The sequence below is a fragment of the Panthera pardus genome, unplaced genomic scaffold (assembly GCF_024362965.1).
Source record: "Panthera pardus isolate Hobbes unplaced genomic scaffold, ASM2436296v1 HiC_scaffold_25, whole genome shotgun sequence".
NCBI classification, from domain to species: Eukaryota; Metazoa; Chordata; class Mammalia; order Carnivora; family Felidae; genus Panthera; species Panthera pardus.
Genome location: NW_026526821.1, coordinates 15,837,340 through 15,894,626, shown reverse-complemented (window position 1 = coordinate 15,894,626; position 57,287 = coordinate 15,837,340). Strand labels below are relative to the sequence as shown.

The following is a 57,287-nucleotide window of genomic DNA, read 5'->3' as shown; positions in this document are numbered from 1 at the left end:
GATGCAGATTTTTCCCCATATATACAGTCTCATACTGTACATGTCCTCTTTTTTTATGATTTTCTTAATAACACTTTTTCTCCAGCTCACTTTATTGTAAGAATCCAGTGTATAATACAGACAACATGCAAAATAACTGTTAATTAACCATTTATGTTATCAATAAGGCTTCCAGTCAACAGTAAGCTATTAGCAGTTAAGTTTTGGGGGAGTCAAAAGTTATACGTGATTTTCAACTGCGTGGGCATCAGCAACGTACAAGAGTCAACTGGTACTTTCCTTCCTTCCTTTTTTTTTTTTTTTTACAAGTAGAAAAAAAAATAGTGTCAAGTTCATCATCAGAGGGGAGGAGGGAAGGAGAGCATGCACTTGAGAGCCAGGTATGGTCCGGACCTGGCACTCGGGGGGTGGTTCCAGTGCTGGAACGGGAGTCTGGTCTTGCAGGCAGGACGCCCCCGTTCCAAGGATGGAGAGAATGGAGGAGAGAAGCCCTGCGTGATAGGTAACGCTGAGAGAGGGGCCCTGAAGAGCCTGGGATGGACCCAATTCCTGCAACTTTAAATGCCTGCTCGGTGGGTACTGTGCAGAGGACCCCCCACCCCCACCCCCCAGTCACAGCCAAGGCTCCTGGACTCCTCATTCTGCTGCCAGTCAGATGCCTTGTTGCTCACTGCTGATGACATCAGGCCTCCCGGGAGCACACTGGCTGTCAGTCAGCCTCTTCTGGAAGCAGTAAGCCAACTCTGCCTCCTCTCTCTTTTAAAGGGACAGCTTCTGCCCGGATGAGGGAGCCAGGTTGGGGCCCTCTTGACTCCCTCCTTCCATTTAGAGTCCGATTCCAGCGCAGTGGAGAAATGAGAGGGGGTGCAAGGCAGGTTTTCGTGGCTGCTTCCTGAGCCTCAGCTCATCCCTGACAATGAAACCCTGCCAACCAAGAAGTGGATCAAAATAAAGAATTTAGGTACAAAGAAGCTTTGGTATATAAGATTACCTGTAAGTATTAAATATGCCTAAATATAGAATAAGAAAAAAATAACTGTGAGAATTAGCAGCTCTTCCTTCCTTACTAAGAAATACCAATTCAGATTGGGTCCATCAAATGTACCTAGTAAAAAAAAAAAAAAAAAAAAAAATCCCACATTTCCTAGCCTCTGTTACTGCCAGGGGCGGCATATAACACTGTTACGGCCAATGAGATATAGACTAAGAATTTGTGGAAAGCTTTCTTGATAGAGTCATTTTCTCCTTCTTCTAGTGAAATAGAGACATGGTGGCTGGAGCTGCAGCAGCTGTTTTGTAATTATGAGGAAAACCCCAAAAGACTTGCAGAGACCCCAATCCTGACATTCTTGAGGCCCTGAACCTGAGGCAGTGACTGTCTAACTCTTCACTACTTGTTTATTTAAGCTACTGTTTTCTGTAACTCATGACTAAAAGCAACCTCTAACTGTTTCACTCAACAATGTCAACATAATAACATAACTAATGCAAAATGGGAAGCTTGGGGAGAAGGGATGGGGAAAAGCATAAAAGTGCCAATGTTTCGGGGCGCCTGGGTGGCTCAGTTGGTTGGGCGTCCAGCTTCGGCTCAGGTCATGATCTCTTGATTTGTGAGTCCAAGCCCCGCATTGGGCTCTTTGCTGACAGCTCAGAGCCTGGAGCCTGCTTCGGATTCTGTGTCTCCCTCTCTCTCTCTGCCCCTCCCCCACTCGCACTCTCTCTCTCTCAAAAATAAATAAACATTAAAAACTTTTTAAAAACTGCCAATGTTTCACTGCAGGTAGTTGCTATCTGAAATTGAAATATTTAGTTAAAAATGATGTGGGGCGCCTGGGTGGCTCAGTCGGTTAAGCGTCCGACCTCAGCTCAGGTCACTATCTCGCGGTCCATGAGTTCGAGCCCCGCATCAGGCTCTGGGCTGATGGCTCAGGGCCTGGAGCCTGCTTCCGATTCTGTGTCTCCCTCTCTCTCTGCCCCTCACCCGTTCATGCTCTGTCTCTCTCTGTCTCAAAAAAAAAAAAAAAAAAATGATGATGGCTGCAACCTCTTGATGTTTTCCAGAGGGATCTTTGATGAGCTAATATTGTTTTTGGTGGAAAAAGAGCTATCTAAAGTTCAGATATTCTTTCATCTACAAAAATTCTATTAAATCCCAGTCAAATATATGAAATATCTCTCAAAATTAAAGAAGAGTTTTATAATATGAAACAATTTTGATAAACCTATTTCTGATTATCTGTGTACATGCATTGAAAGATGTTGGGCATGACATTCATCTCATGTGAATTATGCAAATCTCAGGTGTTTTTGGTTTTGTTTTTCGACTTTTAAATTTGAAATAATTGTAGATTTACAGAAGAGTTGCAAAGATAGAGCAAAAAGTACCATCTCACTTATTCTTCACTTAACTTGCTCTAATGTTAACATCCTTACATAAGCATGGTACATTTATCAAAATGAAATTAACTGGGTAATATGCATAATATGATTAACTACACTACAGACTTCATTCGGATTGTCCAATTTTTCCACTGATGTCCTTTTCTCTGTCCCAGTTTCCAAAGCAGGATACCATCTTGCATTCAGATGTCACGTCTCCTCTGGCCTATGACAGGTTCTCACTCTTTCCTTGTCTTTCATAGTCTTGACATTTGCAAAGAGTAGTGGTCACTTATTTTGTAGAATATCCTCAATTTCCGCTAGTCTCCCACTTCCTCATGATTAGACTGAGATTATAGGTTTGGGGGGAGTGATGTGCTCTTCCTATCACATCATACCAGGGGCACATAATATCAACATGTCTTACCCTTCGTGCTGTTGACCTTGATCACTTGACTTTCTCACTTCCTTCTTTGTACTTTTCCATATTGCTTTAACTCCTATAATAAGTATGTGAAGTCAACGAATCTGGAAGTGCTTCATAAACCGAAGAATCCAAAAATGTGAGGGTTAAATTTTTTATTTGAAAGAGAGAATTGATGTCCAAGCCTTGATTGGGAGAGGGAGATGGAGATAAGTATAGCTACACCATCAATGTTTAATTGGTCTGGAGGCTAGCCAGGGCGGCGGGGAAAGATAGAGATGACTTTGGGATTTATGTAACTGCTGGCAGAGCAAAGAATTAGGGCCTTGTCCGGATAGTTTTCATATAACACATTTCCCTTTCCCCTGTATCCCTGGGTAAGAGTAGAGGCCACCCCACCAGCCTAGTCAGAAACGACCTAACAAAGGAGGATTGGTTCTGTTGGGAAAGCGAGTGGATGTGGGAACTAACACTAACCAAGCACCGTCTCTGCTTACACCTCACTCATGTAACATTCACAATGCTGCCAACTAAGCGTGATGATCATCTCCACATCCCACGTGGGCAAATTCAGATTCAGAGAAGTGAAGAGACTTGCCCGAAGCCACACTGCCAGTTAACCATCAGCTATCTCTCAGGCAAAGTACGGGGTGGCACGGGAAAGCCACCGTGTGAAATTAGATCTCTGTGGACACCAAACCTACGCTCTCTGTCTTCCACTTCACGCTATCTGCTGCTTGGGAAGAACCGTGGTCAAGTACGGGAATTCTAATCCCCGGGGGAAGCTGTGGCGACTACCCACTCTCCATAAGGTTTTTCATCATCATAAGCTCTGTGTCTCCTCACTGATCAGAGAGTCACCTGGCACGAATTCCGGGTTCAGGATCCCACCACCCTTTGGATGCCTTGGACAACTACCCTCTGCAATTGAATAGTAACAAAGGCCCAGGGTAGCCGGGAAAGCCTTTCCCTAGGACGTGTCCAGCCAGGATGCAAAGAGAAACAAAGGGGAGAGGGGGGAAAGGGAAAGGAGAGAGAGAGAGAGAGAGAGAGAATTGCATGGTTTTGGATTCTAGACTCTTCTTCCAGTCAGCCCTAAGGCCCGCCTTAGTTTTGTTCCTCCTAAGGATAGATTTGAGCCAGTGAAGAATCCTTTTTTCTTGAAGCTGATTCAAGTTTAGTTTTTTCAACTTGAAACCAAGGTTTCAAATCAAGGTTGAAACCTGATGAGCACATTCACCTTAATCTAGTTTCTACTCATTCTTATCATCACTGTGCCTGTGGCTTTTGCCTATCTGGGCCCCCAGATCTGTTTCACGAGTGGCTATGAATACAGGCTCTGGAGTCAGAAAGACTGGGGGTCAAATCCCAATGCTTGCACCAATAAGCTATGTGGCCTTAGGCAAGGACTTTACCTCTAGAGCTTGTTCAATCTGATAAAATGGGGTGATAATATTCCTGCAAGGGGTATTATAAGACTTACACAAGAATAATTCATGCAAAGTGCTTAGCGCAACACAAATTTAACTTAGTATTCAATAAACGACAGCTATGATTATTAGCATTATTCAATTCTCCTTGCCAACTGGTCACAACTTATTGATTACCCAATTCCACGAGACACCTGCTGACCTAAGCCATTTTTTTCTCACCACATAATTCATACACCACTGGTAGCCTATGGATAAGTCCCCCCAGGGGTGGGAATCTACCTCAGCCCCTCAAGTGACAACTTAGGGCTGGCATTCCAACAAACGTTTGGAATTGTATGGCCGACCTGTGCCTGGTGGTATGCAGTAAATATTTAACAACTAGCACTTCAAAATGAACAATAACAAGAGTGTTTTTGCCAGCTTCCATGGTGTAAGTACTCCCGCCATGTCTGATTCCAAGCTATCAACGCAATGTCACTCAGCACAGAGTTGGGAAGAAAGTGTGCAGTTGACCCTCATGAGCTAGAGCTGGCCAGTACAAGTACAAGTGACTTATTGAGGGATCTCTCGGGTGAAGCCTTTGAGGGGGTGAGGGAAGGAGAATACGACTAGGGAGAAAGGTAGGCAAAAAAAATATGGGTAGAGCTCCAGTCTAGCCACTGCCTAATTCCAAAGAGGGTTGTCCCAGCCTGACGCAAGGCGGTGGGGGACTGTGCATCCAGTTAGTTGGTCATTGGGTACACAGGGGCACAGGTCTTCAGGGGCACAGATTCCCAGGGATTTCCTGTCAAGGATGTTCCACTGGCTGAGGTGAATTGTCAGAAGGGAGTGGCCGTGAGCTGTGAGCAACCAACTCTCACAGCAGCTGGGGGATGAGCACAGCGGCCTAGTGAAGGGCATCTGGGTGGGGCCCCAGTGTCATTTACTAGGTGGTGATAACAATGCTGATGAGAATTTTTATGGGGAAGAAAATGGTGGTGGTGGTGGTGGTAATTGGGGAGCATGGTGACGGCGGAGCTTCTGAGGGTGACGATGAGTATAGCAAAGGTGCTGGTTATTAGAGGGACCAAGGATACCAAAATCCTTACTTCTTCAAAGTTGGTCTCTTTCTTTTCTGCGTTGTATTTCTACAGTAGCCCTGGGGAACAAAACTACTCAGAATTTCATCTCGTTGAGACTAGTGAATGAAAACATGACTGAGAAAGTCGCAATGCATTCATTTCACCAGTGATGTCCTGCTGGGTGTGTGTTTTGTTTTAACAATGCACACATTCTCCAGGGCTGTGATTTTGTTCTGTTTGCCACTCTACGTCATGGTTCACTGGGAAACGCAGGGGCGTGGTGACTTTAGCCTTCTTAACCCATCAAACCTATCAGTAGTGTTTAACACGCCAACATTATGCCAGGAAGTCCTGGAGATTGCTAGAATGAATCTATCCTGCGCTCAACGTGGGATTGTTGTTTTCAGCGAAAGAGCCTCGCTTGTGAGGACGAGAGCAGAGTGACTGAAGTGAGTAAGCAGGTCAGCGTGCTGGTGGGGAGTGTCGGGGGAAGAGTCTGCAGAGTGGATGTCCTTTTATCTACCTCGGGGCGTCTGCCTAGATTTCTCCTCCTTCCCCTCCCTCCCCGGAGGGAGGCAGTGAGGCAGCAGGGGTGCTCACTTTCCACTTCAAGCACCTATCACGTTATATTTTCAACCAAATAGCTTCCTACATAAGAGGTATTCTGGGACAAATGTAGAGTTCATTCACTCCTTCCATAAATATGTACTTAGCATCAGCTGCAAGCATGCACTCGGCTAGGTGCTGGGGATAGAACATTTGGAGGGGGTGGGGGACAAAATCGTATGTTCTAGTAGATCTGAATACGACTCATCCTCATTACACACAGATGAGGAAATTGAGGCTTAAGAGGTTAATGGGTTTGGCCAAAGAGCACAGCTAAGATTTTAACTAAAGTCAGCCAGCTCCCCAAACCCATCCCCTTGACCAATTCTATACTACCTGCCATGGACATTTTTTTTTGTTTTGTGTTGCCGCCCAACATCCTCTTGCATTATTCTGGTACTTGAACCCTCTGGTAGCTTCAGGAAAACGACTTTTTCTTTTTCTTTTCTAGATTTTTAGAAAATTTATTTATTTAAGCAATCTCTACACCTGATGTGGGGCTGGAACTCACGACCTCAAGGTCAAGAGCTGCACACTCCACCGAATGAGCCAGGCAGGCGCCCCAGGAAAACCACCTTTTCCAGCACCATCTAGAAAGATGGTCAGGTAAGGCATCCTGCCCTCTTTAATTGTGGCATGGGCCCATGACCGAAGCTACGTCATCCCAATGCTGGAATTCTGCTATCCAGACCACCTAGAACTATGGTTCCCTTTGTTCAAGTTGGTTTCTCAGCTTCGCCTGAAATTCTGAGAGCCATCCCATATTCTTCCCCCAAACTATTTTTTTCCTCCAGCTACACAGAGTCTGCTTCTTTGCATATAACCAAATGCTCAGACTGACACACGGCCACTTCAGTCTCTGAGCCTCAGTTTGGACTTCAAGCAAGTTTTGTCACCTGCTAACTAGGAGGTGTAATACTCACCTTGCAGAAGGCGGGAGGGAAGATCTTGTTTCCTTGAGCCAGACCTTGCCAGCATCCCTGTTTTCTAGCACCTTCTTCAGACTCTAACCTCCCGGGAAAAGCTTCTCCATTCTTCGCTGGGGCTGCCAGACACGCAGAAGCTGCACACTCAGCAAAAGCAGTGAAGGAGCCTGAGCTATATTTGAGCTTCCCTGAGAACACACGGACGCAGCCTCCTGTGCTCTGGCTGGCCAAGGAGAGTGTAATTAACAGACTCTTCTTCAGAGCATGGATTGAACAGGTGATGGCTCAGCAAGTTCAGAATCACAGCCATGGCCAATTTCTCTTCCCCCCTGGTCTATTTTTGAGTCACCACAGGTGCTTATTAAGGCCACATGTCAGGCCTACAGGGCAGAGGAGAGACTTTTCTCAGAGAAACTGTCAGGATGGTATGAAGTTGACAGAACAGAAATCTGACCAAATAAAGCTTTATTTTTCTCATGTGACAAGAAGTCTAGGCAATCCAGGCTGGTACAGAGGACCGATTACAGAGAAGTTTCTTTGGTCTCCCGGCTCTGCTATCCTTAGCAGGTGGCACTCACCCTCATAGTCACAAGATGGCTGCTGCACTTCCAGAAACCTCACCTATGTTCCAGGTGACGATGAAAACAAAGGCAATTTGTGCCTCGGGCTTGCTGACTTCTCCCGCCTTTTAGTATGAAGAAGATAGATCCCCAAGAATCCCCACCCAAATGTCCACTTACATCTTATTGGTCAGAACTGGGTCAGGGGACCACCTGTAAGGGTGCACCTGTAAGGGAATGCGGGCAGGTGTTTTTAAGTGGGTACATTTTATTCGAACAAAATTAGGACTCTGTTACTAAGTAAAAAGGAGAGGCCAGACATTGGTTCAGCACCTCGTAGTGTCTGTTAGAGGTGAGAGGAGGGATACGTGGTTGTGAGGGAAGTCTCTGAGGGGCTGAATCAGAGGTTCTCAGAAACACAAGAGATGGACCAGGTTCCAGACCCCTCAAGTGGGAAGCTAGAGAGACCCATCATCCTCACTATGATGTACAGAGAAAAGCAGGTGCCTCCTAAGCATGTTCTGTAAAGACACTGTTGACCTCCAAAACATGGAAAGGTAGAGGGGCTTATCAAAGAGTCAAACAGTCCTGGTTTTAAATCACAGCTCTGCCTGATACTCCGTGACCTTGGGAAAGTCACTTAACCTCTCTGGGCCTCTCCGTTTTCTCAACTATAAAATGGGGATGATACCTTGCACAGTTTTTATGTGGCTCAAATGAGACCACACGTATAAATTGCGCATTGAAGGCATTCGACACATGGGAGTTATTATTGATCTAATTCCTTCATTTTCTGAATGGGGAAAACAAAACCCAAAGAGAGGAGGCAAGATGACCTAAGTCACACGGCCAGATAGAGGTGGAGCTGAGACCAGGGCCCAACTTTCGGACTTCCGACCTGAGGTGTGTTCCATTTCACCGCCGCCTCTACCTGTTAAAAAATTATTAACTTTCGCCAAAGTGTGGAATCAGGCCTGCACCGTGGAATAAAGTAACCGGTTCAGAATTACAGATTTTTTTAAAAAACTGAACAAAGTACTTTCAGATGCTTCCGACACCAACAGTTAAGCAGAAAAGGAACAGACCTCCTGCTATACCGCTTCCGGCGAGTTCTCGTATTCATTATGTTTATTGTGATCGGTATTTACTGAACACAATGACCACAGGTAACATGGAGCTGAAGTTCCTCCCCAACGGCCAGAGCGAACGTTCAATGAGCGCTGCGTTAGCTTCCTACCGCTGCTGTAGCAAATGAACATAAACTCACATGAAGTCACTGATGTCTCTGTTCCTTTAGCTCATGCTCCACGGAGTTTTGACAGAGATTTCCTTGAACACCAGGAACGAAAAACAAAACAAACAAGGGGTGCCTTGGGTGGCTCAGTCAGTTAAGTGTCCGACTCTTGATTTCGGCTCGGGTCATGATCTCACAGTTAATGGGTTCGAGCCCCGTGTTGGGCTCCGTGCTGACAACATGGAACCGGCTTGGAATCCTCTATCTCCCTCTCTCTCTCTGCCCCTCCCCCGCTGGTGCTCTCTCGCTCTCTCAAATAAATACACTTTAAAAACAAAACAAAACACACCTCTCAGAAGCGGTCATTGCCAGAGAGGAAGGAGATGGGCACAACGGGTGAAGGGGACTGGAGGGTACAGGCTTCCAGTCATGGGATGAATAAGTCACAGGGATGAAAGGCACAGCATAGGGAATAGAGTCAACGGTATCTTAAGAGTGATGTCTGGTGACAGATGCTAGCTACATTTGTGAGCACAGAATAACGTATTAGAGACGGTGAATCACTATGTTGCACACCTGAAGCTAATATAACATGATGTACCAACTATACGTCAATCACAGACACACACACACACACACACACACACACACACACACACACCACCCAGTATTTGCAGACTGCCTCTGTGCTGGGGTGCTCCTTCAACACTCAGCCGGGCTGTTCACAACTCTGCCTCAGACGGCACCCCTGTTTGCACTGAGCCGTTTTCAAGTTGGTTTTTCCTTCGTTCAGCATTCACTTGGTTGCTATAAACCTTGACGGTTTTCCAGAGTTCTGACAAAGTTAGTTCTGATAGTGTCTGCTTGCTTTCTCAATGTTTCTCTGGGGGAGCTCGGAGCGCCTTGTCTGAGCAGTAGTTTGGATTGCTCTAACAAAAACATTACAGTCTGGGTGGCTTATAATAAACAACAGGAATTTCTTTCTTACCTTCCTGGAGGCTGGAAGTCCAAGATCAGGGTGCTGGCATGGCCAGGTTCTGGCGAGGACCCCCCTTCTAGGCTGCAGACTGCCAGCTTCTTATTGTACCCTCACAAGGCAGAGAGCAGATACAGGAAGTACAGCTCTCGGGTGAGCCCTGTAAGGGCACTAATCCCATTAAAGGGCTCCTCCCTCCCGGCCTCATCTAAGGTCAGGCCTCCCGAAGGCTCCACCTCTTAATGCCATTACATTGATAGGAGATGGGTGAGGTCTCAACACAGGAATTTGGGGATGACATTCAGTCCATAACATGCCTACTCCGCCATTTTGTTTTTTAAAGGCTTCCCTGGTGATTCTAATGGGTAGCCAAGGTTGACATCCACTACTCTAGAATCAGAACCTTGCATCACTGCTTTCAACAGGCTCCTCAGGTGATTCTGATGCAGCCCTGCCGAGCTTTGGGATCCTGCAGATTAAATAAATTCTGGGACGGACCTCAGGAAGTCCACTTTGTCTCATCTTCCTCCAGTTCCAGGGAGCCAGACGGGATGGAGAGGTCAGCCTTTGTGTGGATGGCTTTCCATCTGTCCACCGCAGCACGTGGTGCCCACGAAGGGCTGCATTTGGAGTTAATGAGAAGAATTGCCCCCATTTGCTTCCCAAAGGAATCAGAATGGAAATACAGAAAGGAGCCCAGGATGTGCCAGATTCCTGCCTCCAAGTATGATCATTCAGTTGAAGCTTCTCAGTGGATCTCTTTTGGGACTTGGCATATGGGTCACCTGCACCCGAGCTAGAATCCCCCCAAATCACAAAGATTTCGGGTCACAAGCTTTTGGGTAAGTGCAGCTGGGAGGATGAAGCTTTCTCAGTCCAGTTGAACTCCAGGCTTCCACCCTCACAGACATGGGGTCCTTGAACAGTAAGTCATTCTGGGATGACCAAGAGATTTTTCTCTCTCACCACCTGTGACCATGCACCAGGCTTTAATTATCTGAGTCTCAGTTTCCTTAACTGACTGGTGAAAATAATTACCCGCCTCAATTCTTGTTATTACTATAGAAGATAAACGCAGGGTAAAAAATACAATGATAATAATAAATGTGTAGTAAAAAATAAAATAATAATAAATGTGTACTTTGATTCTGTTTTTGTCAAAAATTATGTCTATGTCTTTAACTTTATTTTGTTCACATTTATTTATTTAGAGAACAAGTGATTGTGCGTAGGGGAGGAGCAGAAAGAGGGGGAGAGAGAATCACGAGCAGACTCTGTGCTGTCAGCTTGGAGCTGACTCGGGGGCTGGATCCCACAAACCGTGAGATTATGACCTGGGCCAAACCAAAAGCGGGCGCTCAGCGGACTGAGCCACCCAGGCGCCCCTATAATTACGTATATATCTTTATACATATACTGATCTTTATATGTTTGTGTGGATATACGTGTATGTTATGTGTTTATGCACACAATGCTGCCTAGAACAATGTTCACCAAATAGGTAGTGGGATTGGAGGTGATTTTTGTTGTCCTCTTTGTACTTTTCTAGCTTATTTATGATGTGCACGTACTATTTTTAGAAAAGAAAACTGAACTTTCGGGTCAAGGGGGCTGATTAAGTCCTTCTATGATTCTCTCCCCCTCCGAATATCCCATTGCGATGACAAAATGAACATTTTAAGTACTAAGGAAAGCTATCAAAGTAATAATAATAATTACTCTTAGAATTCTGAGGTTTAAAATCTGGCACAAAGTGCTTACCGATTACGATCTCCATTCCCTAGCCATCCTAAAGAGAACCCTTCTTGTGCCCTGGACCCCTCTGCAGTCAGGTGGAGACTGTGGACCTTTTCTCAGCGTAATTATCTTTAAATGAATCAACTTCTATGCACAGGATTACAAAGGAAATCATTTACATCAACATACACTTATCAAAATATTTAAAAAACAAATCTGTCATATAGTGACATATGTGCTTCTATATTAGAAGATTTAGCAGGGTGTCTAATGACTACCATCATTTCAAAGTCACGACGAGCATAAATGATGTTATGAAATGACTCCAACAATACCATCATGGTGGGAAAATACCTGGTTTCTATTGATGATGAAGTCACAGAAACTGCTAACACTACTACGGTTTGTTGCTTATGTTTGTAAGCGAAGAAAATGCTGCCTTGAACTTAGTGAAAAGAAAGGCCATTTTTCTCTTCCAGCATTATAGACCTCCAAATTTAACAAAATACATGCGCCCAGAGATCTTCGCTTAGATCTGTCCATCTGTTTGTTTGGTCTCTTTCGCGTTTACATTGTTCCTCGAATGTACGAGGGCCCTTGGCCGCCTGCTCATGGGGGAGGGTGGGACCTAGGCTAAAGGTTACTGAATGCTATGTGATTGGCAGGGGGTCTCTTCACTGCCAATTTGGTATGACGATTAGGAAGCTCCCAACGCATGTTTAGGTCCTTCCTCCCGAGCTGGTCAAATTCCCCAGAGATGGTTCCCCCAGCTTCTTTTTAGGAGAGTGTAATTCTCCCTGCCAGCATTCTGGAATCTAGGTCAGGAAAGCAGCCTGTAAGAAGATTGGGTGGGGCATGCCAGGCTTCCATATGTAAACTTTCACTTAATCCCCCTGCTTTCCGGCGGATGTCCCATCTTCCACGACACGTGGTGTTTCCCAGCCCAGATGCCCTCTTGTCACAGTCGACCGCTGTGCCATCCAACACAGCAGCTTCTGCCAGCTACTCACATTTAAATTCATTAAAATAAATAAAATAAACGTTCAGGTCCTTAGTTGCACCAGCCACTTATCAAGGGCTCAGTAGCCACATGGAGCTAGTGGCCAGCTACCATATCGGATGGCGGTACACGACCCCTTCCGTCACTGCAGAAAGTTCCATTGGACGGTGCTGTTCTGGAGCAGGGGTTGGGATTTTTTTTTTTCCTGTAAAGGGCCGGATAGTAAATATTTTTGGCTCTGCACGCCATATGGCCTCCTTCGCACCTACTTAACTATGTCATGGTAGCGCGAGAGCAGCCGTAGACAATACATGGGACCTGCATTGGAATGCATGGCCGCGTTCCCACAAAACTTTATTTATGCACTCTGAAATCTGACTTTCATATCATTTTCACGTGTCACAGAATGTTATTCTGGTTTTGATTTTTTTCCAGCCATTTGCAAATATAGGACTATTCTTAGGACAGGCTGTCCCGAAACAGGCAGCGGGCTAGATTTGGCCTGTGGACCGTGGTTTGCAGACCTCTGTCTTTGCATTTTGCCTTTTCAGAACAATTCCTGTACTGTTATTTTCGTAGGTTCGTGGAGGAAGCAGAGGGTAAGGGGTGTAGTTTTCCTCACCTAGAAGTCTCATTACCTGTTCAGGGCCTGTCTTCCCCCAGTGCCTTAGAACCTGTGAGCACGGAGACCCATCTCTCTTATTCACCATCCTCCACCTAATGTCCAGTACAATGTTTGACATTGACATTCAATGGAGACCTGCATTAGGCTCTTCATCAATCGAACTCAATGATCAAATGCTCGCCAAGCCACCTTCTTTGTATAATTTGGCTTTTCACTTAGATCTGCCTCTGGGAAAGAATGTGCTGGTCACACTGATGAGAGTATTCCAGTCTTCTCAGCAATTATATTTCTCGTTATCAGTGAATACACTGACATTCCGATTTTCCACATCAGTCCCATGAGCTTGGTAAATGTAATTCCACCTCGGAGAGAAGACATCAGCTTCTAAGCCTGTGTAGAATCAAACAAATCTTGGTTACAGAAGTGGAAGTCTCAATTGAATTTGATAAGAAGACTTGTAAGGAGAGGGGAGGTAATCTGGTAGACAGAAGTACTGGGAGGTTTTAAATGCAGGGCTGAAATTGCCTTCCCAGCAAGATAAAGGAGAGAAGGTTGCAGAATGTTAACATTTCCCAGACCATAAGAGGACAATGTGCCAAGGGCATTGTCAGAAACCAAGTGGACGGGGCAACAGGCACAGGTTAAATTAAAAGTATATGTATCCCAAACTCCTAGAAGATAACAGGAGAAAATCTTGGGTCTGGTGATGGCTTTTAAAAAAACATTTATTTATTTTTGATAAAGAGAGACGTGCGGGAGACGGGCAGAGAGAGAGAGGGGGACAGAGGATCTGAAGCGGGCTTTGCTCTGACAATCGTGAGCCCGATGTGGGGCTTGAACTCACAAACCGTCAGATCACGACCTGAGCTGAAATCAGTTGCTCAACTGACTGAGTCACCCAGGCACCCCTGGTGATGGCTTTTTAACTGTTTATTTATTTATTTTGAGAGAGAGAGAGAGTCTGTGCATAAGAGGGGGAGGAGCAGAAAGAGAGAGAGAGAGAGAGAGAGAAAGAATCCCAAGCAGGCTCTGAGCTGTCAGTTCAGAGCCTGACACAGGGCTCAATCCCACCAACCACGAGATTATGACCTGATCCGAAATAAAAAGTCAGATGCTTAACCACACTAAGCCACCCAGGCATTATTTTTTAATGTTTATTTCTTTCTTTTGAGAGAGAGAGGGATGATGCCTTTTAGATAGAACACCAATGGCACAATTCATGACATAAATCATTGATTAGCTGGACGTCACTAAAATTTAAAACTTCTGCTCTGCAAAAGACAACACGAAGAGCGTGAGAAGGCAAGTAACAGGTTAGGAGAAAATATTTGCAAAAGACATACTTGATAAAGACCAGGAGCCAAGATATGCAAAAAGAACTCTTAAAACTGAGCAATAAGAAAACCAATCCGATTAAGAAAGAAATCAAAGACCCTACCAGACACCTCACCAAAGATGATATATAGGGGGCGTCTGGGTGATTCAGCTGAGCATCTGGCTCTTGATTTTGGCTCAGGTCATGATCCCAGGGTTGTGGGATCGAGCCTTGTGTCGGGCTCTGTGCTGAGCATGGGACCTGCTTGAGATTCTCTCTCTCTGCCTCTCTCTTCTGCTTGCACTCTCTCTCTCTCTTAAAAAGATAAAGATGATATATACATGGCAAATAAGCATGTGAAAATATGTTCCACATCATACATCACTAGGGAAATGCAAAATAAATGCAATGAGACACCACCACTTAATCCTGAGAAGGGCCAAACTCCAGAATATTGACAACACCAGATGTTGGTGAGGACGTGTAACGACAGGAATTCTCATTCGTCGTCAAATACGGTGTCCGGAAAAAATGTCCCTCTTCCTATGTAGTGGCTTTTCACCTCCCAGTCTGCCTGACACCAGATCCCATGACCATGAGTTGTCCGCTTAATTGACTATATTACTTATTTTTGTGCCCTATCCTACCAGAGGTAAGATAAATACGTGAGAGTGATTTGGGCCACAATGGGCCGTGCAGACTTACCAGACACGTCCTAGGTGCCTGTAATCTAGCACGCTCTTTCACTTGTGTCATCACTCCCGATTTACGGCGGAGGAAACTGAACCGGAACAAGGGGACAGATGAGTTGCTCCATTTATGCAGGGTTTCAAAAACAAAGGAATTATGGGGGCGCCTGGGTGGCTCAGTTGACTAAGCATCCGACTTCGGCTCAGGTCACGATCTCACGGTTGGTAAGTTCGAGCCCCGCGTTGGGATCTGTGCTGGCAGCTCAGAGCTTGGAGCCTGCTTCGGGTTCTGTGTCTCCCTCTCTCTCTCTGCCCCTTCCCTGCTCATGCTCTGTCTCTCTCAAAAATAAAATAAAAACACTAAAAAAAAATTTTTTTTAAAGAAGTCAAAAGCCAGATGCCCATAATGCAGTATTTGAAAGTTCTGAAAGAGACTTTTAACCTACAATTCTATTCCCAGCCAAATGGAATCAAGTAGGAGGGTAAATAAAGACATTTTCAGACTTGTGAGGACAGAAAAAGTTTGTCTTTTTTTAAAAAAAAATCTTTGTTAAAGTATGGAGAATACATTAGCATCATGGCTATATTTGCAGGACAGAATATAATAACGTTATATTGTGTTATATTTGGGCATAAGTTAGGATATGCTTGCCTCTGCTGACAAAGCAAATAACTGCCAAACTCTCAGAGGCTTAGGACAATGAAGACTCATCTCACTCACACTACACGTTGACTGTATCCTGGTGGGGGTGCTCTGCTCTCCCGGGACTCAGGCTAACGGACACTCTTCCACGTGGCAGGTGTGGCAGTGGGCAGGAGAGCATGCGTGTCTGTGTATGGGGTGAGAAACTCACACAGTCATTAAATGCTCCAGCCTAGGCTAACAAAGGTCACTCCCTCCCACAACCCATTGGCCAGCACCAGTCACATGGCTACACACAACTAAAAGCTGTGGGGGACTTTTGAAATGAGCCAGGCTGACAAAAGATGGAAAACAGAAGCAGGGGGGAAAGATGGCGGGAAAAATACTGCTCATGCCTTCATCTTAGAAAGTGAAATGTCAACTCTAGAAAACAGTATGGAGGTTCCTCAAAAGGTTACAAATAGAACTATCCTATGACCCAGCAACTGCACTACTAGGTATTTATCCAAAGGATACAAAAACGCTGATTCGAAGGGGCACATGCACCCCAGTGTTTATGGGGGCACTAAAAACAATAGCCAAAGTATGGAAAGAGCCCAAATGTCCCTCGACGGATGAATGGATAAAGAAGATGTGGTATATATATATATACACACACACACACACACACACACACACACACACACACACACGGGAATAATACTCAGCAATCAAAAAGAGTGAAATCTTGCCATTTGCAACAATGTGGATGGAACTAGAATGTATTATGCTAAGCACAATAAGTCAATCAGAGAAAGACAAATATATGATTTTACTTGTATGCGGAATTTAAGAAACAAAACTTATGAACATAGGGGAAGAGAAGGAAAAATAAGAACAGAGAGGGAGGCAAACCATGAGACTTAAAAAAAAATTTAATGTTTATTTATTTTTGAGAGAGAGAGAGACAGAGACAGAGAGAGTGTGTGTGAGCAGGGAAATAACAGAGAGAGAGGAAGACACAGAATTCGAAGCAGGCTCCAGGCTCTGAGCTGTCAGCACAGAGCCCAACGTGGGACTCGAACCCACAAACCGCGAGATCATGACCCGAGCCAAAGTTGGAGGCTCAACTGACTGAGCCACCCAGGTGCCACAAGAGACTTTATTTTATTTATTTATTTTGAGAGAGACAGAGAGCACGAGTAGAGGAGGGGCAGAGGGAGAGAGAGAGAGAGAGAGAGAGAGAGAGAGAGAGAGAGAATCCCAAATAAGCTCTGCACTGTCAGTGCGGAGCCTGATGCAGGGTTTGAATCCAAGAAATCGTGGGATCATGCCCTGAACTGAAACCACGAGTCAGACGCTTAACCGACTGAGCCACTGAGCCACCCCTAAGAGACTCTTAAATATAGAGAACAAACTTAGGATTGCTGGAAGGGTGGTGGGTGGGGGACAGACTAAATGGGTGATGGGCATTAAGGAGGGCACCTGCTGGGATGAACACTGGGTGTTGTATGTAAGTGATGAATCACTGAATTCTACCCCTGAAACCAATACTACACTGTATGTTAACTTGAATCTGAATCAAAGAGAGAGAGAGAGAGAGAGAAAGTGAGTTGTCAAAAGGGATTGTCCATGTGATAGAATAAGAAAATAGGGGTGCTGTTTATTGAATTTATGAGGAGAAATGAGAAATACCAATAAATATATAAATAATCAACAGTTGGAGAAAGCACAGAGTATAAGTAAACTTTACAGACAATAAATATTGTCTAGCTATTGTTTATATTTAGGGACATAATCACCTGAAAATCAAAGTGATTAAAAGAGATTGCCCCAACAGAGTTGGGCAATGGGCACGAGAGTTTGCTTTTCATGGGAAACTCTCCTGTGCTGTTTGGTATGTTACCATGTATATGAACGTATTAGCAGGGCTCTCCAGAGAAACTGAACCAATGGGTGATAGACGTTTACAGATAGATATGGATATGTGTATATGTACATGTGTGTATATGAGACAAAGAGAGAGATTTATCACAGGAATTGGCTCACACACCATCTCATGTCTGTAGGCTGGAGAACCAGGAAAGCCAGTGCTGGAACATTCCAGTCCAGTCCAAAGGCCTGAGAACCCAGGGAGCAGACGGTCTGAGTGTAAAGACCTGAGAACCAGAAGTGCCAGTGTCCAAGGGCAGGAGAACATGGATGTCCCAGCTCAGGCAGAAAGAGCAAATTCGCCATCAACAGATTGAGCGATCCCTGCCCCTCCCTCCCAACATTGGTGATCTTTACTCAGTCTACTGATTCAGATGCTAATCATTTCCAAATATACCCTAGCAGACATACCCAAAAATAACATTTACCAGCTCTCTGGGCATCCCTTAGCCCAGCCAGGTTGACACATAGAACTCACCATCAGAATGAACTACATTTTGTTTCAAATAACATAGTTTTGGAGGTCGTACATCCCAGTTCACCATTGGGCAACTCTCCTAAACTTCAGGTCCCTTTTCTATAAAGTGGGGTAAGATTTTATGAGGACTACATGAAATCACGTATGGCAAGAGGCGGGCATAGTGCCTGACACGTAGCACATGCTGGTTACATGGCGACACATCACGGACATCAGGTCCAGATTGACTCTGTGTGCAAGAGATTTGAGCCCTGAGCCTTGATGGAGAAGGTTCTGGGAGACCATCCAAACCACTGCTTCTGCAGGTTGGGCACAGGTGGCCTGGTCTTATCTGCAGCTACACGAGGAATCAGTCCCCAGGACCAGGACTAGAATGGCCTCCTGTCTTCCAACCCCAGGACCTGCTGGCCACCCCTGTGGTCTCTGAATCAGAACTGCATTTGGCTCTGGACATAGAGAAAGAGCCCTTTGGGAGGAAAGGGATCATTTCCTCCGGTGCAAATTGTTTCTTTTTGTGCTGGCAAGTCCAAGGTGTTCTGACAAAGGTCAAAAGTATTTATTTTCTTTAATACTGGAGGGGTCAGAGTGAGATACAGACAAGGATGAGCCAAAGTGGGGAAAGGAGAAAGGGGGGGGGGGGTGTCAACTTTGAGAGCTGAAAAAGCTTCTTATCACAGGCAATGGCTGTTTTGGGGGCACAGACACAACTCCTGGTTTTCTATTAAAAACAGCAGAAATTACAATGAGGGAAAATTAAGAAATCATTAAATACAGATGATGCGGTCAAAGCCACTCTCCCATCTAGTCCTGCCCACCTCCCGATTATCCCTTCCTGCTCCCTACCCACATGTGACACCTGAGCCCTGAGCTTTGCCGCTCTGCTGGGCTCCTGACCGCTGCACTCCCCTATGCCATTCCCTCTGACTGGCTCGCCCAACCCCAGTTCCCTGGCTAGTTGGGCCCTTCCTCTAGGACTCAGGTCAGGCGTCCTCTCCTCCTCAAAGACCACCCTGCCAGCTCTTCTTCTGTGTACCCATCACATCACATCTTGGCATCTTAACACTTACCAAGCTGTGTCGAAATCGCCCAAACTCCCATCTGTCTTTCCAATTGGACTGGAGATCACACACTGGACCCTCAGACTCAGATCTGGCATTCAGAGAGAATTATGTTTTACTTGCTTGGCCTGTACTTTTTTGGGCCCACATGGTGTTTTTAAAAAATTTTTTTGCATTCATTGCCAAAAATTAAAAAGAGATTGCGCAAAAAAAATTTTTTTTCAGTTTCTGGCTTCTCTTGAACAAACTGGAAATCCAGTAAGACGGGTGCAGTTCTCCACCCTTGTGGTAGTGGCCCCCTTCGGATAGAGCACTGTTTATTTCTCCACAGTCCCCACCATGCTCTATTGTCTCTGCATTTAAGCCTCATCTCAGAGCCATTTGTCATAACTCTTGCAATATTGTGGGTTGTTGTTTTTTTTTTTTTTTACAGCGGAAGAAAATAAAATATTTCTCTTACCCATGTTCCTTATTCACACCTGGTCCACTTCCCTCATTTATGTCACCAGACTAGACCCTGTAGGTACCTTGGCTTTCCACCCTTGTACCAGGAGCTCCTTGAAAACAAACAAGATGGTGGGGTGGGGGGGGGGGGGTGCCTGGGTGGCTCAGTCGGTTGAGCGTCCAACTTCAGCTCAGGTCATGAGCTCACTGATTGTGAGTTCGAACCCCGCATCGGGCTCTGCGCTGATGGCTCGGGAGCCTAGAGCCTGCTTCGGATCCTGTGTCTCCTTCTCTCTCTGTTGCTCTCCCGCTTTCTCCCTCTCAAAAATAAATATTTTTTTTAAATAAAAAAAAAGAAAACAAACAAGATGTTTGTTCATCTCTGTCGCTCCAACAGCAAGCACAGTGCCTGGCTCAGAGTAGGTCTCCATAAATGCTTATTGGAACCATGAATGCAACTCTTGCTGTTAGAAGAGAATCCCCCTGAGCCACCCATTCAACAAATTTTACTGAGTCCATCTGTGTGTCCCTTTCCCTAACTTGGTGTTCTCTCTCTTTACCTTCAGAGTCCTGGATCCTCTCGGAATCCCCAAATAATTAAAACTTCTCTGTAGATTCATTGGGTATTTCTCATAAAACCTTGCTCTTAGCAATTACATCAGAGAAGATCGTAAGAACCATTGATCGGTAGTGGTAGTATTTTTATCAGTAATAAATAGTTATCATTTATTGAGAGCTTCCCACGTACCAGGCACTGTATATACATTTCCTCGAACAACAACCCTGTGTGGTGACCTTCAGGAAAGCACATTCATTCACTCACAGTTCTGGAGCAGGTATAAGAAGACTTGAGGTGGGCAGCCTCTGTCCCAACCACAGAATTGGACTTCTCCCGGGTCCTGGGCTGGTGGCTTCCAGGCGTGCCTCCTAGCATGACCAGAAGACCTGCGAAATGACTCCGGTCTGGGGCTCCTGACTCCAGGCCAGCTAGCTGTCTCCTCCCAAGCACTTTGACACCTCCTTTATGGATTCTTTCTTCTTTCTCCTACACGACAGTTTTAACCAGCCCAGGGACCAGTTGTTCTGCCCTCAGATCGATAGCCCTGGGGAAGGCCTGCAGACGGCCTCTAGAAGCACCTCAGCTGCTCCTGCAGAGGGACCACTGCCTCCTGATTCTGTTCAGTCATGTTATGTACTTCTTCCGCTTTATTAAAGCTGCCTCCTTTCCGAACGAGTTGGCACAAGCCCAATAGTAGTGCCTAAAACTTTTCATTTCCAAATCCAGAATCGTATTTTTCTTCCTTCCTTCCTGCCTCTCTCTCTGTCCCACCCTCTCTCTCTCTCTCTCTCTCCCTCTCTGTCTTGTTTGCTTCTTAGTCACCATGATGTTTTAGAAGAGATTTAAAGCCGCTCTTTGGCTGGGGTAAGTGCTCAGGAAGCATTTAAGACAAAGAGATGAAAGAATAAATGATAGAACAGTCAGCACTTGGTAAATGGTTGATGAAGGAGAATCAAATGAGATAATGCATGGAAAACTGATGTATATAATCTGTCAATGGTGGACCTTGTAACCAAGCTGGACGAGACTGCAGCCTTATCCGCTGGCGCCATCTGCTGGAAACAAGATAGCACAACAGGTCCGTTTCCGCTTTACTCAGGTATGGGGACGCCGGCTTCTGGAAACGCCCGCAAAGGGCTGAGTAAAAAGGGAAGAATGCATTTCGGCAAAACCTAGTATGGGCCAGGTAGCATGCTAAGGGCTTCACACTGCTTTCCATGCATTATTTCTCTTCATCCTCTACTATCATTAGAAGAGGCAGATACTATTATTATTGCATCTTTAGAGATGAAAAACCTGAGACTTTCAGGTTTACAGCAGATTCACGAAGTCTAAAGCCACATAGCTAGTGGGTATTTGAGATAACACTCGAACCCAGCTCTGTGTGACTTAGGAGCCTTGTGGGTTTGGTTCCTCAGGAATTAAGACCCCAACGGGGAGACGTGCATGCAGAAAGTTTCCTGCAGCGTGCTCTCAAGGTGACAGGTGGAAGGGAAAAGTCAAACTGCAATGCAGCCTCATCAGAGGTCTCAGCTGACGCCCACCCTGCGGGGAGTGGGGAGGAGTATAGAGGCGGGATGGCAGGGAGGCTGGACCTTGGGGCTCCCACTTCATACAGTCATTGGATGCAGTACTCGGGCTGGGTTGCGCTCTTCAGCCAAGGGCAAGTCCCCAAGAGGGAGGGACTCAGTTGAGTACTGTCAGCGGCCAATGCTCCCAGCAGATGGGGGAATAAGTGCCTCAGTATTAGAGCGGAGGATCTGGGCAGCATGCCACAGTGTCCACTACAGAGCCCGGGCACCTATCTTACCTGCATCACTGCTCAAATAAGGGGAACAGCTGGTAGGCAGACAACGTCAGTGTCATAGATAGTGGGAGGGGGATTTAAAGCGTGAAAGGGGTTCTGCCCACCAATCGCTCAATGCACCTGTGACTCAGGCCATGCCTGCCATCCAGCTGCAATAACCAATGTACTTTGACCAATTCATATGGAAATACTATATAGATTATTTCATGGGTTCCAAACCATTAATAAAGAAGTAAAATGCAATGTTCAACTAGCTGGACAAGTGAAGTGGTTGGTGATGGATTTCTTGACATCCTCAAATAAGAAACAGAAGGACTGGGTGCCACAAACTGACTAATGCATAAATGTAACTGATTTTTTACAAAAAAATCACTTTGTGGTAAATCAAATTGTATAAAAACATTTCAGTCTTTCCCCCATGCCACCTCCATAGAAGAGTGGGTTTTTTATGTTGGAGACTGGTGGGCTTGTTCATTCTACTTCTTTAGCTTGGTGGAGAGCAGTGCATGGTTTCCCCCACCCACTGACAATAGACTTGACCACGTATGTGATTCGCTTTTCCCAGTGGGATGTTAGCAGTTTTGACACAAGCAGAGGCTTGCAATGTTGACCTTGCATGGTTAATCTTGCCCTCTTGTGCTTCTGCAATCCCAGAGAACATGGCCTGGCTAGGCTGCTAATCTAAAGATGAGAGACGCCTAGAGCAGATCTTGACCTAGTCTACAGCTTGGAGCCACGCCCAGGCAAGCCCCACTGAGCCCAACCTAGATCAGTCAACCTACAGAAGTATACATGAAAATAAATGATGGTTGTTTTATACTACTGAGATTGGAGATGGCTCGTTATGCAGCAATAGCTGATTGATACATGTTCACAGAGTTGTAGAGGATAACACACATGGATATCTCAAGAATAATTTCAACTGTACATGATCTTTCTTCAAGAACTGTCTTTAGGGGCGCCTGGGTGGCTCAGTCGGTTAAGCGTCCGACTTCAGCTCAGGTCATGATCTCACAGTCTGTGAGTTTGAGCCCCACATCGGGCTCTGCGCTGACAGCTCAGAGCCTGGAGCTTACTTTGGATTCTGTCTCCTTCTCTCCCTGCCCCTCCCCACGTGTGCTCTGTTTCTCTGTCTTTCAAAAATAAATAAATATTTTTTTTAATTAAAAAAAAAAAAAGAACTGTCTTTAGACTTAATCTCCATGTAGGATGAGACTCAGATACTTAAACATGGAACAAATTGGGCCACACATTTTTCTTAGCATCTGTGGCAGAGACCATTAAATGTCCCCTAATAAATGTCTCTCTTTCTTCTACAAAGCAATGAGAAGTTCTATCCAAAATCTGTGTAGACCCTCCAAAGGGTGACACTAATGTCTACTAGATATGGCCATGAGGATATTGGACAAGGCAGAGTTTTCCTGAGGGAAGAGCCAGGGGTCACAGGACAGGGACATTGCTCCCAGATTAGCAGGACCAACTCACCTACCACAAAAAGATGATTTTATAATTCCTGGGATCTGAGTAGTATTTAGAGATCATCTCCCTTGTACCTAGGTACATGGTCCCCCAAATGAATGCTAATCTTCCCAGCTTCCCTTAGGGCCAAGTAGGGCCATGTAGCTGACTTTTGCCCAATAGATATAGATCAGATAATCACATTGCAGATTCTAGAACTTTTATCAAGAGACAGCTGTGTTGCACCCAATGCCTCCACCATCCCCCTGGGGTCTCTGACTCTTTTCCTTTTGGCTTGGATGCAGACATAATGTCAGGAGTTGGAGCAGCTATTTTGGAACATGAGGTGAGCTTGGAAATAGCAGCTATGTGCAATGAAGCAACAAGATTAAAGGTGCCTAAGTCCTAGAAGACTTCATGGCACAAATCAATGCCAAACTTCTTGTCTCCAACTTTTTTTTTAATGTTTATTTTTGAGAGAGAGACAAAGCTTGAGTGGGGGAGGGGCGGAGAGAAAGGGAGACACAGAATCTGAAGCAGGCTCCAGGCTGAGCTGTCAGCACAGAGCCTGACGCAGGGCTCGAACTCATGAATTGCAAGATCGTGACCTGAGCCTGGCATCTCTTTTAGTCAGACAAACCTAACCCTAACTGATACAGCATCCAACTATTGACAATTCACAGTCCCAACATTTAATTAGAAGGAAAAAGATCTTTTCTCTGTTGTAACTGTTAGTAGAAACAATAGCACTCTAAAAATGTATATCTGGGGGCACCTGGGTGGCTCAGTCAGTTAAGCGTCCGACTTTGGCTCAGGTCGTGATCTCGTGGTCTGTGAGTCTGAGCCCTGCATCGGGCTCTGTGCTGACAGCTTAGAGCCCAGAGCCTGCTTCGGGTTCTGTGTCTCATTCTCTCTTTGCCCCTCCCCCCTTTGTGCTCTGTCTCTGTCCTGCAAAAGTAAATACATGTAAAAAAAAAAAAATTAAAAATGTGTATCTGGAAGTGGTTCAACATGCTGGAAGAAAAGAGCAGACTGGAGTTGGAACACCCAAGTTCTAAACCCAGCACTGTTGCTGATGAACTGTGTGATCTGCCATTTTCTTTCCACTGGGAAACCGAGGAGTTTGGAATAGGAAGCAGAATCATCAATAAACATAGGAAAAGATGCTTACCTTCACTAGTAAAAGAGAAATGCAAATTAAGACAAGTAGATACAATTTCACACCAATCAGATTGGCAAAATCAAAAAGCCTAATAATTCCAGGTGCTAATGTAGATATGGGAAAACAGGGATTTTCATACAATGCTGGGGGAACTGTAACTTGGTACCATCAATGAAAATTAATCATTTGTGGTAAAGCTGAAAGACGTGCCTATCTTGTGATGCAGCAGCTCGACTTCTAAATATATACCCTGGAGACACTCTCACAAGTGTGTCCCAGGAGATGCTCTAGTATGTTTGCCGCAGCATTGAGGAAACAGCCCATAATCTCAACGTGTGTTATAGAGATAAGTTAGGTAAGTACGTTGTGATATATTCAGGCAATGGAATACTATCACAACAGTGAAAATGAACCATATCTTTGTTCAGGTCTTGAACCCCTAATGCTGAGTGGTAAAAGCAAAGTACACAGTGATACATATGACAATATGGCATTGATATAAGAAAGTTTAAACCCACAAAGCAATTCTACATATTGTTCCTGGGTATATACATATGTGATAAAACTATTAAAACATGGTAGGAAAAGATATGTGACCAATTCCTGACAGTGGGTCCCCCAGGGAAATAAAATGGGGAAGGATACGAAAGGAATTTCAACTTTATGTGCAATGTTCCATATCTTGGGTGCCTGGGTAGCTTAGTCTATTCAGCATCTGACTCTTGATTTCGGCTCAGTTCACGGTCTCACAGTTTCAAGAGTTTGAGTCCCACATCGGGCTCCATGCTGACAGTGTGGAGCCTGCTTGGGATTCTCTCTCTCCCTCTCTCTCTCTTTGCCCCTCCCCCACTCTCTCTCTCCCTCTCTCAAAATAAACATGAAAAAAATCTTTAAAAAAAAAAAAAGCAATGTTCCATTTCTTTCCTATAAAATTAGAAGCAGGGTGCCTGGGTGGCTCAGTCGATTGAAAGTCCAACTTCGGCTCAGGTCATGAGTTTGAGTTCGAGCCCCAAGTTGGGCTTTGTGCTAATAACGAGGAGCCTGCTTTGGAATCTCTGTCTCCCTCTCTCTCTGCCCCTCCCCTCCTTTCAAAAATAAACATTAAAAAAATAAATAAATACGGGGCGCCTGGGTGGCTCGGTCGGTTAAGCGTCCGACTTCAGCCTAGGTCATGATCTCGTGATTCGTGAGTTTGAGCCCGCGTCGGGCTCGGTGCTGATGGCTCAGAGCCTGGAGCCTGCTTCCAGATTCTGTGTCTCCCTTTCTCTCTGCCCCTCCCTTGCTCATGCTCTGTCTCTCTCTGTCTCTCAAAAATAAATAATATTTAAAAATTTTTTGAAAATAAATAAATAAATAAATAAATAAAAGAAAATTAGAAGCAAAACTGACGAGATTTGTCACATTACTGTCTTAGGATTTTGTGTTTGTAAGCTTTTGAAGTTATAAATGAAAATGAAAGAATCTGAATGAAATGATATCTAAGGTCTCATTCAGCCCTAAATTTATATGCACAAAACACATACAAAGCATGGTACAATATACAAAGAATACATCAGTTGGAGGTCTTTCAGTTATGAGTGACCAACACATACACACACATCACACCAACAACAAAACTGTCTGAAGCAAAAGGCTCATGTTACCAAATACTCATGTGTAGCCTCAGGTAAGGCTTGATCCAGGACTCAAAAGATGCCACCACATCCATTTCTCGGCTTTTCCTCTCCACTGGCCCAGAAACGATTACACAATGGCTGAAGCAGTCTCTGGCTTTACATGTACCCATCACAGAGTCCAGGGAAGAAGAGATCATCTGTGTCCCTGAATTATCAGCACGAGTCCTTGCTAATAATTAGGGCAATGCAAATTAAAAATGCACTTTTTAAAATCGGGGGGCCTGGTGGCTCAATCAGTGAAGGGTCCGACTCTGGCTCAGGTCATGATCTCACTGTTCGTGAGTTTGAGCCCTGCATTGGGCTCTGTGCTGACAGCTCAGAGCCTGGAGCCTGCTTCAGATTCTGTGTCTCCCTCTCTCTCTGCTCCTCCCCCTCTCACTGTCTCCTTCTATCTCAAAAATAAGTAAACATTAAAAAAATGCACTTTTTATTTTTTTATCCTATTTTTTAATTCCATTTATTTATAAAATTTACATCCAAGTTAGTTAGGATATAGTGCAACAATGATTTCAGGAGTAGATTCCTTAGTGCCCCTTACCCCTTTAGCCCATACCCCCTCCCACAACCCCTCCAGTAACCCTCTGTTTGTTCTCCATATTTATGAGTCTCTTCTGTTTTGTCCCCCTCCCTGTTTTTATATTCTTTTTGCTTCCCTTATGTTCACCTGTTTTGTATATTAAAGTCCTCATATGAGTGAAGTCACATGATATTTGTCTTTCTCTGACTAATTTTGCTTAGCATAATACCCTCTAGTTCCACCCACATAGTTGCAAATGGCAAGATTTCATTCTTTTTGATTGCTGAGTAGTACTCCATTGTGTGTGTGTGTGTGTGTGTGTGTGTGTGTGTGTGTGTGTGTGTGTGTGTATACACACCACATCTTCTTTATCTATTCATCCAACTATGGACATTTGGGCTCTTTCTATACTTTGGCTATTGTTGATAGTGCTGCTATAAACATTGGGGTGCATGTGTCCCTTCGAAACAGCACATCTGTATCCCTTGGACAAATACCTAGTAGCACAATTATTGGGTCGAGGGCAGTTCTATTTTTAATTTTTTGAGGAATCTCCATAATGTTTTCCAGGTGGCTGCACCACTTTTTAAAATAAAAAAATATATTAAAAAATGCACTTTAAAAAACATTAATCTGCATCCAACGTGGGACTTAAACTCACAACTCTGAGATCACGAGTCACATGCTCTACCAACTGAGCCAGACAGGTGCCCCCAAAATGCACTTTTAAGTACTATTTTTTGCTTATGATACTGGCAAACAATTAAGTCATTCCTGTACTGTGGGTAGGAGAATGGTGTGGGTATCTTCTATTTGGTCCTCCAGATTGGCTCCCTGTCCTCTCTTCCTCTTCTGTGTCCTAGGGGACAGGCGTGCATCGGCTACAACAGATTACCTGGCCCTCTGTCATCTGGTTTAGGTCAGCCCAGTAGAAGATCAGAGGGAAAAGAGTGATTTGAGGCATATATTCCCTTCACTCCCTCTTTGTGGGTCCATATTGGGCTGGCTTCACCCATCCCTTCACACGACTCTCCTCCCTGTTCTCCTCCCCGCTCTCTCACTTTGCTCCTGCTGGCCCAGGAGTGGTGATAGCCCAATTGTTACCAGCCCCGGGGGTACTGTGCTGTTCTTTGTAAACAGTCCTTCTTTATTAAACTCTCTTTGGAATTCTCCTATGAGTGTGCCATATTAGGATACAGAGAGAAAACTGGCATAGAACATCCACTTCTCTGTACCCGCTCTAGACAAAAACTTGCACATATATAAAAAATTAGAGACAATTTAAACATTTTCAAACGAGGAAGCTGCTAAATAACTATAGTACATCCATATTATGACATATCATACAGCTGTTTAAAAAGGAGATGGATCTATTTGCCTAACACAGGAAGACTTCTAAGACATATTTTTACACGCAGAAAGTAAGGCTCAGTACCATAATAAATTATATTAAAATGATACCTATTCGTATAGTTTTATGAACCCTATAAAACTACAGGAAAATTGTCACTGCCCCGCCCTGTAGCAGGACTACACATCCCCACCCTACTGAAGTCAGGTTTGGCCATAGGATTTGCTTTGACCATGGAAATGTGAGTGAACATGACAGGATACTTCCAAGCAGAAGCTTTAAAAGCTTCTACCATTCTTTCTTCTCCCTCTGCCATGAGATAGGCACATCCTGGCTGCTTCTTCACTTATGTCCAGAGAAAACGGCTGAAGCCAACCCATGACAAACATGTAAGGATCGAGAAATAAACCTTTGTTGTTGTAACGCACTGAGATTTTGAGGATGTTTATTACTGCAGCATAACCTGACCTACCGTGACTGATGCAAGCTGCTATGTAATTGCTACTTGGGTTACTTTCTGGGGAGGCGAAATGGCACTGGGGGGTGGTGATCACAGGGGACTTTCACTTTTAATCTTTAATATTTTAATTTTCTTACAATGGAAGCATATCCATGCATCACCACGTAATAAAAATACATGATTGAAAATGAATACAGCAGGTGTTTTCTTAAAATTCAGGGCTAAACAAAATATCATTCTTAAAATACACACACAAACACCCAACAAATTAATGGTTCTTGTTGCCCAGCTGGCACTCTGAAGAAACAGACTGAAGGCGGATAGCTCTGTGAACTTCCCAAGGCTAGAGGAAGTACTGCAGCATGACATGCCTTGCCACTTTCCCTGCAGGTAGAAATCTGCAAAACCCACACACGCTGTGAAACTTATGTCTGGTTCCGTTATCATGAAATTGAAATAGACTCACAATTTTGTTTTTTAGGTTAATGATGCCTGCCTTTCCAGTGACCTTATTTATATGAGAGCAAAGGTGATTATATGACCAAAATTCGATTCAGAACTCTAGTCTCCTGGCACAGTCAACTCTTATGTGGCTCTTAGTGAGAGCCATGGGAGCTCTGTTTCTGATTACACCTATAGATCTCAGTCCGGAATTCAGCCTTGGTTCCATCAAAACAAAAGCCAAAACGGGTGGATGGATATCAAAGACCTCATGTGAGTTGACATGTCGTAGACTACCCCACGATTTCAATTTCTTATTCAAGCCAGACAACAGCTCTCTGATCCTTGAACTCTACTTTTGAAACAAATGTCAATGGCCAGCCTCTACCATCCAGTGCCCAGTCCCCAGCTTCACATGGTCAGGAAGTTACGGTGGCAGCAGGAGTAGCTGTAACAACCCTGACCTCTCAATCACAGCTGTGATGACTTTGAAACAAGAGTTGTCCCTTCCCTCCCTGTCACCCCATCCCTGCCCTCCCCAAGTTGGAAATGCCAGATCTCTCAATGAGTCTACAAGCACCTAATTTCCAATATTAAATTCCTTTCTGCTTAAAATATTTAGAGTGGTTTCTGCCTCTGTCTCCTACACAAAATTCTGACTAAATACAGGTTGGAAGATGATATTCAGAAAGTAGACCCAAATACACAAACACTAAAGAAAAATGAGAGGGAAAAAAAAAATATTAGAAAATCATTCTAAGAGTTCAGCTATCTGAATAATTAGTTCCAGAAAGTGAAGACACAGAAAATAGGGAGATGGAGGAAAGACATCACCAAAGAAAGACTTCACAAAAATATCCCAGAGCTGGGGGCATCTGGCTGGCTTAGTCGGCTGAGTGACCAACCCTTGATTTTGGCTCAGGTCATGACCTCACTGGTTGTGAGATCGAGCCCCTCATCGGACCCTGTGCTGACAGTGCAGAGCCTGCTTAGGATTCTCTTTCTGTCCCTCTCCTGCTCACACTCTCTCTCTCTTTCAAAATAAATAAACATTAAAAAAAAAAAATCCCAGAGCTGAAGGAAATGGGGTTTCAAATGGAAAGAGATCATTGAGAAATAATTAGACATTATGTACCTCTTCATATGATGCAATAGGAAATACACAACCCCACCTGTAAAATATTCTTGTCAAAAATTGAACTGGAATCTAATACAGGACATTCAAGGTATTGTATCACATTTTAAAAACACCACAAAGGTCCAATCAGACAAATTCAGACTGTGAGACATTCTACAAGATAATTTACCCAGTTTCTTCAACAAATCAATTGTAAAAAAAAGAAAAGAAAAAAGAAAGAAAGAAAAAAAAAGGAGGAGGAGTAATTGTTACAGATTCAATGAGAATTAGCAACTAAATGCAATGGGTAGACCTTGAATCTGGACTTAAGTAGGCCAGTGTAAAAGAAGTCATTTTTGAGACAATGAGGGAATATCAAACATGGACTGTGTGTGTGTTAATTTCCTGAAGTGTGATCATGGAATTGTTATTTCATTATTCATTTTTAAATTCTCATCTGTTAGAACTACATACTAAGGTATCTACAAAGGCAAGGATGTAGTATTTGGGACTTGCTGTAAAATCCTGCTAATAGTAAGAAGGATAGACTGAAGAGTAAAATAAAGCTGGGTGATGGGTATATGGAGATTATTGTACTATTCTCTCAACTTTTGTGTTTGCTTGAAAATTGTCATAATAAAAAGTGAAAGAAAGGAAGAGAGGATGGATGGAGGGAAAAAGGAAAGAAAAGGAAGGGTGGGGAAGGGAAGAGGAGGAAGGAAGGAAGGAAGGAAGGAAGGAAGGAAGGAAGGAAGGAAGGAAGGCAGGCAAGCCACTGGGTGTCTCAAGGCTGTTAACCATGAAATTTCAGAGTAATAGGAACAAAAAGAAACTTTGGAGAAACAAACTAGGTTCTTACTTTGTACATCCATGTAAGAATGGCTGAAATAAAAAACAAAACAAAACAAAAACAACAAGACCTAACAATACCAAATGCTGACATGGATATGAAGCATCAGGCACTCTCTTTAACTACTGGTGGAAATTGAAAATGGTACGGCCACTTTGGAAGATGGTTGATAATATTTTACAAAGCTAAACATAGGTTTAACATGTGATTTAGCAATCGTGCTCCCGGTATTCACCCAAATGAGCTGAAAACTTACGTCCACACAAACACCCGCACAAGGAGGTTTATAGCATTTTTTCTTCTCTCTCTCTTTTTTTAAGCTTATTTATTTTGAGAGAAGGAGAGGAGCAGAGAGAGAGAGGGAGAGAGAAAATCCCAAGCAGGCTCCCCACTCTCTCAGTGCGGGACTCGATCTCAGATCATGCCCTGAGCCAAAACCAAGAGTCAGATGCTTGACTGACTGAGCCACCCAGGGGCCCTGGTTTATAGCAGTTTTATTCTCAACTGTTGGAAACTGAATCAAGATCTCCGTCCCTCAGTAGGTGTATCTGTTTGTTAAGGCTGCTGTAACAACGCCCCACAAAGTGGATGGCTTCAAACAACCAAATTTATTCTCTCACAGTTCTACAGGTTAGAAGTCTGAAAACCTGGTGTCAGCAGGGCCACCCTTACCTGGGACTCTGGGTAAATCCCTTCCTGCCTCTTCCTAGTTTCAGGCAGTGGTTACAAGTCCTTGGTGTTCCTTGGCTTGTGGCTGCCTCACCCCAATCGCTTTCATCACATGGCCTATTCCTCTTTTTAGAAGGACATCCGTCATATTGGATTAAAGTCCACCCTAATGACTTCATCTTAACTAGATTACACCTGCAAAGGCTTGTCCAGATAAGGCCACAGTTCACAGGTACCAGGGACTAGGACTTCTACATTTCTTTTTGGAAGATGGGAGGTGAGGGGTACCTGGGTGGCTCAGTGGGTTAAGCATCTGCCTTTGGCTCAGGTCATGATCTCATAGTTTGTGATTTCCAGCCCTGCAATGGGCTTTCTGTTGTCAGTGCAGAACCTGCTTCAGATCCTCTGTCCCCTTCTCTCTCTCTCCCTCCCCCACTCCTGCTATCTCTCTCAAAACATAAACATTAAAAAAAAGTTTTTTTTAAAAAAAAGGGGGCACCTAGGCAGCTTGGTTTGTTGGGTGTCCGACTTTGGCTCAGGTCATGATCTCATAGCTCTTGACTTCAAGCCCCGTGTCAGGCTCTGTGATGACAGCTCAGAGCCTGGAGCCTGCCTCACATTCTGTGTCTCCCTCTCTTTCTGCCCCTCCCCTGCTCACACACTGTCTCTCTCTCCCTCTCAAAAATAAATAAACATTAAAAAAATTAAAAATAAAATAAAAGACACAAGTCAATCCATACAGCAGGTGAATGGAAAAAATGTGGTACGTTCATACAATGGCGTATTACTCGTGATAAAAAGAAATGAACCATCAAGCCATAAAACGACATAGAGGGACCTTAAATCATATTGCTTAGTGCAAGAGTCCAGTCAGGAAAGGTGACACTCTTAGGATTCTAACGATATGACATCTGGAAAAGGCAAAATTAAAACAAAGCGTAAAAGAGAAGTGATTGCCAAGGAATTGGGGTGAGGGCAGGGGGTGAGGGTCAAGTAAGTGAATACTTGGGTTTTTGTAGGGTTTCTTTTGTCTTTTAAAATTTTTTCATTTTAGCCTAAATGTTATTTACTGGAAAGAGCAGAGAGAGTACAGGCCCTCTAGGGACAGGAAGGAACAAAACAAGGTGCGATTCTGCCTCCTGTTCAGCATCTTCTCTGGCTGGCCCACTGGGCATAAGGCACAGGGGAGTTTTTTGTTTTTTTAATGTTTGTTTGTTTGTTTGTTTGTTTTCGAGAGACAGAAGAGAGAGAGCACACAGGGGAGAGGCAGAGAGGGAAACACAGAATCCCATGCAGGCTCCATGTCATTAGTGCAAAAGCCTGACACTGGGGTTGAAGTCACAAACTGTGAGATCATGACCCGAGCCAAAATCAAGTCAGAAGGACTCTTGATCGCCTGAGCCACCCAGGTGCCCCGGCACAGGGGGGTTTAAGGCAGTGAAACTGTTCTGTAGGAGATAGCAATGGTAGATACAGATATCGTGCATTTGTCAAAATTAATTGAACTGTACAAAATAAATGAGCCCTAATGTAAACTATTGCATTAATAACATATCAATATTGGTACATTGATTGTAACTAATGTACAACACTAGCCTGTTAGTGTTAGGGGAAATGGGGAGGGGCAGAGATTGGGTGTATGGGAACACTGAACTTTTTAATCTTTCTGTGAACCTGAAACTGCTCTACACCAATAGCCTATTAATTTAAAAAAAAAAAATCCTTTATAGAATCTAAGGCTCAAGTATCTTCCCTTTCAAAAAGTCTTTCCTGCTCTCCCACCAACCCAAGATGGATTGTGCCTTTCTCTCAGGCTCCCAAAATATCCTGGGCTTCATCTGCCACATTGTATTTCAGTATCTGTTTGTCTGTCAATAGCTGTGGTTTGTTGACCTCTGGCCTAGAATGCAGAGATGATGAAAGCAGGTAATCCATGCAACCTGTTAGCAGACACTCAGGGGTGCCTGGCAAAAGGCACTTCTGTTCCCTCAACGCACTGATGACGTCATTTGGGTATAATTATCATGAGCCCTCTGACCCACTAAGGCATTTTCTGGATGGGGGCAGAAGCCACAGTCAGATTACACTGCATTATTTCAACCTGAGCCAATCTCTAGATTACTGATCTTTTTTTGGTTTGCCAAAGATGGATCCCCATGGAGAAGTTTTTGCACTGGAAACTCTTCTGGGGTTCAAATCCTGCGGTTTTAACATCAAATCCGTGCTGTTTACATTACACAACACTCTCTTTCAATCTTGCTCATATTAAAAGTGTAGGGGTCACTGGCACAAATGCCTACGTGCAGATACATAAATGAGAAAAGCAGACTCAGGTCGGGAGGGGACCCTGGCACTTTGAAAAGTCTCTGACCTAGAATGGACAGCCACTCCTTGGCTTCAGCCCATTGTTGCCACACAGGAATGTGAACACAGTCCTGCCAGATGGAGTACTGATGCAGATTTCTGTTCACACGGAAATTTCTGTCTTTAAAAAATGTTGGCAACTAACACAAATGGTTTAGAAATACTGGAGCTGGCATATTGGGAGGATAGGGCATCATCCAGCTGAAATGGGGTTTTATCATGGAGGGGAGAGAGCAGGGAAAGGGAGAACCTTGACTGTCACCAGTCACACTCAAGGCGCTTATCAATAGTCTTCCAAGGTCTGAGTAACCACCAAAGGATTTAAGCAAGAAAGGGAAGATAAGAATGGCATTTCTTAAAGATCACTTTGGCAGTTGATGGGGGCAGGGCTGAGGGTAGGGTGGTGAGTTAGAAGTCTGTAGCATTCAGCTAAGTAAGGGTAAAGGAGAGATGACAAAGGCCTATTTACTTTGTTCTTTCTCCTACCAGACTGTAAACTCCAAGACAGCAAGGCCCGTCTGTCTCATGCTTGCTCTGTCTCCAGCACAGAGCACAAAGCCTGCTCAGTAAATATTTGTTAAAAGAATGAATGAAAGGGAGGGAGGAGAGGTGAAAGACGTTCTGGAGAACTGAGTTTAATGGGAGTGGGGGCTGTAGAGGCCTGTTTTCTTCCCTTAAGCTTTCCCTAGGAGGCTTGGGAAGGGCGTGTCTCAACGAAGAGATCACAGAGACCCGCTTCAAAAAAAGAACCAAAGACTTGGCCGGTTCCAGTCCTGGTCCGGGCCACAAATGAGCAAAATGGTAAGTACCGTAAAGGGCTAAAGGGAAGATTAAGCGAAAATTGAGGGAAAAGCAATTTCTGTCCTTCCCTAGGTCCAGTATTCCCAAAACACATGGCGAAAGGGGACTGACCTCAGCCTCCGACCCGGTGGCGATTCCTTTTTGGGTGGGGAGGGAACGGATGACCCCGGAGACTGTGGTCCTGGTCCTGCCGGGTTCCGAGCCCAAGCAGAGAGCGCAGCACCTGGGGCTCACGCCCGCCCATGCCCTCACCTCGCCCAGTCCCCAAGTTCCCACACGTTCCCTCCTCCCCCGGCTCCACCCCCTCTTCTCCCACCGCCTCTTTCCGCCCCCATTTCCGTCCCCCTCCGCCCGCCTCCTCCTCGCTCCGCGTCCGCGGCGTCCGGGTCTCCTCTCCCCTTCTCCTCCCTCCGTCAGCGCCCCTCTCGGGCGGCCGGGGCAACCCCGTGGCCCGCTCGCCCAATGAGGAGCCGGCGCAGGGGCGGGGCGGGGCTCGGGCCGGAGCGGAAGTGGTGACCGGAGCGGAAGTGGAGCTGCCGCCACCGCCGCCGCCGATTCCGGAGCCGGGGTAGCTGCTGCCGCCGCCGCCGCCGCCGCCTTTGCAGCCGCCGCCGCTGCTGCCTGAGGAGTGGGCTTGGGAAGGAAGCGGTGACCCGCGCTCGGAGCTTCGCCCGCAATCACCTTTGCTCCCTGTTGTCCTCCCCCGGTGAGTGCGGTGCGGGGTCCGCCCGGGGCCCCTGGGGGCCCAAGCGCGAAGCTTTTCCCAGGGGCCGGCTGCCGTGGCGACGCGGGCGAACCCGCGGGTGGACCCCGGGAGGTGTTGGCGCGCGGCTTCCCCGGCCCCGCGAGGCCGCCTGCGGCGCAGGCCCGGCCTGGCCGCGGCCCCTCCCTGTTTCCGGGGCCGAGCCCCATCGCTCTCGGAAAGGCCTGGGCAGCCCTCGCCGCCTGCGGCCCTGCCCTGCGGGCGGGGTGCGGCTCCGAACGCGACCCGGAGGGACGTCGACCCGCGGACCCCCGACCCTCCATTCCCCCCCTTCCCAGCTTCGATCCCTGCGCGACCCCTCCCTGCTCCTTGGCGAAAACCGACCCTTTAAGCCCTATTAATCCTGTTCCTTGCTTTTTGGTTTCCAAAAATTAAAATTTAACCCAATACGGGCGAGTTTTCGAGGCCCAGGGCCTGTATCGACTCCCCTGGATGGGTAAGGGGTTTAACCTTGGGAGAGAGCAAAGGGGAAACCCCCTCCCACTTTGCAGTAAAGCCATTTCTTCATCGTTCGCTGGCTTGGGAGCCTAGCAGAACCCGAGATTCCCTGAGAAGCACAGGGTTGAGGTTTGAACCAAGAAAATGCATTTGTTGGAACCGGTTACTGAGTCAGGCCTGATGCCCGGGAAAAAAATATCAGAGACTGAAAATCGGGAGTGTTTTCCCACGGTATTTACCGTCATTTAATGCCAAAGTCTTTTGTGTCCTCACCCAACATTTACCCATACTGTGTGTTAGCACGTTTTTGGGGCTGAAATTTGCCTGGTGCCCTCCCTGGTGATGGGGAAGGGGTGGGATTGATTTGGGCCCCTTATCTTTAGAGGATTGAGTACATCTTTGTTGCAAATGGAGAACTGCATGTAATGGGGTTTTCAAAGGTGGCAGTATTGGTAATTTGCCAGCGTTTCTGTAAAAATGCATGTCTCTTGTCCTTGGCTTCACTCCCTTTTTCTTTGGTAAGGCTAGGTAGCATCAGACTCTGATTTTACTTGTCCTGTGTGGGAGATGGAATTTGGCAAGATGATGTTATAAACATACAAAATCAGGCGGCCACAGGATCCAAAGCAGAAAGATGAAGCACTTTCAAGAACATGAAAATTGTCTGAATTTCTCACTGTGTCTCAATTGTTCAAATGAAACCACACACATAGGCAGTTTATAGAACTGGACACACAGCTACTCAGCTTTTTGCATTTTCTCTTTGGAAATTTATATGTATAAATGGTGCTTGATTATTAGTGATTTTCTTGACTGCTCCCAACGTACCCCATTTCTCAGGAATATCTCAGTTGTCTGAACCCTCATTTTTCTTGGATCTTTTTCCCTAGCAGCATACAGAATGGTGAGGGTAAAACGTGTCAGTTTTTACTGAACCCTACTTAGAATTTTAGGTGTGGTCTTCCAAATGGAACGCTAATAATTCATAGCATCTACTGAATTATTTTCCTAGACTCTCTTCAGTGAGATAAGAAACCATTCACCCATCTTACAGATGAAGTCTTTATGGGAAATGAGGTAATTTGAACTAGACCACACACCTAATTTTTAGATTGAATATCCTCATTCATCAGGAGCAAATGTTTCTGGACTGTCAGCTCCTGGAGTATGGCTCCTACCCTATAATCTTCTGTACATTTCCCATCATGCAGTGCTTGTGTTATGTTGAAGCCATTTTAGAATTGGAGCTCTATAGATCAGGAAGGCAGCCTCCATGAAACCAGGCGGAGCAAATTCCCATGATGCTAGTTCCGGAGGCACAGTCTCCAGAGACTTGAGCCACTGCAAAAAGTGACTTTAGCCCAATTGGCTGTGGATATAGAAACAAAGAGCACTGGACTTGGAGTCAGATAAATTTGGTTCAGGTCTTGCCTATGGCATTTTCTAGCTGTGGGATCTTTAGCATGTTACTTAATCTCTGGTTCTTAGCTTCTCTATCTCCAGAGTTGTCCTGAGGCCTTTTTTACAAACTGTAAACTGTTCAATGTAAGCTTTTGGTTTTGTTTTGTTTTGTTTTTTTATTAAATCACAGAGTCCACTATTAATAGCTTTCTTTTTTCTTCAGCTGCATTCTCATGAGACCCATCCCTGCTTTATATACCTGTTGCTTTTCAAAAATCGATATATTATTGTAGAACTTTATTTTGTGTATAGCATCTCCAGTCTTTCTGAGCCTATTTGCATCTGTACAATACGAATGGTAATATAGTCTTTGTTGTGTTGTGACAAACTCAATAATTAAAATAAACATATGGGGTATAGTAGGTGTTTAATAAATGTTAGTTGACTATATCTGTGAATATACATATATAGAGACTAGACAAAGCATAAATGCTACATAGCATAGACACAAGAATCCATCCATTTGTGGGGCACTTGGATGGCTCAGTTGGTTAAGCGTCTGACTCTTGATTTTGACTCAGGTCACAATCTCCCAGTTCGTGAGTTTGAGCCCTGATTCATGCTCTGCTCTGACAGCCTGGAGCCTGCCTAAGATTCTCTTTCCCTCTCTCTCTGCCCCTCCCCTGCTTGCTCGCACGTGAGCTCTCTCTCAAATAAACTTAAAAAAAAAGCCGTCCATTTGTAATTTATTCGTCAGCTGATGAGGTAGCATCAGGTAATTAGCCTATAATAATAGTAATCACTTACACTGCCTACCGTGTGGCAAGCTTTGTTCTAAGCACCTTACACATATTAACCAAGTCTTCATAACAACTAACGATAGGTAAGTACAATTAGCCCCATTTTACAGATAAGGAAATTGAGGCATAGAAAAGTTAGATAATTTCCCCAGGGGTGTATATACTTAGACCCATACACAGCACAAGGTAAGTAAGCGCTGCAGCCAGAAATCAAACCCAGGCACTTTGGCTCTAATAATAGGTGTCTGCTAATGGTAGAACATGTTTTGTGTGAACACCATTTAGTTCGTAATGTTTCTTTCCACATATCCTATTACAGTAAATGTGTTTGGGCAGGAATTTTAGCTGTTTTTGAGGATAAATGTCATGTAATACATTGGAGGGACCGTATTCATTCTGACCTGTAGGGATGATACTGCTGGTGAGCATCAGGAAGCAAGCTTGTGAAGACCCCAGTGTTTCTAGCATTTGCTTCATATTAGGAAAAGGATTCATCAGTTACTTTGTGGCACACTGATTTATCTAATCCTAGGTTCTTTACCTAATGGGATGTGGTCAGGACTGTCATCACTGATTTTGGTTTATCATACTACTTTTTTTTGTAGATTTTGATACTTTCCCTATTTTGTTGGGGAGGAAGAGATGAGAAAATAAATCTACGTAAGTAGAGAGAAAATTATAATTTCCTGTTAGGCTACCTATTCTTTCAGTGGCATCACATTAGGCAGCTGTCCTTTAAATAAGGATACCCCAGAACTAACTAAGATTTACTTGTAAAGGGACTTTACACCCCTTGGTTCCTGCATTTTTGTAGGAGAGGTGGCAGTTCACGCTAGCAAGGGGGCGAGAAATTTGCTTTTTCAAAGCACCTTCTGAGCATTACAACCATCTTGGTCTCTACAGGAATCTGGTTCTGGTCGTCATCTGTGTGTCATGAGGGAGAAACTTTACAGTTGGAGCTGGATTCTAAGGGAATTTTTCTAAGGGGAATACTTAGGGAGGAAAAAGAGACTAAAGTACTTTCTATTTTGGGATATGTGTGCTAAAAGCCAAGTAAAAAAGCTTACTGCTTTCTGGGCTAAGAGATCTTCTAATACAGGCATAGTTGTGTTTCTAATATGTACTTATAATGAGATGAGATTGATTGATGACCTCAAGAGAACAAGTCATTCCCAACAGTAAGTTAGTGAGACAACCTTTTTTTTTTTTTTTTTTTTTAAATAATCTGGCCAGTTCTCTCTTATGTAAGTTTTTTTCCTGTTAGTTTTATTTCATTGTTTAACCTGAGAGACCCAACAGTAAAAGTTATTTCTGAATGGCCTTGACCGGGACAGAGGTAACAATAAAGTAGATATGAATCCTGGCCATTGTTCTATTTGCCCACAGACCTCAAAGCTTATTTGACAGTCTCTTGAGTTTTTGGCATATGCTATTTTTAACTCCTTAATTTTATTTTGATTTTTAAAGCTAGATGAATTAACGTAAGGTCAATTCTGAAATCTCACTGTAATAACTTTGTATGTTTTTTGAAAAGTTGTCCATTTTATCTTTTCCTTAAGTAAGCATTGGGAATCCTAGTTGAGCATTAGGAGGTAGTGCCACATAGAGTAAAGACCATGCGGCAGCTAATACCTGTGTGACCGTGGGCAGGTTACTCCTGGCATCTGTGAAAGGGGACAATGGCACCTACCTCATAGAATACTTAGGATTAAATGAGTTGATGATAAAGGCCTAGTGCTGTACACGTTTAGGTAAACCATAAATGATGGGTATTTTTGTTATTTATTAAATCAACAATCAACTGGCATGGACTTTTGAAAAGAGGAGATGGACAGAAAATATTCTAAGGGCTTGTTGAAACTCAGTTTGAATCTATAAATATAAAAATTGGGGGGTGCCTGGATGGCTCAGTCCATTAAGTGTCTGACTTCAGCTCAGGTCATGATCTCGCAGTTCGTGGGTTTGAGCCCCGTGTCGGGCTCTGTGCTGACAGCTCAGAGCCTGGAGCCTGCTTTGGATTCTGTGTCTCCCTCTCTGTTCCTCCCCGACTCATCCTTTGTCCCTCTCCCTCTCCCTCCCTCCCTCCCTCCCTCCCTCCCTCCCTCCCTCCCTCCTTCCTTCCCTCCCTCCCTCTCTCTCTCTCTCAAAAATAAACATTAAAAAATAATTCAAAAATTAGTAGCTGAGAAACATTAGTCAAAAAGTATAGTGTTGTCTTCTGATTGGAGCTAAGGTGGCTCTACTCAAAAAGTAGACTAAGGCAGAATGTAAATATAGTCTGTATTTTATAGGTCAGATGTGGTCTACTTATCTCTGTCCACATAGGAAATAACAGCCTTCTGCACTTCTTTTAAAAAAGTGCATCGATGGGGCGCCTGGGTGGCTCAGTCGGTTAAGTGGCCAACTTCAGCTCGGGTCACGATCTCGCGGTCCGTGAGTTCGAGCCCCGCATCGGGCTCTGGGCTGATGGCTCAGAGCCTGGAGCCTGCTTCCGATTCTGTGTCTCCCTCTCTCTCTGCCCCTCCCCCGTTCATGCTCTGTCTCTGTCTCAAAAATAAATAAAACGTTAAAAAAAATTAAAAAAAAAAAAAGTGCATCGAGTGGCACCTAGGTGGCCCACTCTTGATTTTGGCTCGGGTCATGATCTCGAAGTCGTGTGATTGAGCCTGGTGTCAGGCTACATGCTGACAGCACAGAGCCTGCTTGGGATTCCCTCTCTCCCTCTCTCTCTGCCCCTTCCCCACTCATACTTGTGTTTTCTCTCTCTCTCTCTCTCTCTCTCTCTCTCTCTCTCTCTCTCAAAGTAAATAAATAAACTTCAAAAAAAAAAAAAGGGGGTGCATCAAGTGATGAAACAGTCCTACTCAGCATGGCAGGCATTATGCCACAAGTTGGGTGCCCAGAGATAAAGTCTGGATTCCTGCCTTAAACTCACAGTCCAGTGTGGAAGTCAACAAAGACATTTAGGGTAAACTATGCTAAGTGCTACTTTAGAAATAAGCATAGGTAAATTAACATGTGTCTTTCTTTTAAACGTCTTTAAATAAATCCATTTGGATTTAAAAGAAATGAGGTGTGGGGGCGCCTGGGTCGCTCAGTCAGTTGAGCCTCTGACTTTGACTTCCTCTCAGGTCATGATCTCACAGCTCCTGACTTTGAGCCCCTAGTTAGGCTCTGTGCTGACAGCTCAGAGCCTAGAGCCTGCTTCGGATTGTCTCTGCCCCTCCCCTGCTTGTGCACGCACCCTGTCTCTCTTTCTCTCTCTAATAAACATTAAAAACAAAAATGAGGTCTGTAGTTAAGTGTCCCTTCCCTGGCTGACCACTTTTGTGTGGCTGCTATTTGAGTGTTCACAGTGTGTAGAGACTGTTAAGTATTTTGCATCATGAACTGGTTTACTTCTTACAAAAACCATATTGTGTAGATTTGCCTGTTTTATGCATGAGAAAACAGACTCACAGAGGTCAGGTAACCTATAGAGTTGGGGTGTGGTACTGGTAGTTGGGCTGAGTCACTCCATTATGTAGGTGGGCTCAAAGCTTTTGAACCCTATTTACAAGATTGACCAGTTGAGCTGCGTTTATGGATCAGAATCAGCATATTGTCTTTTGGGATTGATCCTTTAAAGCCAAGATATCAATTTGTTGTCCTGTCTGCTGGGTTCACATTGTGTGACCTTGGGTATCACTTAATACCTCCATTGTTTTAGTTTTGGCTAATTGGACGTAATTAACAACAATATTCAACAACTGATGCAGAAGAGGAAAGACATTTTGAAATAGAAGTTTTCCTCCACAATTCTGTGTTTGCTGGACATCAGCGCTAATGATTTTGTGTTTCGGACATGCTGTTTCATTTTCTGACAGAGAGCCTGCAAATGTTCGGACGGAATTAAGTTGGTGACATGACTCTGAATTTTGTGTGTTGAATGGCACACAGACATGTTTAGAGTGGGTGTTTTTCAGCGAGTAGTTTTCTTTAAGAGCTAGGAGTACTTCACTTTTTCTGGGTAGCACCCCCTGACCACCAGGTCCCATTGACTTTCTCACTCCTTCCTGCTTGTAGCTTGGCATCTGTTTTTCCTTCAGCGGAGTGACTCCAGAACTGTACCTTTGGCCTTATGGTGCTGTGGATGCTCTGTCCGGAATGGTGCGGCTGAACGCTAGTCAGATTTACGATCCCTTCCTACCCCGTGGAAACTTGGGAGTCTAGATTTTTAAGGTGCTCCTGTCAGTGAGTTCCAAGAAAAGAGTTCATACTCAAAAAGAGTTTTTTCACTTGCAGTATTTCAACACACTGAATTATATGCACTACGTTTTTGTGAAGTAGCTTAAGGGTAAGAATGTGTCTACTTTCTTTCCTTTACTCCGGGCACCTACTAGCCCTTTTTTTGCACATCATCTTATTTGATAGCAACTAATGTCTCCTTTTAACATTTGAGGAAACTGAGGCTTAGAGAAGTTACTTTAAACGTCGCCAAATTTCTCTTTTTGAAGCCCAGATTTGTTGTATGTGGAGCTTTCCTAGAAACAGATTCCATTCCCGTGTGTTTCATAATTAGACACATGATAGACCATGGCATCCTTATTTTAACTTTTCTAGCAAATTATTAAGCTCCGTTAAAGCTCAGTATTTTATTATTTAAAAAGAAAATTTTTTTAATGTTTATTTATTTTTGACAGAGAGAGAGAGACACACACCCAGAGCATGAGCAGGGGAGGGGCAGAGAGAGAGAGGGAGACATAGAATCTGAAACAGGCTCCAGGCTCTGAGCTGTCAGCACAGAGCGCGACGCGGGGCTCGAACTCACGGACTGCGAGGTCATGATCTGAGCCAAAGTTGGACGCTCAACCGACTTTGCCACCCAGGTGCCCCAAAGCTCAGTATTTTAGAAGTGAGCATGTCCTTTTCCTTGAAGACAAAACATAACTGAAAGTTAGATATAGCTGAAGGCCACGTTTCACAAGGTCATTTTCAGTTCTTTTCTTCCTTTGCAAGGCTGCTTTTCTTTTTTTATATGGATTAGCACTGGGTAGTCATTTTTATTTTTATTTTTTTCCTTCCTGTGCTTGGATATCTGCTTCACGCTACTGCGAAATGGCCTCTCAGTATTCTGAACCTGGCTAAAAGAAATCCTCTAGGCAAAGAATTTTGAGATAGAGGGCCGTGGTTGGTTCGTAGATACTTTCATTTCAGCATTTACTGTCAGATTTGATGTTTCATGTATTTGAAGGAAATCCTGTCATTTCATGCGCACCCTCAGAATTATTCTTCATAATATCACTTAGCGGTATTTTACAAAAATGAAATACTTTTGTGCCTCTTTTTCTTCCTCTTCCGATTATATGTATCTCTTTAATAGATAAGTGACATTAATTCCCTTCTTTTAACAGGCCTGTAGTCTCATACCAACTATCCATCTTCTTAACCGCTCTGCTCTTGGAGATTTAGCTTGTTTCCAGTTTTTCACTAAGCATTGCTGATTTAATCGGCAAATGCTTCCCAGTCCTCTAAAGTGTTTACAGGACCTCATCCATTGGCTTAGCAGAGATAGACACCCATCATCATCATATGGCTGTGCTTGAGAACCGTTCTGAGGCATCTCCGTGTCGGCATTCCTGATTGGTGCCCAGCACAAGGAAGTCTGCTGGTACTCTGCCTGGTTTGATGTGTTGCGGCCTCCAACAGGTTTGCTCTGGCGTCTTTGAGCGGTCAGTGCCAGGCTGGATGGTGAGGCCACAGCCTTTTAAGGTTTCGGGGAGGCAAATAAAAGACCTCTTGCTGATGTTTCTCTTGGTAGGACATTGGTTGAGAGTCTCAGAAGAAAAGTAGGTCCTGATTATAAACCGTCACTTCTTGGCATTCAATTCAAGAAAATTCAATTAGGAACTAATGAGCGAAGGTGTTATGGTTAACATGTGTGTCCACTTTGAGGCTGTTGAAGGCTGGAGTCTTATCTAGGAACGTTAACATTGTAACATACTCACCTCCTATGCAAGAAGAATCTAGACTTGGTTTCCTTCTCCTGGGTTGAATGTTAAGTAAATAAATAAAAAACCGAGCTCACATCTGTGGGCCGACACAGGGATGTGTAGGTACTGTTAGAGGAATAATAGTGCTTCCATTGGTTTCACACTATGCATTTCTTTTTAGAAAAAGATTTCCCTTAATTCCCTGCACCACCTCATCACAGCACCTCTTGTGAGCTAGATGTCATGTCTCCAGTGCACAGATTGGAAGGCTGAGATCGAACAAGCTCACGGGGCTTTGTAGTAGCACATCCCGCTCTTACACCTGGTCCTGTTGCCTTTCTGCCATAACCACATACAGCTACCCTGCTCTTTCTGCTCTCCCGGTACTGATTTGTTGAGAAAAGTTGACAGATACTTATTCGAGCATTAGTTTTGTGCTTGGCACAGCGTTAGGCATTAAGTGAGAAACCAACGGGGAGCTTTCCTGTGAGGGCATAACACGTGGGACTGTTGGTGAAGGGACCCTGCTCATCGTGTGTACCAGAAAACATATGGAATGTAGGCCCTGGACTGTGTCATAGGCTACAGGTACATTTGGGTTCATAGGCTGGTCCATCAGCAGGGGCTGGGGTAGCCATGGAAGGCTTTCTAGCCAGGTGGATGGATAGGGTTTGCGTAGGCAGGAAGTACAGAGGAGAGCATTCTAGACCGAGGAACTAAAAAAGCCCTTTCAGGGGTGTTTGAGCCTGACACGTGTAGGGTATTCGAGGGTCTTCTCCAGCCGGAGAGGAAGATCCATGTTGGAGAGTGGCCAGTGAGAAAGCCGGACCGGTACGGAAGAGCCACATCGACAAAGGACTTCGAAGGCCGGGCAGAGTTTAGACTTGGTGGAGCTGCCAGAAGAGTCGTTGAGGGTGACTGAGTGAGGGTGGGGGCGGGACTAAGTTACTTTGGTTTTTTTCTCTTTTTCTGTTGAAGTACAGTTGACTGGCCGTGGTACACTAGTTTCAGGTGAACAAGATAGTGACTCGACAAGTCTACACGTCAATGCTGTGCTCACCCGAGCGTAGCTGCCACCGGTCACCGTCCAGCGCTGTTACAGTACCACTAACGATATTCCCTGTGCCATGCATGCCTTTGGCAGAGTAATTTTGAAGGAGGATGCAGGCGTACAAGGAATGAGGTACACACATTATGAGGATTTAATGTGCTTGTGAAGAATAGGTACTTGGTGTTTTGAATTATCTGAGCGGAGGGAAGACTGCCACGTTTGCAGTTTTATTATTCCTTCATTTGGGGATCTGTTCATGCAGCAGATGCCAGTTGATGCGGATCGGGTGCAAGGTGCTGTGGGAGATAATGCCCTAAAGAGTTTATGGTGTGGTGAGGGACTTAGAGATAAATACATATCATTTTAGTACTGAAGAAGTGTGATAAGTCGTGAAGAGAGAGATAGATGAAATGCTTTGTTGAGAATATTTTCAGCTTGGAGCAGCTCTCTCCAGTAGAAATAGAATACAGTCCTCACGTGTTAAACATTTTTTGGTGGCTACATTAAAAAAGCAAAAAGCATGTGAGATTTACTTCAATAATGTTTTATTTTTTTGTTATTTTTAATTTTTTTTTTTGTTCGTTGGAGAAAGAGTGTGAGATGAGGAGGGGGGCAGAGGGAGACAGAGACTCTTAAGCCGGCACCACGCCCAGCGCGGAACCTGAGTCGGGACTTGATCCCGTGACCCTGGTATCATGACCTGAGCTGAAATCAAGAGTCCAGCACTTAACTGACTGAGCCACCCAGGTGCGCCTATTTTAATAGTTTTTTTAAAAACTTAACTCCATATATCCAAAATACCATGGTTGCTACATGTGGCCGGTGGCTATCAACCATGGTGGAATGACATCTCCAGCTTGGTGGTTTCAGAAAGACTTCCTGGGGGGATGGCACTCGGGCCACTCTCTGAAGAATTCTGTATGCTCAGTAGATGGGAAAGGACATTCCAGGCAGAGGGAGTGGCTTCGTGAGCAAAGACATGGAGACCGAAAAGCAGACTCCCAGGAAAACCATTTTGGCAGAAGCACAAATTGTGTGGAGGGCATGTTTTGGCAAAAGGCTGGAAAGATAGGCTGGAAAATCTTCAATGACGGGAGTGAATCCGACTACTATTGGCGGGAGGGAACTTTAAAGAATTTTGAGCAGGAAGTGACTCAGTCAGAGTTTTAAGAATGGGTCTGTGCTTTAAGACACCAAGAGGGCTGAAGGTAACAGGAGACTAAAGGCCGTGGGTCTGGGGAGACTGGAAGGGAGGCTTATTGCAGATGCAGAACTAGGAACTGTTCCAGATCTCTCTCGTCTCCTGCCTTCCTCCAAACTGCTGGGTGTTGTGTAACCCATTTCCTGTTGAAATTGGTCTAGCTGCTTCAAAATCCGTGTTATATAAGTCAAAAGTTATGTAAGCAGTAGGCATCAGGACACTTGGCTGTGGATTTTGTTTGTTGTAGTTGTCGTGTGCCTGTGTGTGTATGAAATTAAAGTTTTTTAAACAGATGGGTACATTTTTGAAGACATGTATTCAGTCTTAACATATCGTGATGGCTCTCAATGTCCAAGAAGCTCTTGCAACTTCTGAAGAAGCTTGAAATACTTGGCCCCGAAACAGCCCATATTTGATTTTGAGAAATAGGGCATGTACCTTTGGGAGCTCCCAGGGAGCAGTCAGGATTCTTCAGAGAGGTAGGATTCAACTTTCACTGTTTGGGAGGGGAGCTTAAGTGGGGGGCTGGCAAGGCCAAAGAGTTTCGTGGCATCTTTGGGGCAGTGTTGATCCTTTGTGTTTCTCTACTACTCTTTTATAATCCCGCATGTGATGGCTTGGCTCTGAATTGGCTTTGGGCCAGTTCTTTATTAATTGGAATCTTTCCTGGTGGAGTTGCACAGTGCTGTTCGATGAACTTCAGAGTGGGCCACTGAGTGATCGCTAACTTTGAATTCATCCGCAAACTGGAACATTTCTGAAGTTATTGAAAGTTAGCTTCTCTCAGAATGTTTCTCACTTTGAGGAGCAGCGAAGATAGGATTATTTGCTGTCTGAGAGTCTGAAAGACTTTGTGGTCAAGAAAATTAGACATAGTGAGTAAGTGTGTAATTTGAACACGAAGGATGGCGTCCTTTTGATGGACTTTGATCAGAGTAGACTAGGCTGCGTTGTGGCAGCCAACAGCACCAGCATCTCCGTGACTTCACCCAGTGACCATACTTCCAGTCCAGGGCCAGCCTGTAGGAGTCCCTGCACGACAGTCACTCAGGGACTCGGGCTTCCGGCACTGCACAGCGTCTAGAGCACACGGCCTTCTAGGTGGCTGCTGTGTAAGAAGAGAGCCTCTCCGATGACATACAGGCTTTCAGTTGTCACCTGGAAATAGCATCATTGCCGCTGTTTGATTAGAACGAACGCTGTGCCCCTGGGGACTGCCGGAAAATGTAGGAGAGCAAATGGAATGTTTCATGAGGGTTATTATCTCTGTTACAGTCTCCCTCTAGTGACGTGGGTGAAGATGTCGGGCAGATCAGGTGAGACTTGCTTCACTGAGTGTGAGCTTAGAATTAGCAAGCCTTATGTAGGACGAGGCTCTGAGTATGACTTAGATCATAGGCAGTGGGAAGGAAAATAGTAGTTCTGAACTTAGAGAACCAAATCTGTCGGAATAGTCTAGGTTTGGGGCGTATCTTATGCTCCATCTAATAACACATTTTCATGTGATAGGGCCCTGTCTGTAGAATTTCTTGCTTAAAAATGCAGAAATACATGTCGGGCTCCGTGCTGACAGCTCAGAGCCTGGAGCCTGTTTCAGATTCTATGTCTCCCTCTCTCTGACCCTCCCCCGTTCATGCTCCGTCTCTCTCTGTCTCAAAAATAAATAAACGTTAAAAATAAATAAATAAATAAATAAATAAATGAAAGTGCAGAAATACTTGAGGCAAAACCATGTTGTGAGGAGAGGTTGTACTTCCTTTGCTATTTTAAAATTATTAGTCATTTTCAGAGTCTTAAATTGTGATGCTGTGTATATAGTAATGAAAGAATTTGGGTTTTCTGTTTTATCTTTTAAAGATTTTATTTTTAAGTAATCTCTACACCCAGCATGGGGCTCGAACTCACAACCCCAAGATCAAGAAAGAGTCTGGCTGAGCCAGCCAGTCACCCCTGAAAGAATTTGTTTTAAAAATACTGATAACTCCAGAGTGCCTGGGTGGCTCAGTTGGTTGGGCGTCTGACTCTTGATACTGGCTCAGGTCATGATCTCAGTTTGTGGAGCCTGTTTGGGATTCTCTCTCTCTCCCTCTCTCTCTCTCTCTCTCTCTCTCTCTCTCTCTCTGCCCCTCCCCCATGCGCTCTCAAAATAAGTAAACTTTAAACAGATACTGATATTCCTACTATTATTTAAAGTAGTATTTTCCCTTTTTGTACCTAAGATAATAGTATATTTGTGCACCGTGGCACAGAGGGACATATCAAAATTTAAACTAACAGTACGTAAAACAAACTTTTGGTTCGTTTTGTTTAACAAAATTTTTTAGCTACATATTATCCCAAAACTGAATTCTCTGTAAATAGTGATTATTGTGAGGAATTGACTAAGGTGAGGTGAATAATTTGAGGCGTATTCACTGATGGGTGTCTAAAAGGTGTGATAAGCTGAGGTCAGTGAAAGTGACTGTTCCAATTTTTTTTTTTAATTTTTTTTAATGTTCGTTTACTTTAGAGAGAGAGTGCACACGCCGAACGGGAAAAGGGCAGAGAGAGAAGGAGACACAAAATCTGAAGCAGGCTCCAGGCTCTGAGCTGTCAGCACAGAGCCTGATGCGGGGCGTGAATTTGGAAACAGCGTGATCATGACCTAGGCCAAAGTCAGACACTTACTTACCCGACTGAGCCACCCAGGCGCCCCTCAAAAATTTTTTTTAAATGAACTCAGTTATGGTTTGAAGTTCTGTTGCCGTGCATCTTGAATGCATTCCTCTTACAACCTATGCCATATACAAAATTAGTGCCTGATGCTTGTTTGTAATGCTCTAAACTTCTCAAAGCACCTTCACATAGATCAGGTCTTTTGTTCCTCACGGCAGCGCTTTGGAGAGTAGGTAATGTTCTTCTTACTTTCCAGTAAGGAAATTGAAGCTCTCAGAGGTTAAGTGATGTGACCAAGGTCATATTTCACTTGTAAGTAGCAGAGGCGATGCTGGAGAGAGCTGAATCTGCCTGCCTTTGGTTTATGCTCTTGTCTACAATGTGTCCTTGTAACAAAGTTAGCAAAGTGCAGAAGATCCGGTAACAATGGCTCCTATTTTTAGGTGCCCGCTCTTGATGGGCACTACCAAATGTAACATTTAAAGCTCTAGCTTTGCTTTAAAATTAATGGAAGCAATCATCACACTTCATCACACGTAAGGTGTTTTTCTCTATACTATGGGAAAAAAAGTCATACTGGTCAAAACCAGACAGTTCTGGAAAGAAGTTAAGGATGTGTGTTTAGCATAAGCCTCTAAAGAAATAGTTGGTACAGCAGCCTCCATGTGCTGGGAAGGCAGACAGGACACGTGGGGACAGAGATGAGTCTCCAGGGGTCTCTCAGCAGGGTTGCCTGGAGCCTTCTCCGAACCTCCATTTCTTCACCTCAAAAAGGGGGAAGGGATTGTTGTGAACATATCTACTCTTGGTTAAAAAAAAAAAAAAAAAGAAAGAAACCTAGAAAGCTTAGCAAAGTTCTTAACCCTGTAAGTGCTCACGTTCAGCATTGCCGAGGGCTTTTGGAAGCACACGTTTCGTATCTAGGCATGATTCTCCCCACACGGTTGGAAGAAGATTTACATTGCATTTCCTGGGCCCTGAAACCTGACACTTGCTTCCTCTCTTTTCTCTCTCTTGCTCCTGTTCTAGGGAACGACCATGGATAAGAGTGAGCTGGTACAGAAAGCCAAACTTGCTGAGCAGGCCGAGCGCTATGACGATATGGCTGCGGCCATGAAGGCGGTCACGGAGCAGGGGCACGAACTCTCCAATGAGGAGAGAAACCTGCTCTCCGTGGCCTACAAGAACGTGGTGGGCGCCCGCCGCTCTTCCTGGCGCGTCATCTCCAGCATCGAGCAGAAGACAGAGAGGAACGAGAAGAAGCAGCAGATGGGCAAAGAGTACCGGGAGAAGATAGAGGCCGAACTGCAGGACATCTGCAATGACGTTCTGGTAAGAGGCCAGTGCTTCTGTTTCAGATAGTGATTTCCAGACAGTATCGATTTAATGTGCAAATACAAACTCTCAAACGACTTCTGAGAGAAAGGTGTTGGAATGTACTGGAAAGCTGCAAACCAGTTGCAACTAATTTGTGAGCGTATGATGTGATTTCTCTCACCTCTTATTTGATCAGAGGTCGCTCATCACAAATGGGGTGTTTTCCCCTCCCCTCAGAAAGACCTGGGATAAACAGGAACACTGAGTCAGCATCCCTCCATCTTTTCTTTAGAAACCGAGTCCAGATAGGCAGGATGTCAGGTAGGTGCAGCCACAGATAGGCTGTTCTGTATGTCAGGCTGAGTGGTGATGCCTCTCCAGCAGGGGAGACGGGAGCAAGAAGCTGAGCTCCCTTTCACCCTCTCCCAGTCGCGTCTGCACAGTGTAAAGGCCTGAAAGTTAGCCGCGCCCGACAGTTTGGCCTGCGTTCCGAAGCCAGATCAGATGCGGTTGGGGATTGTCCTCTCCTGGGTTTTAGATAAGCCTTGGTCAAGTGATTGATTCTGAACTATTTCACTCTGACCACAGTCTGGGGTTGGATGGGAGGGGTGCGTATCCTAGAGCAAGTCATGATCATATTGCCTTTCCCTCACATCCTGAGCCCACTGGGAACTTTCTTTTTCTTCCAGGTGAAATCAGGTAAAAATGAACGGTGAGGGCTGCTTTGAAGGGAAAAGGAATTCACACTTGTGGATCTACCTCCTCCCCTGCTGGCTGCCTCTCCGAATTACTGCCCATGACACCTTTCTTTTGAAAACCAGTACAAAGCTTGTCAGCCATCAGGCAGTACTCCTCCTCCCTAACCCATAAGGAGTCACACCCTGTCTGTCTGCAGAGAGTGTTAAAATGACGACTGCCCCTTGCAGCTTCTCACTCTGATTGACTAAATTCCCTTACAACTAAGCTTTTGCATTGAGCTGCCCTTCTTACGAGACTCATGGTGTAAGAGTGTCATGGCTAAATTTGTTGCCTGTTCGTAATTTGGGGGTTTGTTAATGGTGCACTAATTCCTGAATGTTAGGTACATCTGGTATTCAGATGAAGTATGGCATGCATTCCAAGGGCAAGAAAGTTCCATAATTCCTGAAATGTAGACCAGCTTTTAAGAGCATCTGAAAGAATGTGAAGAAAAGCATGGTACTTACTGCCTCTTAACCAGTTTTTCAGGATGCCACATTCTAAAACAACTCTTCGAAAATATTGCTCTGTATACGAAGCTTGGACTCCTTCAGAACTGCTTTTGTTGTAAGCATAAATGTTTAAAGGAATTTATTATTAATAATAGTATTAGCTACTTTTTGAGTGCTTACTACGTGCCAGGCAACGTGTTAAGCGCTTCATATACACTGGCTCATTTATCCTCATAATTATCCTAGAAGATGGCTATTATGCTTCCCCATTGTATAGCCGGGAAAACTAAGGCACAGGTGCTTAAATACAAGGTCACAGGTAGTAAGTGGCAGAGGAGGGATTTCTACCCAGGTCCGATTGATTTTCAACTTAGTTTTTGGCAGTTTTGCTCTATTACCGCCTTTTTCCTCCCAAAAGGTAAAGATTTTTTTTTTTTTTTTTTTTTAATTACAGAAGTAATACAAGTTTATTGTTTTTAAAAGGGGTGGGGGGAGCCAGGCAGAAGAGTATAAATAAGAGAGTAAAAATCATTTCTAATCCTGTCACATAGAGAACCATTATTAACATCTTGATAAATATCCCTCAAGAGTTTTCCCTTCCATATTTGCGTGTGCACATACATATTTTAATATTCAAATAGGATTCATGTGGTATTTATAATCCTTTTTTCTTTTTTTTTTTCCACTGACTTGTTTTGAGAACCTTACCATGTTATCAGTGTGGTTCTGCATCGTCATTTTTAAGGCCTTACGTAGCATTCCATTGTGTGGCTAGACTTTAATCAACCCCTTGTGGATGGTCAGAGTGATTTTTAACAGAAGGACACAGGCATCTGCTGTTATGACCTGGGCTAAAAACCACTTAAAAGCTTTGGATGGAAATTATGTTTTTTTAAATCTTCAAAAATATTATTTAGAAGTGGTAGTATGTGTTTTGAACCTCAAACATAGTTATAACATCTTCTAACTAATATTTCCAGATTCTTAACAGAATGTGAATCATTTTTTAGGAGCTGTTGGACAAATATCTTATTCCCAATGCTACGCAACCAGAAAGTAAGGTGTTCTACTTGAAAATGAAAGGAGATTATTTTAGATATCTTTCTGAGGTGGCATCTGGAGACAATAAACAAAGTAAGTAACTTTTTTTTCTCCTAAGAAATTTGACCAGTAGTGGAGCCAGTCTTCCTTCATAAGAATTTTAAAACCGTTTTTGCTTTGTTCCTCATAGACCCTACTGTCACAGTACTGAAGATTTTGAAGACCACAGCACTGTGCTGACCTGTGATTAGCAGGGTCATGGGGGGGTGACAAATCAGAATGTATCTAAGGGGAAAACAGGGCATGAAAAGTGTGGCGCAGTAGTGCATTTAAAGAGATCCTTTTCTTAAAAAAAAAAAAAAAAAAAAAAAAGGCTCGTTATTGAAACTTGGAAGTATCTGGTAGCCTAGAACCGCTATAGTAAATAGTGATGCATTTCTTTCATCACATACGCGTTTCGTGACGGTGATAACTACAGCTGTGCTTTTATTTAAGTGCCTGCTACGTGCCAAGTATTCTAGAATCTCGTTTATTCCTTACAAAACTCTAGGAGTTGCGGTGGGAATCTGTTCCATTTTTCTGATAAGGAAACCAGGGCTCATGGAAGTTTTCACGTGCTCCAAACCCCACATCTAGTGAATAGGAGTTGGAATTCGAGTTTGGGTCTGTTGACTCCAAAGTCCATGATTCTTCCACTGGAGCGTATTGTTTCCCGTGTTCTGTCTTGTTAAAGGTTATCTCTGTATTTCTTAACTGCTTTAGGAGACTTTGTCCTAATTGTTTTCATTTTCTCCCAAAGCATGTCATGTAGTACTTGGCTGAGAGTATACGTTTAACGAATGGTTGTTAATCAAGTGGCGGAGACACCCCTCATTTGATGGTTCCTCAGCCACGCCCAGTGTGGTAAAATAACTAGATGCTGGTCCAGTGTGCGATGCACCTGGGAAAGAACCTCCCCTTTAATGTTCTTATCTTTCTTACAGCCACTGTGTCGAACTCCCAGCAGGCTTACCAGGAAGCATTTGAAATTAGTAAGAAAGAAATGCAGCCTACACACCCAATTCGACTTGGCCTGGCACTGAATTTCTCAGTCTTCTACTATGAGATTCTAAACTCTCCTGAAAAGGCTTGCAGCCTGGCAAAAACGGTGAGAATGACCTTCTGTGCTTTCTGATCATAGGAAAACAGTGTTTGTGTGTGTGTGTGTGTTTGGTTGGTTGGTTGGTTGGTTTTGGTTTTGTGCTTGTTTTTTAAGAATTTGTTTTTATTACTGAATTTAAGAAAATTCAGGAGGAAGGTAGTGTGTTTTTTCTTGTCAAGCTCTGGGCTCTGTAGGCCGCTGTTAGGTATTCTATTTCTCATACCAAGATTTGAAGTTACTACTATGTAAACCAAAGAAAGAAATCAGACCAGGTTTTCTTTGTGTGCTGGGTTACCTCCTATCTTCTGTTGGTAACTCAGCTGCCTTTTCTACATATTTTTTAGTCTTTGAGCATGCACACTGTTGTTTAAGAATTTTTTAATCTGGAAAAGTTGTATGAAATGAATTCTCTAAGGTCTGGCACTTAATTGAATCAGATTTAGTGGTGTGAACTTCTGTTCTCACTTTATTCCCTGTATCCAGACCTTTGGAGTTTTAGTAAAGAAAGAAGAAAAAGGGTTACTGGAAATATCTTTGGCAGTTAAAAAGTTATGTGAATTTGTGCTGGGTTGACAGTAACCCCTGCTATCTTATCACATACAGTGAAGTTCTCAGCTAGGACTTTTTTGTCATTGTTCGTTGGTGCTTTATGAACATGCATTATCTGTTTGCTGAAACAGCTAACAGACAAGGTCGTAATAGCCTCAGTTCCCCCATAGTACGGTACTGGAGAAGAAATTGTATTCACTTGTTGTTAACGGAAAAAAATGGGGCTAAACTAGCTCCAGAGAACCTGTGACAGCTTTGCTAAAGGCTCTTTGTTTTAGGCATTTGATGAAGCAATTGCTGAATTGGATACACTGAATGAAGAGTCTTACAAAGACAGCACCCTGATCATGCAGTTGCTTAGGGACAATCTCACTGTAAGTATTGCTGGTTTGTGCAGCTGTTTCTGGAGGGTGTATAATCTTGTTCCTACTCACTATTGCCCAAGACTCAAGGGGAACTGTACCCTGCAAGTACATGTTAAAAGTATTAAAATTGTTAAATTGGTTAGAAATGACTGCTGAAGTTTTGACCTCTGCAGTCTCCCTGTCTTCAGTAATACAGGAAGAATTTTAAGCAGTGAAGATGGAAGGTAAGCTGACACAGGCTGGGCCTATCTCGCTGCGTGAATTTGAGTAGCCCTATTTTGATCCGAGCTCTGTTTTTCTCTTTTCAGCTGTGGACGTCGGAAAACCAGGGAGATGAAGGAGATGCTGGGGAGGGAGAGAACTAATGTCTGTTGTGCTTCGTGATCTGTTCGATGTCACTCTGTACCCTCCACATATATCCCTTTTGTGCGATAAAAAGAAAAAAAAAAAAAGGAGTCGTACGTCGACTTTTAATTTTTCACAGCCTCAGCCTAGCAAAATGGTCCATGGGATAAACAGCTGGCGTTTGTATCTAAAACTCCGATTGGTCACATAAATGCCACGGCATTCTGAAGTTTTTATTTTGATTAACATTGACAGGATTACTGTGTGTTGAATTTTTTTTTTTTTTTTTTAACTGAACACTGTGATTATGGGGTTTTGTGACTTAGCAGACCTCTTACTGGTAGAAAAAAATAGACCTGAATTATGTGTAACTTTTTGGAAAGTTTAATCTGATATCCAACTGGTCCCTGAACTACAGTTCCATTGTAAAGTTGTACAGAAAGTTATAGAGATTATATTGTGACGCTGGGGCGCGGAGTGAGACACCTGTCCTGTGACATTCAATTGTGACAGCAACTCACAGTAGTTCTGCCTGTGTTTGGGGGATTACAGGCGCTTGGCCAGTCCGGGCTGTTGCCAGTCAAAAGTTCGTGACCGCAGACGTCCACAGTGTCTTCCTCTGAGTAAACTCGAAGCCTGAAATGGAAACTCTTTGTGGCAGATAATTGGGTTTTGACCCCGTGAAAAGGTCCAGTGCTCCTGGAACACGTGTTGTGTGACGTGTGGCTAACACCCCCTTCCTACAGCCGTCATACTGATTTGTCTTACGCTCCCGTGGTGGAATCTGTTTTCCTTATAACCGGGAGCTAGAGGAGCAAAAAGCCGTGTGTGTAGCCTATCAAAAAGGCCGCCTCTGTTTCCTGGGTGATACCTTTAAGAGTAGTGTTCTGCAGAGACTGCCTCTCACTTGAGAAGTACTCAATCTTCAGGTGCTTCCTAGCTCCCGGCTTCTAAATTTTGAAATCGAAACGTTCTTCCCACTGTCCCTTTTGACTGTTGACTTTGGTATTCTTTTCCCTCTTTAAGTTTCTGTCCTGCTTCCTGACACCGTTTTCTTTTTGAATTCTGCCGTTGTCTTCCGTTCATCATCGTATGTAATCCCATCTGGGCAGGGATGGGGGCCTGCAGGGAGTGAGCAGAGTTGTTGAGCACTTTGGTCAGCAGGCGGCGCTTCAAAGAGTTTCTGAGAAGAGCTCCCAGCACACAGCTCTGGCTTCCTCCGGTTCTCAGCACGCTTGTTGCTCTTCAGTCATACGGAAACCTGAATGGAAAAAGTATTTTTAAACATCCATGATTTCTCCCTGTATTGCAGCCAGCCCTGATAATGCTTGTTAGTACCTGTCACCAGATCTCCCAAGTGTGCCTCCTCCAGCCAAGTTCACAGACCTGTTTGAACAAGACCCTATGATGCAGGGAAGTTGCATGAACGCCGCAGTGGGGAGAGTCCAGAATAGCCAGGCCTACCAGTCTCACAGTTCCCCCCTCTCCCTTGAACATTCCATGTAGCCGTAGTGTCCACCTGTTTGTCCATCTGCTGAAATGAGAAAAGAAACATTCATGCACTGAATTAAAACAAACCAAAAGAAAAAAAAAAAAGGAAAAAACAAAAAAACCCCAAAAAAATCCCTGCCCCCCCCCCCCCGCCCCTTCTAGCTGAACAAAAATGTGCAGTTAATACTTGGCGCTTGAAAATGCAGTAGTGAATGTGGAACGAGCCTGTCTGTATATCTGGTAGCTCTTTCTTGCTTTGTGTTTCCTCACCAGTATTCTGCCTCACGTTTGCTTCTGTGACGGTTCTATTGCCGAGCAAGCACACCTGTGGTTGTGAAAATAGTATAGCGAAAAAAGAAAACTCCCCGGTTACCGATGTACTAGATTTGTGTATGTCTTTTCAAAGTTCTAGTTTCCACCTTACATGGAATAATCAGGAAAAGTGTAAAAATTCAAAAGTGAAATAAAAAATTTTATCAGTTGCCTGTGAATTGATCTATGGCGCCATCTCTCTCACTACCAGAACTAGCTACCTATTCTGATCACACTATTTTTGGCTCAATTCTTTCTTTAGAAGTAGGAAACATCCTTATTTCATCCCAGTTAGAACCCCAAGTCAAGGTGTTGTAAAAGGGAAGAAATTAGCATTAATTAACAACCATTTTCCACCCATTCTGTGCCACCTCTCCACCTTCCACAACAAACCGTCTTTTTTAGCTTCTGGGATTTGTTATCTACATTTATTTTGCATCCCATTCAAGACACACACACACACACCCCCCCTCCCCCCTTTTTTTTTTAAACCCTGTGAGAGATGGTTGCACAAGGCCTGGTCA

General features: G+C 44.3%; 1 protein-coding gene and 1 long non-coding RNA gene across 7 annotated transcripts; one reads left to right on the top strand and one right to left on the bottom strand.

The window, feature by feature from the left end:
• Nucleotides 1–615: 615 nt before the first annotated feature.
• LOC109272390 (uncharacterized) lies at nt 616–35,000 on the bottom strand. 4 transcript variants are annotated; one of them, XR_008417715.1, is made up of 5 exons: nt 34,843–35,000; nt 7,570–13,351; nt 6,827–7,450; nt 2,807–2,879; nt 616–924 (listed from the first exon to the last, which is right to left on the bottom strand). It is a non-coding gene; the product is annotated as an uncharacterized LOC109272390 (long non-coding RNA). The 4 variants fall into 4 exon arrangements; XR_008417716.1 differs by having other exon boundaries at nt 6,827–7,616; nt 8,475–13,351; XR_008417713.1 differs by having other exon boundaries at nt 6,827–13,351.
• Nucleotides 35,001–35,249: 249 nt separating this feature from the next.
• YWHAB (tyrosine 3-monooxygenase/tryptophan 5-monooxygenase activation protein beta) lies at nt 35,250–56,933 on the top strand. Of its 3 annotated transcripts, none has more exons than XM_053890221.1 (6): nt 35,250–35,437; nt 50,042–50,344; nt 52,530–52,653; nt 53,544–53,707; nt 54,529–54,624; nt 54,924–56,933. In XM_053890221.1, exons 2-6 carry the CDS (start codon nt 50,051–50,053, stop codon nt 54,978–54,980), a joined length of 735 nt encoding a protein of 244 aa, XP_053746196.1. In that variant the 5' UTR covers nt 35,250–35,437; nt 50,042–50,050; the 3' UTR covers nt 54,981–56,933. The 3 variants fall into 3 exon arrangements, with proteins under 3 accessions (XP_053746196.1, XP_053746198.1, XP_053746197.1); XM_053890223.1 differs by lacking the exon at nt 35,250–35,437 and adding an exon at nt 38,771–38,793; XM_053890222.1 differs by lacking the exon at nt 35,250–35,437 and adding an exon at nt 46,610–46,836.
• The last annotated feature ends 354 nt before the right edge of the window (nt 56,934–57,287 follow it).

Excerpts from the sequence above, each read along its gene's own strand:
- YWHAB (XM_053890221.1), top strand. The coding sequence starts at position 50,051 with ATGGATAAGAGTGAGCTGGTACAGAAAGCCAAACTTGCTGAGCAGGCC. Across the intron at positions 50,345-52,529 it reads ACATCTGCAATGACGTTCTG|GAGCTGTTGGACAAATATCT; the intron begins GTAAGAGGCCAG and ends ATCATTTTTTAG. Across the intron at positions 54,625-54,923 it reads TGCTTAGGGACAATCTCACT|CTGTGGACGTCGGAAAACCA; the intron begins GTAAGTATTGCT and ends TTCTCTTTTCAG.